Source organism: Puccinia triticina, chromosome 7A (genome assembly GCF_026914185.1).
Source record: "Puccinia triticina chromosome 7A, complete sequence".
Taxonomy (NCBI): domain Eukaryota; kingdom Fungi; phylum Basidiomycota; class Pucciniomycetes; order Pucciniales; family Pucciniaceae; genus Puccinia; species Puccinia triticina.
Window position 1 is genome coordinate 362,087 of NC_070564.1, and position 72,089 is coordinate 434,175.

General features: G+C 46.3%; 6 protein-coding genes across 6 annotated transcripts; 2 read left to right on the plus strand and 4 right to left on the minus strand.

Annotated features, from left to right (window-relative positions):
- Nucleotides 1–1,638: 1,638 nt before the first annotated feature.
- Nucleotides 1,639–1,980, minus strand: PtA15_7A44 (uncharacterized protein; the record flags this gene model as incomplete). Its single annotated transcript, XM_053171057.1, has 1 exon — nucleotides 1,639–1,980. One exon carries the CDS (start codon nucleotides 1,978–1,980, stop codon nucleotides 1,639–1,641), a length of 342 nt encoding a protein of 113 aa, XP_053021873.1.
- Nucleotides 1,981–17,909: 15,929 nt separating this feature from the next.
- PtA15_7A45 (uncharacterized protein) lies at nucleotides 17,910–20,113 on the minus strand (the record flags this gene model as incomplete). The annotated part of the gene is made up of 2 exons (XM_053171068.1): nucleotides 17,910–17,996; nucleotides 19,583–20,113. 2 exons carry the CDS (start codon nucleotides 20,111–20,113, stop codon nucleotides 17,910–17,912), a joined length of 618 nt encoding a protein of 205 aa, XP_053021874.1.
- Nucleotides 20,114–22,967: 2,854 nt separating this feature from the next.
- Nucleotides 22,968–23,177, minus strand: PtA15_7A46 (uncharacterized protein; the record flags this gene model as incomplete). Its single annotated transcript, XM_053171079.1, has 1 exon — nucleotides 22,968–23,177. The coding sequence occupies one exon, from the start codon at nucleotides 23,175–23,177 to the stop codon at nucleotides 22,968–22,970; it is 210 nt and encodes a 69-aa protein (XP_053021875.1).
- Nucleotides 23,178–27,404: 4,227 nt separating this feature from the next.
- Nucleotides 27,405–28,291, plus strand: PtA15_7A47 (uncharacterized protein; the record flags this gene model as incomplete). Its single annotated transcript, XM_053171090.1, has 2 exons — nucleotides 27,405–27,497; nucleotides 28,235–28,291. 2 exons carry the CDS (start codon nucleotides 27,405–27,407, stop codon nucleotides 28,289–28,291), a joined length of 150 nt encoding a protein of 49 aa, XP_053021876.1.
- A 7,279-nt stretch (nucleotides 28,292–35,570) lies between these two features.
- PtA15_7A48 (uncharacterized protein) lies at nucleotides 35,571–36,364 on the plus strand (the record flags this gene model as incomplete). Its single annotated transcript, XM_053171100.1, has 3 exons — nucleotides 35,571–35,723; nucleotides 35,804–35,983; nucleotides 36,095–36,364. 3 exons carry the CDS (start codon nucleotides 35,571–35,573, stop codon nucleotides 36,362–36,364), a joined length of 603 nt encoding a protein of 200 aa, XP_053021877.1.
- A 7,206-nt stretch (nucleotides 36,365–43,570) lies between these two features.
- Nucleotides 43,571–44,510, minus strand: PtA15_7A49 (uncharacterized protein; the record flags this gene model as incomplete). The annotated part of the gene is made up of 2 exons (XM_053171111.1): nucleotides 43,571–43,826; nucleotides 44,479–44,510. The coding sequence occupies 2 exons, from the start codon at nucleotides 44,508–44,510 to the stop codon at nucleotides 43,571–43,573; spliced, it is 288 nt and encodes a 95-aa protein (XP_053021878.1).
- Nucleotides 44,511–72,089: the final 27,579 nt, after the last annotated feature.

Consider the following 72,089-nt stretch of genomic DNA (forward strand, 5'->3'; position numbering starts at 1 on the left):
ATAACCGCTACCAATAAATTCTTGATAACAAAGTTTATCATCCATGACAGCAGCCATAGTATGGTAAAGAAAGGTAATCTCATCCTCAGCTGATGCTAGTCCGTTGGTGCGACAAAGATGGTTTTTAAGACTGAAAAACACATCTCAATTGGGTTAAGATCCGGCCAGTAGGAGGGAAGATATATCAATTTGACCCCTATAGGATTTGTGATTATTAGCTGTGATGTGCAAGGATCAAAGCAAGAAGAAATTGAGGTGTACCACGTTCATCACACAGTTGCTGTACATTGCCCCCATGATTTATTGGGCAGTTGTCAATAATTAATACCAAATTGCTGGCTGGGAAAGAGTTCATCCTAGGCAGCCAGGATAATCACAAACTTTTGGCAAAAACTCTCTGTTGCAGATCATCTGATGTACTCACAAGGGTGTGTTTCAGGAACAATTCAAAGTCAGGTCGTTTGAATCCTTTTTCTTTGATATCCGTCTATGAAAATTCCAGGAAGGATGGTGTATTGCTTGGCATTGGAATGGTTTGTAATTTGATTGCTCCTTTGTCCGTGGGGAGCCCAACCATGAGTGCGAACCAGGTTGCGTTTGTGAGAATTACAGCTCAGGGGAGCGGGGCCATTCTCATAAATTGAGAAAGTTGATGTGAACCAAACCAGCTGCGGAAAATGGTAAGCAAATGCAAACCAATTCCGCAGTCCAAATCAGAAGCCGCGGGAGTTGTGAAACTAAAATCATCTTTGGATTTTTACAGTTCTGACAAACGTGAGCAGTCAGCTTAGGCTTAAGGAAAATCCTGGCCCACAACCACTCATTGAGAGAATCTCAGTTAGTGCCAAGGGTAAGCGACTGTGGAGAACTCAATATAAGCTGAACAGATAGACACTAACGTGCTATTGCTTCTTTTAGACAGAACTGTCCAGAGCAATCAGACCAATCATCCCGATACCGCTCAAAGAGCAGGAGAAACTATTGGTAAGAGTATTGAGTCCTTAGTCAGGCAAAGAGGCAAAAGAAAGGCAGTGGCTGACGCAACGGTGTTCTATAAACAGACAACGTTGCATTGCTTCTCAGCCGTTTCGTTGAAGCCACGTGAGGAAACCCTCAGGTCAAAAGACCGCCTCAAGTAAGAAGACGCTACACCTTGAGAAAAGAGAAAAGAAAGGTCAAGAACTAATACCAAGATATTGTTTGTCTAGATAAGACCGAGTCAATCACTCAACTTGACATATCTCCCCATTTCCTATTCCTTTCTTCACATTCTCTTTTATCAGTAGAGAGCAGCCTAGTTCCTGCTCTTAGTTAATTCTTTCTTACTTCAAGATGTCTTTCATTTCTATTCATCAGTCATTTGTAGTTACTATAACAGAAAGTCTGATGAAGAAACAAATCTTAGTTCTTTGGAGTTTTTCAGCGTTGACAGATTTAAGATTCATCTGGTATTTTATGAAATAATGCTTGCTCAGATCTTGATCATGCGTATATCCATCAAAACGGAAGGGACTCACCGGCAAATACTAGGAAGTGTGCTGGCAACCCTCCTACTTGCGCTACATAATTAGACATCCGCAATTCCGAACAAATAGCATTCACCGAGTGATTGCGTTTGCGGCTGATTTGCATTTGACCTCAAAGAGTATTATCAATGGTTGAAATGCAGACAAGGATCTCGTGCTGCTCGTAAAGCCATTCTTGGAGCTCATCCAAATAAGCAGTTGGGTTTTGTTCAAGATACTCCCGGAGCTTGTCTTGAATATTGTCTGGGATTTTGAAGTTGGTTCCCCGTGGCTCGTACTCATCAGGATTGCGTACAACACAGCCCGTATTTTCAAATAGTTTGACCCATTGGTATATCAAACTGATTGAAAAATTGATATGAAGAATTCTCTTGATATCGTCAGTAGGCATATTCTCCTTCCAGAATTCCACGGCGAGTAATTTGGCATAGGGGCTGATGAATAGATGGGGCATGCTTTGCAAAAAATTGGAAAGGGCGGCATTGTGGAGTGGAAATCACACACTCTCACACTTCGATGATTGGGCATGACTGGCCCCTACTGGCCCCGTAGGGGCCTGTTAGGGTTGGTATGTTGGGGAAGTAAGGCTTCTGTTCTGATTGTCTAGCTAAATAGTAGATTGCTAAATGGGGAAAGTTAGATGCTCTCTCTTATGGTTTGGGAAGTGTGACATGTATGTACAATGTAGTGACATGCCTCTGGGATGCGCTACGGCAGGCAAGCACGGCTCATAACACTATCCTGCCCTTAACGCCCAAGCCCCTGGCTCTGTGTCCTCTCCCTGGGTGGCATTAAAAAACGCCGTAGGAAAAAAGCCTAACCCCTCACTTGAATCTCTTCCTCCTCCTATGCTGCGCTGCTGCATCCGGAAATGTTTTGTTGAACTCCGTGACTAATTGTTGGCAATTCTTGAGGTTTGGTTCCGGTTCCCACGAGTTTCCTTCTGGTCCGTATCCTTTTCACGCCACTAGGTATTCCTTCCTTCGCCGTCGTTTCCTGCAGTCTAGGATCTCCGCCACCTCCCACTCTTCCGCTCCTTTGACCATCACTGGTTGGGGTTCCTCCACAGCGCGTCCTTCAATCGTGTCCGGCGCGTGTTTTCAAAGAACTGAAACATGAAATGTGGGGTGGACTCCCCTCATTGAAAGAGGCCATGTCAGCTTATACACAAATGGAGATATTTGTTCTGATATAGGGAAGGGTCCCAGCCATCTATGGTATAGTTTGGGGCAGGGTCTGGTAGTGGATATGTGCTTGCTGTTCAGCCACACCGCATCCCCTACTTGCCATCTTGGAGTAGGCACCACCTTGCGGTCGAATTGACTTTTCATTGATGCATGTGCCGCTTCAAGGGTTGCTTTCAATTCATCATGTACCGTTGCTAACACTTGCAACCACTTTTCAACCAATGGTAGGCACTGTTCGGAAGACTGAGTCCCTCCGTATGTCAAATTAAACCCGTAGTTTGCCCAAAATGGCGACATCCCAATGGATACATGTTCCTGGTTGTTGTGTGAAAATTCCGCCACCGCTAGCAGTCCTTCCCAGTCGTCTTGATGGTATTCCATGAAATGCCGGAGATATCGTTTGATGGCTTTGTTACAATCTCTGACTGTCTGTCCATCTGCGGATGGTACGCGGTGGAAGGGCATAACCTAATGCCTAGTCTCTTGCTGAGCTCCTTTGTTGTTTGCAAAATGAAAACGCTCCCTCTATCAGACACAATCGTCTTAGGAGTTCTGTGAAGCTTCCACACTTGACGGAGTAACAGGTCGGCTAGTTCTTCAGCGGTCATGGACTTTTTACACGGTATAAAATGCGCCATTTACGTGAGTCAGTCTACTACAGTGAGGATACTATTGCTGTTGTTTGACTCCGGAAGATCCGTGATCATGTCATACAAGATGTCGGTCCACGGGCCCGCCGGTATTGGCAGGGGTTCTAACGTTCCAAAAGGATTTTGTGTTGACCCTTTAACGCGTTGGCAAGATCCGCAACCGTCAACATACCAATTCACAAACTTCTTTTGTCCCGGCCAGCTGAAGCATTGCTGCACCAGCGCTAGTGTCTTTGCGTGTTCTGGGTGGCCGGCTGGGCGACAATTGTGTTGGGTTCGGAGTATTGCTGCCTTAAGGGATTCATCCCCTGGGACTTCTATTCGCCCCTGGTTGTATAATACGCCGTCCTTATAGGAGTAGGTCTGTTGCCTGGTTGATGCATTCTAACACTCATTTATTAATTGTGTCAGCCTGGGGTCTGCAAGGGTAGCGGCGCGAATCAAACTTATCAAGTCTGTGTCTGTTGGGATGAGGTCCGCTTGGTCCTCTACCCCCTCGCCGTTGTGAGACTCCAAAAGCGGTTTGCACCTCTTATGGATTAATTTAGAGAAGTATGTGTGGGGAAACCCCTGCTTCTCTGAAAGACAAAGACTGACAACACCCCCAGCTAGGCTGGAAGCAAGAAGACAGTGGTCTAGTGTAGTTGAATACTTTTCTCACAAGTGGCTCACAATGGACTGTGTATTTCAAAATATAAAGCTAGTATTTTATTATGTGGCGTAGAGTGTGAGGGTGAAAATTTATTTGAATCTTATGGGGAGATCATGGAATGATCTCCTTGATTGGATGGGGGGAAAAGGAAGAGAGAGCCCCTCCTTATATAGGAAAATGTGAGGCATTTGTGCTGGTGGTCTATGTACATGAGGGGTTTTGGCTGGTGTGCCTTTACAAATGCTGTGAAAATACAGCTTTTACAGTGTGGCAGTGTATACATGAGCAAATTTAGCTGGTGATCTAGTTACAAGTGTGGCTTACACAGCCCTCTGGTTGCTATGGAGTCTTCTCAAGTGACCTGCACAGCTTTCTGTATTGCTGTGTAGTCTGCTTGAGTGACTTGCACAGCCCCATGGTTACTATTCTGCTTTATTAATGGGGCTTGTTTTTGCTAGGTTGCTGTAATAAGTGGCTTGTGGTTGCTACACAGCCACATTTGAGGCTGGCTGGTTGCTACATAGCCGCATATCTACACACATATATATGTAAAAGGGTAGTATTTAAGCTATATACATGCAGTTTTGTAGAACTGTGTATGTAAACTGAAGGGAGTGTGTGTATCAATAGATGGTGTAATTTAACACCACCTATGTAAACCAGAAATTTTTGAATTTTTCCATCCGGAACAAAAGTTTCTACCACAACGTCAGCCTGCTCTACTCCTAAGATGTCTACCTTGAACCAGTGGTCGGCGTCCTCCAGTTCCACAGATTTGTTGACAAAGAATTCATCAACTTCAGCAATGGCCGCAAAAGTTTTGGGGGTAATGTTAGAGGGTTTCAACAGCTGGCCAAACTTCAGCTTCTCCTCCTTCTTTGGCGCAAGGTCTGGGCGTCTGGATAGCGCGTCCGGTTTGGCCACCTGCCGGCCTGGCTGAAAAATGATTTCCAAATCAAAATTTCCCAGTGTTTCCGCCCATCTTGCCTGTCTTCTGGCGAGGCTTTTGCTGGTCATGAAGCTTTCTAAATTCCTATGGTTGGTATACACAATGTCCTTCAGTTGATTGGGGCTCCCCTCTAGGTAGTGGCGCCATTCCTTGGATGCCGCTACAATAGCAAGGAGTTCTTTGTCAAAATTTTTGTAGTTTTGTTCCGCTTGAATGAGGGATTGTGATAGGTACGCCACTGGATGTAACTCATTGTCCTTCGTGCACACTTGTGAGAGAACTGCGCCTAATGCAAAATCCGAGCAATCACACTCTAGTACACCCGGGGAGTCCTTCGACGAGGACATCTTGAGGAATCCTTGTGGATTCCCCGTAGTGCCCCTGCGCGAGGTTGGACCAGCGGCTGCTGGTCCACACGTTCACGTGCTCTCCACCAAGTGGATCACGGCCTCGTGATGATCATCCGAGGATACCAATTCTGCCCGCCGTGGAATCCACGTGGAGCGCGGTACCGAACTGGTGAAAAAAGGCCTGCACTCAAAAATGACAAGGACAGGAATTGAACAAGGGCTGAGTGCGAGAGCATACCCAGTGCCGGTGATAAACAGCTACACTATTCCAGATTGAGGGAAGCTCTCATTTTTAAACTATTGACCCACCCGAAAAGCCGTTTGCGAGTCGATTTTCCATCAAAGTTTTTTTTCAACTTTTTTTTTTCTTCCTTTCAATGACATATTTTCTCCAACTTTCAACACTTCAGGACCAGTCTGAGCTAGTCCTGGTTGGAAGTGAAAAAAAAAGCTGTGGTGGTGGAACCGACGTGAACGTGGTCTCCACATGTGTTACAGGAGTGTGCTTCGTGGAACCAATGGGGAAAAGTGACAAACCCGTTGGTTCCACAGGGAAAATGATGTTCTGTGGAACCGACGGGCTTACTGAGCACTTACCGAGCCGATCCTCGTCGGTTCCACAGATCAACAGCTCCTTGTCGGATCCACGAACCTGTTCGCGAGGAAGTACCCCCGGCGTGTAGGAACGGCCTGTACGGGTCTGCTATTTTCAGAATAGGCGCTGATGTGAATAAAGTCTTGAGGCTCTTGAACTCTTCATCACATCGTTTATCCCACACAAATCTGATTCCAGCTTTAGTGAGGTCATGTAGTGGCCTAGTTGTGCGCGAGAAATGGCTAATGAACCGCCTGTAGAAGTTAGCAAAACCAATGAATCATTGAAGTTCAGTCACATTGGTGGGTGCCGGCCAATCCAAGACCGCTTTAACTTTTGCCGGGTCCATCCGCACTCAGTTGCACGAGATTAGTAGGCCGAGGTACTTGACTTCAGCTCTGGAGAATTTGCACTTGTCTGGCTTAAGCCAAAGTTGATGCTTGCTTAGTATCTCAAGAACTTATTCAACTGCTTCTTCATGGTCCGTACCGCGCTGTGTATAGATCATAATATTGTTGAGATATGCCGCAGTATCCTTGCCAATCCTTCCTAATAATATTTCTTTAATGAAGAATTGAAAGAACCCGGGTGCTCCTGTTGGGCCAAAAGGCATAGTGAGTGGTGCGAACTGCCCCGCCCGGCATACAAATGCCAACTTCTCCTTGTCGCCCTCCGCCACCCTGAGGTTGCCGTATGCGTTGCGCAGGTCTAGCTTGGTAAATGTGTCTGCATCCAGCAGGCTGTCCACCAAATCCATTGTGAGCGGTAGTGGGTATTTGTTCTTTACCGTAACCGCATTCAATATTTGGTAGTCAAAACAAGGCTGCAAATTACCGTCCTTCTTCCCTGTAAACAGAACCGGGGCTGCCCACGGGGAGGTGGTCCTACGGATGGTCCCGACCTCTCGTCCTTCCCTGATCAATGTATCTAGAGCTTTTTTTTCCGCCGGGGTCAGTGGGATTATCCTGCTTGCGTGGGGAACTGCTCCGGGTATCAGATCAACTCGGAAATCATACTTGTGTTGGGGTGGGGGGCGTTGTGCTTTGGTTTTCTTGAACATTCCAAGGTGGCGGTGATACCGGCGTGGGACTGGCTCCTCGACTGACTTGGGAGGCACGTCTTGTTTTGCCTGCGCCGCTAGCTGAGCTGAGGTGCTCCAAGCAACTTTTGCCGCGTCTATGGTCGTTGGTTTATGAAATCCTACAGGGTGTGCCCGCTTGCCAGTTGTTCTTATGGACATTTGGTGAGTGGGAGAGGTGTTGGACTCACATTGCGGGGGTGTTACCGCACCTAATTTGCGCACCCCCTCATCATTTAACCTCACTGGCCTCCCTATAAATTTTAGTTGGCAGTGAAAACACCCCAGACACTGTTTTTTTGTTACCTGCAGTGCAAATTTGAAATTTTGGATGTCCTTTCCCTGCCCGCAAAAATTTAGGATGGATTTTGGGATTCATTTTTTTCATTTATTATCATTCACGTCACATGTCAGTCTATTGATTCTGATTATTCTTGGTTTTTTTGGAATAGTATTAAAGATTTTCCAAAATTGTCATTTAATGAAAAAATATTTTCAGCTAGTATGCACTTATTTTTTCCAAAAACATTACTTATATTCATTCTTTTGGAACCTTTCTGTCCATCCTCCCAATAAATCAGAACTCAACAGGCATGGTTTGTATGTTTTCTAGTCAAGAGAAATTTCATGAAAACTTTCTTCTGGGCACTGTACACATAACAACCCATCATTGCATATCTCATTCATCATACATAGACATTGATAGTGCTGAGTGCTCATCATTACTTAACTTCACCACTTCACTACATTTCATCATTGCTCATCTTCAGACCTGGTTAAATTATGCTCATCATGTGTTCCCCCTTTTTGTATTTCCTCACATATATACACCCCTCTAGATTTTGTATCCCCAAATGCATTTTCTATCCCATGCACCCTGTATGACCTTTTACCCCCACTATTAGATTCATCTTCATCAGTACATCTTTCACCACACCATTAGATAAAATTGTCATTAACCCATATTATACACTTTCATACATACCAGAAACATATCCCCCTGCATATACAGTCAAACCTGTCTAAGGGCATACCCTTTTAACAGCATAATCTGCCTAACAGCATGAAAAAAGACTTACCCAAATTCTTGATTGCCCAGAAAAATCACCATCTATAAGGGCATAACCTGCCTAAAGTCATACCAAAAGTCTTCTCCCAAAGGGTATGCCCTTAGACAGGTTTTACTGTATCATTCACATTTGCACGTCACATTTTCATCTTTTCACCACTACTCCTACTCTCCTCCTCATAACCTACAGGTACAAGTAGTCAGTCTAATATTATACTATGAAAGCCACACTTTTCTTCTTTTTCTTAGTGTTACACTCATCCCCAGAAGTATTAGTCAGGAAGGCAGCTCTCATATCAGCATCCTTGGGATAGCTTACATTAGTACTAGTGTAGTTATACATTTGCCTTCCCAGCTCTATTCTCCCATTTTAGTAGTTCCACAAAGCTATCATTTTTGTGATCCTTTTTCCACTCAAGCTTTTATGGACTGCCACATCACCACACTGCCTACAGTCTGACACCATAGGAGCTCCATAACACAAATTCCAGTGGGGGTAGCACCATTTTTCTTGTAGATTGACCATCTTACATCTTTTACCCAACCATTTTCCATTAATGTTCTTCTATGTGTAGTATTATTTCATCACAGGTACCTTTTTTTCCATGTGTATGGGTCAACAACATGGTGTTGATTGCTCTAATAACTTGGTCATTAAGTAGCACCACCTGTTAGTCAAGAATTCCACACTGCAGGCCTACTGTATCCAGACCAATCAAAATAATTGGCCATGGGACAGTAGGAGTGGTGCAAATATGTGAGGAAAAGTGTTAAAACAATTTGTGCCTGGCGGTTTGAAGGTTGACACAAGTGAACTATGGCCGCGTGAAGAGGCCAGACTTGAGTGTGTGGAATCCCGTCAGGCCTTTCAATTGGCCATGCTTGCGGTTATGGCAAACTTGGGGGCAAGAACCACTTAGGAGAGGTTCTTTCATGCGCCCATGAGGATGTACCTTTGTTTCTGTTTCCTTATTTTTGATTGCAAAGAAATTCTAGCAAGCTGGTCTCATTGGAGTCGCTGCAATTAACTTGCTTTACTATGATCACACCACCTTATTCTTCCGGCGTGATCACTCCACTTGCAGACTCGCGAGGTAAAAATGAGTCATTATTATCACCTGAGCTCTGATTCAAACCCGCGCTCCCAGGGGGAATTTTGTCCCATTGGGTCAGACTCAATGAATGATTAGGGTCAAGAAGTATCCCCGGCTGTCCCGGCGGCCATCAATTCCCTGACTCAAGGAAAAAAACCCGCAAGGTGTAGCTCATACAGGCTAAAACTGTATGACTGCACCCACATTTTGGCCGGGTTTCCAAAAAAGCCTTAAACCTCACTTGTCCAGCAGGTGGGCACTCCGCAACCAACAGTGGGTCAGCTACGCCACCATAGCTGTTAGCATAGCGTAGCGCAGCGCAAATGCGCTATTTTTTAGCGTAGTGTTAGCGCAATTGCGCGCATCTGCGCTGACGCTACGCGCACAGGGTGCAAAGCTATTTTAGCTTTTAGCATAGCGTTAGCGCAGATTCGCGCAATGGCGCTAACGCTTAGCACGCAGGGCGCAAAAGAGTGTTCGCTACGCTGCGCTACAGCGCTTTTCGAGGCAAAAAAGGCATTTTTTCCGCTAAAAGCGCCTTAGCGCAACGTAGCGCAGCGTAGCGGCTGTGGTGTAGCGCTAACGCTAAAAAAAAATTGGCGTGCTGTTAGCGCCGCGTAGCGGCGCTAAGGCTATTCAAAAAAATGCCAGCGCTTTTTGCCGCTACGCTAAACGTTAGGGCTAAAATAGCGTAGTTTAGAGTAGCGGCCCACTGTTGCCGCAACCACCCATCAGCAAATGACGAACACCACAAAGATGGACAACCCGGGACCCACCATGCAAAGCGTGAGCAGGGCCGATAGAACAGCCAATGACCCCACCCCGGGGGGGGGGGGGGGTCGGCTCGTGTAGATTGTGTGTGGTTGGGTGAAGTTGTGTGGTTGTGGTTATGGCCTAACTTAGCTAATTTATCTCCTTGGGGGAGCACAGTGACCTCCAAAGGAGGGACTTCCGTGCTAATTTGACTCCGTGGCCTGAGAGCATTTCATCTTTTGGTGGGCACCTTTTCATAATCAACCTCACACACTCGTCTCTGGATGTGTTTCCTTCTAGTTTTCATTTCTGGGACCACACAAGCAGTCGACATGTACCTACTTTTATTTTTCTCCATCCCATCAGCTGCCTTCACTATCCTGCTGTGTAAAAATTCTTATTTCCTCTTGAGCATGGCACTTGTATTCCAGGTGCTTCCACACATTAAAGCTGTATTCAATGCTGAAATATAATATGCTGTTTCAGTGACTGTGGCCCATGAGTACGTAAAACATGTTATGACTGATTTATTTTTTTAGAAAGAGGGTAAGATCAGGGCAGCAGTATTCCACAGGGTTGTGTATGAAGGTAAGATAGGCATGTTCCAAGGGTTCTAATGTTTTTTAAATCATTTGAACTGCTGTATTTCATGCGGAATCTTTTTTGCATGAGATGTGGCAACCAATACTGGATTTGGTGTTTGAGTCTCTTTGGAGGGATGAAAACAAAAAACGGCACGATTAACAAGAAATTGAAGGATTTCACAGGTTCAAGAAGGAGATGTAAGGATTCTCCTGGATAAGCCCCTCCTTTTGCTGGGAGGCTTGGTAGTCAGCGGATAAGAAATGGCGGCACTAGAGCAAATAAAAAAAAGGTCTGATTTTCCTGATGCTCTCAGGCAAGAGGGCCAACATAGTGGATAAGTCCCTCCTCCGCCTCCGGAGGGTCCCTGCGGGAAGACATCCCCCCTCCACATACAGAGGGACTTAGTTAAGTTTGAGTTGTGGCACTGGTTGGGCAGGGGGGGGGGGACAGGCGGTGTTGGCCAGGAATTTGGAATTCCTGCTGAGTGGCCCGCAGGTTTATAATTGTACATAATTATCCAGGCTTTTTTGAAAGATATTTGGGCCTGTAGTTGTCACAAAAACTTAAGAGATTTTGTTTTCAATCAAGTTTGGAATATATTACAATAAAACTTCAATATGTGTTTATAATTAGGCCCTTAGGCCTTGGTGTACAGGAATACTGGCCACCTGAACAGTTCTGCTCTACTGGGGCGCAATGAACGGTGAAACAGATACTATACAATACAGTATCTTCAGATACTTATGTATTGTATCTGTTGAAAAATACAAAATTGTAAATACAAATGTATTAGGGGGTTCACAATAGGATAAAAGTAAAATTTTAGAGTCAATTTTAAGGTCTTTATCAACAAATTTTTAAAAATCTGGCAAGGTGTACAGGACTGGGTATCCCCTGAGAATCAGAGAAACATCTTTATTTTTTAAAAGGTTGTTCATAAAGGTCTTAAAATTAGCTCTAAAGTTTTATTTTTATCCTATTGTGAACCCCCCTATTGTATCTGCCTGAAGATACAATACCATAGTATTGTGTCAATAAATTATTAAAACTTGATTTTCTTGTTTTTGGCCACTGTGGACTGTATACAGAAAAACTATCAAAAAACGTAAAAACAAAGTATCTTGTATTGGGCTGTATTTGCAACAAGATACCAAAGTTTGAATACATTTGTATAGTATTGGTATTTGAATACAATACAAATAAATAGTATTGGGTGCAAAACAGATACAAATACAGGCAGATACAGATACATGTATTGTATTTGTTTCACCGTTGGCGCAACCAGTTGGCATGGAAACCCTACCACAAACTGGTTGGCGGGCTTGCGCTGGACGGATGCCTATCTGTTGCCCTTGGCCTGGGTGAGGCAGATGTGTTTGTCTGGGTGTTGCACTACAGTGCGCAAAAGTAAAGCCAACACCGTGTGAGGTCTAGCTTAACCAAGCCTCTTGAACGGAGGGGCCAAGAGACCCTGCCTGATGGGCTCTACGTACACCCGGGGACTCCTTTGACAAGGATCCCAATAGTCCCTGCGCAAGGTCAGGCCAGCGGCTGTTGGTCCAGATGTTCACATGGGGAGGGGATGGAACAATGGGTGGTGGATACACACCAGGATCCCAATTTGGGCAGGCAGATGTGTACATAGTTGATTGAAAAGCACAGCACCATCAAGACTATATGGTACAGGAGCCTATATGGTGTATTGAGACCTGTAATCATGTGTATTAGCAAATCCCAGCAAAATTTGATTTCAAAAGTCCTTGTTGAGGTCCTTTGAGCTTGAAAAACCTTTTGAAAACCTGTATTTAACTATGATTGAGTTATAACTGAGCTTGAAAACAAGCGGTGTAAGACTCAAAAGTGGTAATGAAACCCTTTTGCTGAATGGTGAAGGGTATGATGGAGTTGCAAGCTCTGCCCTTCTGTTATCAGTCAACAAGACCCACCAAACTCAGCTTGGCAAGTTTTATTAAGTGATAGGTCTGGTCTGTTCCAGATGAAATCTGTTTGACCGGCAACGTGTAACTGTTTTAATTACTTTGTTATAAGGGTTGAATTGTTGTTAAAAGGGTTGATTTATTGTTATAAGGGTTTTAGGATTTGAGTGTGGATGAGTGTTGGGTGACTTGTGAGTTCTGGGTGAGGAACTGGGGAGCAGGCCACTGGGGGTGGAGAGAGCTCCTTTTATAGACAAAAGTGGAGCCCCAAAGGGGCTTGTGGGTTAGGGCTTCAGCTAACACCAGGGGGGAATGTGTGGCACTTTCTACAGAGTGCCATACTATGATTTCTTTCTGTAACTTTCCCAGAAGTCAACCGGTTGTGCATGCGTAAATCAAGCCTGACTAATGCTCATCTGCTGTTGAACTCCGGCTTATGTCTTCTCTAACCAATAAGTGAGCTACCGGAAAATTATGTGGCAAAGTTGATTTGAGTTGAACCATCACAAACCACTAGCAGATAGGAGGACAAGGGTAACAGGTTTTCAATCTACATCAACACGACGTACTGTTTGATTTGCTGCATCCATCTGGTTTTTTATGCCACCAATTGCTTGACGGGATCTCATGTCCACTAGACACAAGACATTACAGCACCCGCCCTCAACTTCATCATTTGTTGTGAAAGAACAACCATGTTATATGTGTCAGTCAGAGGGCAGCCAAGTGTTGTCCAATGTCATGATCATGAGATTCAAAGATGTAGTTTGAAGAGCAAGAGGCCCCCCTGGTGTTTTATGAGATCCAGGAAGATGTGGAAGTCAGGACAGAAGGACAACTGACCACAGATGATGCCGATGTGTACATTGCCGATGATCTGTGCATTTTGAGGCCTTCTGGAAATCAGAGTGGTGATCCAACCTACCAATGTCATGTCATTCAAATCATCATCCATTCCCAGTTATGTTGGTGGTGATGATCTCAAATGGGGAAATCGAGCAAACAGTTATCACAAGAAGAGAATTTGGGCCAACCATGCCCACACCATTTCCAGTGTGACTGACCGGTGATTTAATATTGGTGATAATTGATTGTGAATATTTGCTCAACATAAGTCAAGCAACCAACACACATGACCTGGGTAGATGAACATGCAGGCGACAGCTGGTAGTCATGCTTCGGGATCATCATATTCAAACTAAGTCTTCCCATTGACCTTCGTCAGAGCTCCAGGACGGTTTCCCACAGTTTGAAGATGTTCTCCAGCTGTCAATGCCCGTTTTTACTGTGTATGCAGGCACTTTGTGGACCAAAGGTGCAATTTAATTCCAGTGAACAGGTGTAGAACACATTTCCCTGTTCTGTGTTTGTTGCTTGATGGCAATATTGTGTCACAGGAAAACTCTGATCCAGGTAGACCATCACGGGGGGTGGGTAAATGATGCAAGGACCATGGGCCATAGGAAAGTTGGACATGGTGATTGATGCGGGAGAGGAGTTTTGTGATTGGTCATCTGCTGTTTGAATTTGGGTTGTGGTGAGGGTTCAGAGGCGCAGTGGGTAGATAGGGTTGTTGGTCGGGTGTGGTGGGCCAGCCCTCACTTTTGTAGGTGTGTCCTTGCCCCCATCTCATAAAGTTTTTACCCATTCTGATGAGGTGCCTGTTCCAGACACACTGGATTCCGGAAGATTTTGTGTCTTTCATACGAAATAGAAGCTTACAATTCACAACTCACAAGTGACTTTCTGAAGGATTGTCCCTGCGAGTTCCTGATCATAAATTGAATCACAATAGTCGTGCTTAAGTCTGGGGAGCCATCGCATAACCCATTGTAATACCAACTGCACTGCCCCTGGGTTGAGCATAAGGGGATGAGGTGCATCCTATGGAGGTAGATGTGGCATACTCCAGATTTACTGCACTATCCACTCCAGAGAAAAAGATCTTGATATCAGACAAAATGTGGAGTGGGAAAGAAAAGAGGGAAGTATATCTGAGGAGCAGACAACTAACTGCCGATGAATCCAAAGGTAGCGCGCCGGCAGCCAAATTATGTGATTATCTGAGACCAACAGAGAGCAAGCAGATGACAGTCTGGTGAGACCGACAACAATGGAAGATTCATTGGTGGGAGAGATTGAAGACAGATCTCCAAGAGAGAGAGAGTGGTTATGGAGCAAGTTGTAAGCAATGTGTCATGGCTCCCGGTCAACGGAACCAAGATGGTGTCTTGGAAGGCTTCAAGCAGCCAGGTGCGAGTAGGGTGGAATGCGACGGGAATCAGTGTGTGAAACCTTTGCTGAATCAGGCGTATTCCGTCGTTACACCTTCTCGGCACACGTTAGAGCAGGCGGGCTGGTGCGCGATTGTCAGAGTCGCCACCAGAACAATTTCTTTTGTGCAAAGACTGATGGCCTCACAGGGGCTGGATGTCATTGCAGGTGGCGGTTCTGGAACTCTACTGCTTGCTAATGTGACAAAGGAGGTATCCAAGACCAATTGGGTAAGAACCTTGCCGAAGTGGAGTAGACGGCCATGCCGCAGAAGCTTGCCGGAGAAGCTTGCACAAAGGTGGGATCGGGTTAGTGTTCATGACATATTTGGTAAAGCTGCGTGAGATGATGGATGATGGGGCTGGGGATATCAAACATCGGTGTGCTGTACCAATAAGTGGAGGACTTCCCGTGCGATCTGGGACTCTCGAGATGTCAATAGAGACCCGAAAAGTCTAGATTTTTGCAGGGAAATCTAGCTTTTTGGGGTCCAGATCACTTCTGGGAGACCCGCAGATTCCGACGGGAAGTCCTCCAGTGTTGGCGGACCATAGGAACAATTTTAATGGTTATGCCATGCAAGTCTTCACCCCTTCAAAGGGCTGTGGCCCAACGTTGTCAACCCTGGTGCTGTGTTTGTCCACCCTGACGTTCGCGCGAACGTCAGGGTGGACATCTGCGCAAGCCCATGCATGTGGCTGTCAACAGCACATTTTGGGCTATTGTGGGTGAAATTGGGAACACTCGGAGTCTCAGTCAGCAAACATATGCCAAACCTCACCCTGTCGGTTCGTCCAAATGGTATCAGCAGGCAAACAGGGGTGTTCCTTCAGACGGGCCCTTAGTTTCAGGCAGCCATTATACAGATGACATTACGCAGAAAGATGTTTGTATGTATGTAATGTGAAACAAAAACAATTCATGTGTTGTTCAGCTGATCTCACCCCGGACAGATTTGCCTGCATCCAGGGCTATCCAGGGTGATGTGATGTGCTGCTTGTGAGTGCGATGCACACATAGTCTGTATGCGTCCGACCTCAATCTGCACGCAGCAGTAGAGTCTTCGCCTCCTTATGTACAGTCAGCACGAGATGTCTCCCTGGACTCCGGAAAATGCATACGGGAGCTCCAACTCAAGGGGACCCTTGCGGAAGTCTCTTCTGCCCTGGGCTGATTGCATGTTCACGAGAGACATTGACATCAAGGAAATCATACATGTGCCAAGATGTTGAGCAAGCATACATGTACGCTACGAGGTACAGACGAGCACAGACGCGTTGACGCTGCCTGTACGTAAGAAGCACCGTTGGCTTTAGCATGAATATCCACTCTGATTCGCCTGTTGTGGAGCACATGCAGTGCGGCATAACTCGTCGCGCATGCTCCACTACTGGAACCAGGGGAGAAATGGTCCACTGGCCCATCTCCCGGCGGTCTTTTGCGGATTCTTGATCCAAGAAGGGCTTGGCATCCCGGGTGAATGTAAGATGTCGGTGCAAGAATGGCAACAAAACGACCACTATGACATGTGCGCACACGTCGAGGAATACATAACATAGGTTGATGATTGGCCTTGAGAGCAAGTCATAGGAGCGGGAAGAGGGTTATCTGCAATGTCCAATCTGCTTGAAAGGGAAAGTGGGTGGGGCGACTTTGTGCATGACCCAAAGAAAAATGCAATGACATCAATAATGTGGTAAGATCAGAGAATCATGAACTACCGTTGAAGTTGAGGCAAAGGGAAAGGACCAAATGTTTTTATGCGGAATATTGCGGATTTGTGGGGAGGAACAGGACAGGGCCACAAGGGGACCAAGTGGCCCTTTCCGTGTGTTTTTGTGACAAAGGGACAAATGGAGAGTTAAACGTGCAGTCCAACGGTACATGAATTCGCTCCAGTTGCGCCGCTTCTCACCATATGAAGTTCAACACATCATTGTGTCCTCGTCTGTCGTAGTTAGTGCACTCATCATGATAGAGGTTTGCGGAAACATTCATCTCGCCAACACCACCCCAGCCAATATATATGGTGGAGGTGATAACATCCATTTGAAGATCTGCCTCGCATCCTATCCGCTGCCCCCAGAGACCCCAGATTCAGCCTTCCAAAGATATCTAATCATCCTCAAGTCGACCTCGTCAGCGGTTCCAGCAATTCTTCATGACGCGTTCACCCAGGTCTTCTTCACAGGCCAGCTCGTAATTGACCCTAACGGACAGCCAATGATTTGCGTGGAGCGGGGCGACTGGCAAGTTCACCGTGGCCACTTTCCCCTTGCGCCCGAATTCGAGCATGCCCATGCTTTTGGAACTGGACATGTTGTGAAAGTCCACCGGAACATGGTTGGCTGCGTAGGCGATGTGGAATGTGTTGATCCAGGAATGAACATGGTGAGGATCTACCAGGACTCATATTTTTAGCAAACCCATAACCTGTCATCTTGAACTTTGAAATGGTGTCTCAGCTCATCTATATCTTCATTGCAGTCCAAGCGGCGCAGGATCAAGTTAACACCAACGCATGCGCAGGCGCACGAAACATTTCGAAGCGTGGCACGGGGAGATGTGATCAGGTTTGGTGGTGTTGCTGGGAGGGCATCAAATCCAAGGAGTGAAATGGTTGCGATAGGTGTAAGGAGGAACCCTCGGTAGAATGTCCAGTCCTGAGGCTGACTTAAGATGAATAACCTTCTTCGTAGGTCGAGCATTGTGTGAAACTATCCAGAGGCGCAAAAACGAAATACGGCTTGAGAAACAACCCAAAAGAGCGATTCAACCTCAAGGCAGCGGTTTCGAAACGATGAAGCAAGAGGAGAGGATTTTTGAGAAGGAGTCGGCTACAGAGCATTTGTATGCTGCACGTGTTGCATCTTCACCATCTCTTCCTGCACAAATATCCGACTCTTTTTGCCATGATGCCAATCAGACGATATGTCTTCTTCTCGGATTGCAAATGCAAATGTCTGTATATTTGTGAGATACATGTTTGGGTTTGGCGCCTCCGGAAATTTCCCCACTCTCAACTCTACACTTTTGAATGGGGGATATCTGCCTGAAGTATGTCATCGCCAGCGACATTGCTTAGGACTAATGGATGGGGACCCAGATAGCATGATCGGATGTGACTGGTTGCAAGCCTCATGAGTTCACAGGGTCAAAGACTGACATTTGAGCCGCGAGAGCCACATGGGAGGGTGGGATGAGACAATCTCACGTCATACGGGTCAGGTTGATAACCCTGACGGTCCAATCCACAATGCAGCCACCTGCGATTGTATCGGTTGGTTCTGAGGGCACCTGCAGCGCAATGTGTTATCGGACTCAGCAGGCAGGAATCAAGTCATGGGTATCACTATGAAACACACATTCAACTTCAATGGGGGTTGTGGGTTACAAGATTCCCGCTCTTCACAAACAATGACACATTTAGATACAGGGAAAGCTTAAGCCACATGACGGCAGACAGAAGATGAGAGAGTGGATGTGGAACAAATATGGCATGGCGCAAAACGGATGCATCCACTATGGAGCATCTCGGTTGGAGAGCGGGAGGAGGAAAGGCAGTGTCGGGTTTGAAGTCTGCCAGTGAAGGAGAAAATCATTGGTGATTGCCTCCGCAATTGCGTGACGACTGGGCAGGTGGATGTTTGGGGAGATCAAGTTGGTGGATTGAAATATCGGTCTCAGTAGCTGGACAAGCAGTGCGGATAGATTCTTCCAAATGCGCTCTCCCGGGATGCGTGCGGTGGTTGAACGTTGGGATATGATCGATATTGCCTGAATGAATGACATGCATTCGGTGATTCCGGCAACGCGGTAATTCCTTGATGCGATGAAGAGACCGCGAACTCCCCCAAGTACAAAATATACGAGCGGTTGGAAATTCTGCTTCTTCGAATACGAGCGGAGTTGGAGATGGACATCTGGAGCATCTTTGCTCACAGCTGAGGCGGCTTGCTGAGTTCGCAAGACTGTCTGAGTTTGACGAGCTGACTTTGTTTGATGTGCTCGCTGGTTGGACTTTTTCTGGGCTTGGGACAATGGCGGCTCGCTGATCGCATGGGTTTGGATGATAACGTAGGCCATTATGACATCAATAATCAGATCTCGAAATTCGGTGAGAACATCAAGAGAATGTGATCGGGGCAAGGGCTGATCGGCTGGGTTGTTGCAATTGGCATCATCTTGCGGCGTGGTGTCAAAGCTCGACGAGCAACCCTTCTGCTTTTCAAGATACTGAAGCACGTGCACGCCCTGCGTCAATCGATCATCGCCATCATCATAGGTCACTGGCGGGGGTTGAAACAAGTTTTCGGCCATGACGTCCACAGATGCCGCAACCAGCTTGGCCCATTCCGTGTGGACACTGGGCGGGGGGTGACTGAGCCGATGGAGGAAACGTACAAGGGTGGACTCCGGATGGGCTGTTTTGGTGACTGTAGGTATGAATGACTGCGGGGGAAGGGTATTGTCCAGGTTACGAAATTTTGAGAGAAGCGGAAAATCGATGATGTCGGGACAGTTCCACTGTTCATTGTTGGCCGGAGACAGAAACTGGGGTGCTGGATAGGCAGGGACGGATTGGTTAGTCACAAGTAGAGGGAGAGCAAACAAACTGTGCAACACCCACCAGCACCGCTTATAGATTTGATCCAATTGGTGTAGGTACAGGTTGTACGTTCAAATCGGAAAGGGATGTTGGCCGGAGGTAGTGCCTGCATCGAGCGAGCGCAAGTTTGAAGCAATGGAGTTAGGGATTTCCAAGTGGCATGGTATTTGTCCCAACTGGGTTTTGATCCATGAAGTTCCCGGTGAATCTTCACAACTTCGGTTCTGATGTCATCGGAAAGAATTATGGTGAGGGGGCTGTTGGTAATGCTGACGATCTGGGAGTTGCCGGGAGCCGCAAGTTCTTGCAAGTTGGAAGCTGGTTGAGCAGGGTGACTGGTGAGGTCTGTTTGAGCAGCGAGGGCCGCCTCTGAGTCCGAATGGCGGACAGGAACTGTTTCTGTTTGAGCGGGGCCCGTGGCGTCAGATGCAGCCGTGACTGATGTCGGAGCAGGGGAGAGGACTTCCGTGGTAGTATGTGGAGGTTGCTCGGTTGGGTCGGTGCCTGCAGAAGGCTCAGGGGACGGACGGGTCAATGTGATGCTTGGTATGCTATTACTCTCGCGGCCAGGAGAAGGTAGTGTGGGTTCGTGAGTGTCTGGGGTGTCGGAGTTGCTGGTGTTCCTACTGTGGTTCAGATCTGCGGTGCCAGTGATGTCGCTCTGGCCTCCCAGAGTGCTGCCTGAGGCCCCATTCGCGGTCTTGGCCAGCAGATCGACAGGCTTGATGGACCGGGCCTTTGGTGTACGTTTTTTGGGGGGTATGTTGCGGGAAACGGCGGGTGAGGTTGACATTGAGCTCGACATCGGCTTCGGAGGTGGGCGGATACGAATCGCCTCATCATCAGGCACAAGTCCTGTTTCCTCAAACGCTGCAAATGGCTATCAATTGGTGTAACCAATGAGCCCTTGGTGATGCTGGAATGCGCTTACCTCGCTTACTGCTGCGAATCGAAGTTGCTAGATCGGCAGCTAGGCGTTTGCAGCTCCGTGGGAGTTTGAGCTGAAGGAGGCTGGCAGCGGCATTCGTAGCGGTTGTGATGGAGCGCATAAACTCTTCCGGTGTGATTTCTTGGATCTCGCTATCAAGGATGGCGTCGGCGGGTTCAAGCGAGGCCGGTGGCCCGGCGTCTCTGGACCGGACAAGAAACTCCGCAAAACTTGGGGCGGGTCTGAACGGTGGTGGATTGTTTTGATCAAGGTCCTGTTGGGCTGTGGGCGTAATTGGTGAGAACTTCCGGCTGAAGTTTGTCGGGTGGATGATATCCAACTTACTAGGGGGTGGGGTGTTCCCCTCGGGATCATGACTGGAAGGATCAGGATCTTCGGGTGGACCTGAGACATTTGCGGGAATGGCTGGATCCATGACGAGGGTTCCTGGTTCCATGGGGGAGTCGCGGGTGGGAGAACGTGAAGAGGGAGATAGAAGGCGAGGACAAGAAGTGAAGGCTTACAAAATGGGGGCGAAATTGACTTGGGTGGGGAAACAACAAGACACGGCCTCTTTTGAATGCCTGGCCAGACGTGGAGGCCGTTGTTGGCTGGTGCCTTTGTGAGGAGCGCGATATCCTTTGAACCTGTGCTGACCTATCGCGGGGGATAGTACAGGTCATCACATGCAAGCTGATCGCGCGCTGACGCTGCGATTTTTGTGAATTTTGCGCGTCACAGACTGAGGGAGGTTTGCGGCTCAGGTGCACCCGCAGATGCTTTGCATGTACAGTGGGGTGAGATGCATGGAGCTTGTGACTCACGTCTGGCTGGGCCCAATGTCCAGCACGGGCGGGAGTGCAAGACCCGCTGGTGACCGCGCATCGGGGGTCTGTAGGGGGAAGTGTCCCCGAACCCCATTGTGCGGCTGTCTGATGTTTGTCCACCCTGACGTTCGCGCGAACGTCAGGGTGGACATCGCACAGCGTTGACCAACAACTCAACTGCCCTCTGATCCGGACCCCTTGAGACATATCCGGTGCAACACCACACACCTCTTCAAATATGGCAGCCAGTCTAGTCCTCGTCCACCATTAAATCACAGTTGGGACTAGGCGCGCACAAAAACCAAGTTTACCCACAACTGATGGCACCACGCATGCATTTGGCGTAGCATGGGGTCCTTCGGCCCAACACATTTGAGCTTCCATTGCTGCACGCAAGACAAGAGATCCTCATTCATCACAAGGGAGGGCCCGACCGCAGAAACAGATAAAAAGACTAGTCTACATTCATCGTCCCGCCAACACCCGCGCTAGGCCCGGCTGTCATACTGCTGCCTGTGAAAGGAGCCCCAGGGTGAGCCAACGCTGGATTCGCAGGTGGAGCATTCGGAGCTGAGTTAGCATTACGCTGGCAGAGCCTTTCGATGTCCTGAGCAATGAGTTCAAGCCCGCATGGTGGTGCCTTCGAAATCGTTTGCTGCTCGTATTGACTCAACAGTTTCCAATAAGCCGTGTTGTAGCAATCGAGCGGTAAGCCATGCGGCACAGCCGAGATGCCTTTCGTTCTGATGAAGTTGCGCTTTGATCGAGCATAGAGTCTGTCGTTCGTTGTAACAGTCTTGTGATGTCGCGCTTGGGCAATCACCATCTTGTCGAGGCTGTGGAGGACTGTGGTGAGGTGAGCGCTTCGCCAATCGGGGATCAACTTGATGGGTGCGTCACCCTCAGGCCCATCTTCGATGTCAGAGCCGCACTCCTTCTGTTCCACAACATGCGCCAATGTGATGTTGTGCTTGAACACTTTGTCGACCATCGCACATCGGTTCTCCCAGATCTTCCGAATCAGGCCGCAATGTCAACGAAATGACAACAACGGTCAGATCAGGGTGCTAACTCACTTTCTTTCGCCATCGTTGGTATTGCGCCTTGGTAGCCTTAGATGCTTTCTTCTTCTCAAATGCATCAGGGCCCATCCTGGTGAAATCCCGCATCTCCCGCGACTTTGTGTGGAGCCATCGTTTGATGATTGCCGGGGCTTGGCCGGCTTGCTCCTTGGATAATGGCATAGTGCGACGCAGCCAGTCAACGGACCTGTTCGCCAGTACCTCGACAATCGTGGAGTTCCACGCGGATTCGGGGCCCGCTTCCCATTCAAAAGTGGCTCTTGAAATGCCTGCCAATGCCAGAGCCCTTTCCACATCAGATTTTGTGTGCAAGGTGATAGGTTTAACGGCATTGGGGGTGTGGTCCTTTTGCGAAGCTGGTGTGAATACCGGCAAAACCACATTCTTGCGAATCTCCTTTTCGGCAACGGAAACACAGTAATCTTGCTCGGCGACAGTTTTGTCGGACAGGGCTTCCCGAATTCGCTCGAGTTGTGTTAAGATTGTGCGAGTCCTCTTTTCAACCCAATAGAGGTCTTCGAGTTCTTTTGGTGTTGGAGCAGGGGGATAATCTTGAAGCTTCTCCGGACCTCCAAGAAAGAAATTCACAAACCCTTGGATGCCCCGAGAGTACTTATCGCAATGTTCCGCAAGGGCCCCTTTCTGTGCGATCCTGGTCGCGCGCTGGCGAACTCGACGCTGGTTTGCAGCCTCTTGCACCGAATTCCTTTCCTTCCTCGCCTCTTCCACAACGAATTTAGGATCCAACGTCACTTCATCGGGCGCCTCTCCGGGTCCATTGTTGGTCGGTTCCTGCCCCTCCTCTGCGTTGGCCCTCACAAGTCAGAAGACTACCCGTATGGGAATAGTTGGAGTATGAATCAACTTGCCGCCAACATCAGTCTGCATTGCCGAATCGCCACCCGCGGTTTGGAATCGAGGAACCAAAACATCCACCAGGCGCGTGATCCATGATTCGTCCTTGTTGGCGTTGGAGGCACCGCCGTTGGGCGCTCCCTCACCGGGAGGGTTGGCAGTAGAATTCTCAGACATTGTAGACGTTTCAGAAGTGGATTGATGGCAAGGTTTCAATAGTCGAACTTGATCAGGCAGGAGGAGAGCTCAGAGCAACAACAAGATGAATAACAGCGGACTTGATGAAATGTTCCAGAAATGATCCCCACTCTGCCTGAGGCTAAAGCACGGAGGTACAGAGAGAGAGGACCTCGCATCATTTGCCGCTCACTTCATCCCCCTTCTGTCTGTCCCAAATGCACCCAAGCAACCATCCCCTTTGACAATGCCGCCAATGCACTCATTCATGCATTGTCCACAAGGCTTTCCCATCCCTAAATCAAGATCAACCAAACAAGGTCCAACAGACTGCTCAGCATTCCAACCAAACACGGCTTTGCCCCTTCGAATCGAAATTTACTTACTGCAGACCCTAGTCCCACCGCACTGATTGTTTCATTCGTTAATCCAAACGTTCCCGCAGGGTTCTTCATACATGCCACATGACCTATGATCTCTTCACTCGCAATCACAGCCAATGCCTCGTAATTAGCCTGAACCAGCCGACAGTTGAGGTCTGGATAATTTCTGTACGGATCTTCGTCCCGGGGTACTTCTCGAAACGGCTTGACCACCACCCAAGTTCTTCCGGGTGTGTTGTCTGAAAGGAAAATCCGCTCTATCTCCCCAAATCGCTGACAATTACCAAGGTGGAACTCAACCAAAGAATTCCCATGGTGATTCTCCCTCGACGTGAACGTCTTCCGGTTGATACACATACTGGGTACTACATTGACCAGAGAAGTGAGCCGATGGTTTTCAGGAACAACACGCGACTGCCCTTGGGACCGCTCTTGTCGAGACACCGCACGCTTCCACTTCAAAAACACAGGCTCATCCAAGCTTGTGTTCATTGGTATCCTGTCAGAGCCATCTTCCGTCGAATGGTGTTCATTGGCTGCGCCATTAAGAAGGCCTTTGAATGTCGAGTGCATATGCCATTTGTGCGTCAAAGTCTTTGGTAGCTCATCTGTCGTATGGGGTGGAACAGAGAGTCAATTCACATCACTGAACGGCAGCACAAGGTGCAAAGCTCGATCTCACCTGGATGATGATTTGTAGGCAACTTTTGTAACATCCCATTCACCCGCTCTTGGGCCCATGCAGCTGTTGAGCGTGGTGGACCAAACCTCCTAATGACATCCGGGTAATGCTGGGTGAGATGTAAGTTGGGCTTACTCACTTCTGCAGGCCAACCTTGCTGAAGACATTTCCGGTAGCGGATTATCATATCATCAAGTTCTCCCAGGTCGTTCAGTTTGATCTTGGGTAGTGTAAGGAAGTGGGTGATGTGACTCAATGTGGTAGTTGACTCTAACAGCTTGGAAATTCGATGTTTGCTTTCCGCTGTGCCTGCGTTCTCAGAAGCTTTGACCCACAACGGAATTAGAGCGATTGTGTAGTAAACCTTGTACAAAATCAGCCATTCTGCTCCCTTCAGGGAACCATGGCTGGCCGAGCCCAAGTTGCGTGGCACCCTATCAATCCACGCGGGCACCACCGTATGAAGAATGGTGCGGCGGATAACATCGAGTTCCTCAGGCAAGATCCGGGGTTGATCCTTGTCCTGCAGTTGGGAAAGTAGTTCCGTTGTCCGGCGTTGACCGGTGATTGTACAGTCACTCTCCCGATCCTCTTGCGACTCAGCATATGACTCATCCTCGCTTTCACTGTAAAGCGCTCGCTTGCGCCGCCGTAGGTCGTAGGAGTGCGTGGATGATGGTTGCGATTTCTCTCCGGAGCCTGCTTGTGAGTGAGAGCTTGACCTCGATGGATCTTGATCGGCCGTGGTGATGGGGGGATTCACATTGCCTCGTCTTCGTTTGACCCGAGTCTCAGGGGCCACAGTCTCTTGAAGGTCTTCAAGTTTTCGTTTCCCTTTGCGCCTTGCCGTTGGTCGGGATACTTCATTGAAAGGAGGCTCTTTGTAGGACGCATCGTTCTGCCACTGTTCATCTATTTCTTGCATGGACTTGAGTTGCGCGCCAGCCAAAGGCAAGGACATGAATCTGACGCTATGATCCTTGAGATCCCCAAGGACTAGCGCGTGCATCAACTCGATTGAGCAGTGATCGATTGGTCGCCAGTAGGGTAATTCGTTAAGCACACTCCACCTTGCTCCGTGTGTCTTGGTGAACTTCTTTCGTTCAGTTGCGTTCTGAAGAGTCAGCCATGCGGAGGCATGGCGTAGGTGTTCCTCGTTGGTCCGTCTCGGAAACTTAGATGGATCCGTCTCCTCCAAGTTTGTTTTAGGTAAAAGACAATAAGAACAGAAAAGGTTCGCCGCATGACTACCAAATCCAGCAGTTTTCCGCAGGGCTGGAAGGTCTGCAATCAATGGGAAGATCGCGACTCGGATGGTTCTCCCAGTGGGATGCAGACTTGTTGCTTCATAGGTAACTCCTCTCCAAAACTCATTCAGCTCATCAACCAAAGGCTGCAAGACATGGTTCAGCTGTTCGAGTTTGGGCTCTGTTGGCCCGGGAATAACACCGAAAAGAAAGATGTTTTCCACTTTGTAACAAGACGTTGCAGGTAGATTCAAGCAAACCATAGTAATTGCTCCCACAGAGTTGTGCTTGCCCAGATTCGAGCTACCTTCGGCATTGAACCAGTCCAGATAGAGACTGAAGACGAGGTTTCCCGAAGCCTGTGTGTAGATCCCGGTACCATCATCGGCATTTGGGAATTCTCGCCAGACAGAGCCATGCCACACATCTTCCATTGGCTGGTCGTCGGTCCAAGTGGTAGATACCAGACTCGATTCTAGAAGGGTTTCAAAGGGGGGTTGGAGAAGGCGCCCCTGCAACCACGACTTCAAAGAGACATACGTGAACGTGCGAACAGGGATCAGCTGGTTTTTTGCGACCACCTGGAAGAGGTCTTCGTCACATTTTGGGTCAATCTCCTGCGCTTTAGCCCACTTGCAATATCCTTGCCTTTTGGAGAGAAACGGCTGGGTGCATTTTTGCGGCTTGTTTGGGCGCCCTGATTCGATCACGTAGAGGGCAAAACACTTTCTGCAACAGATCCGGGTTGTTGAGTCGGGATTTAGGCCGAGACGATGAAAAACGGCCTCCTGGGTCTTCGGAATTTGCTGAATGATGGGGGTTGGGTCAATAGCAGTCTGGTTATTGTTGTTCCAAATGCTGCCGAGAAGTAACACATTCGATCGTGCGGCTTTCAAGAAATCTACTGCTCCAGCTTTACTAAGCTTATGGGTAAATATGGCGCTTGCGAGTTGGAGCATGACTTGCCGGCAGTAATCTTCTTCAAGGAGACCGGGCCTTGATTTGGTGTTAACCTCCGCAACGGCTGTGGAGCTACTGGCCACATTCTACCAATGCTTATCAGTGCCCTCAGCCAGTTGTTTGATGAAATAGTGAACAGGGGGACAAGATCACCTACATGCAACGTCGAGGCAAGCAATCCTGCTGCTGGTGCGCCAGCGTGCTGTGCATTATTGGGTAATTTCTTCTGATGTTGTTCGAACACACGCTTGGACAAAACCCTGCCACAAACAATCCCTTCACCTTCTTGCTCGTGTTGTGTCTTGTTACAGCCGAAGTGCTCACAGCGGCAAATGTACTTCGGTCGTTGGGACATGGTCGAGGCTTTGAGAACGTGAGAAAGTTGCCACTGGAAGCTGGTAAATGTTTTCAATGAATTAGGTCAAGTCTATGTTGTGTCTGCTGCCCCGTCTCCTCCGTGGCAGAGTCATAGTCTGGAAGACAGGAGAAACATGAGCCTAGTTAACGCCCTCCTAAGGTGAACGTGTTTCGACGAAGGCGTGACCTTGGAATGTTCTCTTGGAACCGGTGATGCCACACAAAACACACTAGGAACATGTGATTCCAGTAGCACTCAAACAATACCATAGGCGATGGCTGCATATATCTATTCTGGCGGAGACCGCCTCATGTCTTCATGAGTCATCTTCCGGCACGGCAGAATCTGCAGTACGCAAATTCTAAAATGACGTGTCCGTTCTAAATGCCCCAGTTCTTTGCGCAGATACTGATGGTCTTCATGACCGAAGCGGGGCCTGCATGACTGAAATAACTGGCGACGGAAGACCGAAGCGCACATATATCACTGGGATCCCCCTCTGCCTGAAATTCCGCAGGTCAACATTCCGCCAACTTGCAGTTGTCTTATTCACAACGACACCAACACATCCTCAGCTCCATAGTTACTAGTCCTACAATGCCACCCACTCGAGTCCAACTCACTCATGCGCAATTGCAATGGCTACAAGAGATGCAGCAGCTGATTGATCAAGAGATGACCGACCGGGAGGTGGATCCAACAACATCACAGCCCAAGGAAGATTCTGAACCTCAACTTTGGGTCAACTGGAATCTTGCGTACCGGTTCCAGGGGCAGCTCATATGCGAGGCGGCTAACAGGAAGATCCCAGAAAAGGCTACTCCCAATGTCTACGCTAGTTGGAATGTCATCAGGAATCGTCTTGGAAAAGGTAAGTATGCCTCACTCCAGACGCTGTTGGGCTGGAGGTCTGATAGATAGACAAACCCTCCTTGTGCATTGGCAGGTCCGATCCTGTATGACGAGGCTCAAGAACGCAGCCCTGACACTGCACGGGACGAGCAAGGATCTTCGTCCAGTGGACCTGGGGCCATGAGTTTCTGATCCTCTGTGTACGTGTACTCTGAACCCAATTCCTTCATCCTAGCCACTGATGCTGACATGTGATATTTGAGAATTAGTGAAAAGAAGATTGTGCCGCATTCCCCAGGGTGCCGTGCCCTCCGGCAGTGACAAGGCCCTTCTCTAGTAGTGCGACAGTCTGCTTAAATGCCCGGCCTTCCTTTCACATTGGATCTCTTTGTATCTTCTCATGGTTCCAGTTGCTGCCATGCAGTTATAGGGATATCAGGGAGCGGAAATTCAGATCGGCACAAGGTTCCAAACTGGAAACTTGCCCGAAATGTTAGTAGGGCTTGAATTGTTTGCAATGGAACCTCAAGATACCTCCGCGGCTACTTGAAGGTTTCATCCTGCTGTGGCAACAGGAGCTCGGTGGAATACCGGCTTATCGCAAGGACAATCCGTACCAGCATTTCACTTGAGCTCTACCATGAGTTAGGGCTTTCGGTGGCCGCACTCTTGGGATGACAGTGCAAGTTTCATGTCTTCGCAGGACGGGGTGGAGGTTGCCATTAGACTGTCCTGTGGGAGGTCAGGAGCGGTCGTTCAACAGCGTAGCAACCGAGCAATGCCCGCATTGCTCCGAGACTCCAGCTTCAAACGCCCCTGCTTGCGCCACTGTGGGTGGACATCATGCCCCAAGCTACAACCACAAATAGAGCGCCTCTCATACTCCGTTGAGCTCTGTTTTGGCCAAGGAGCTCCCTTTGTTCGCCCCCGGGGCTGCCTGTCCCTCCCCTTGTCGTTGTTTGTCAATGAGAACCCTTTGTCTCAGCTACAACAAGTTTGATCCTGGAATACATATAGCTCCATCCATCGAATGGCCCAGCTTATCATTCCCCCCTCCTGCGTGTGCCTGCTTGTGGCGGCTTCCCGCAATGTCATCCCCTACAATCCTATTTGCGTCTGGCAAACCACCATCGACGGCCGCCGGGAAAAATAAGATATACTCAACCCTCCTCCCAGACTCCAATTCATCCTGCGCTCGCAGCATATCCGCCTTCATCAGAACCTTACTCAACTTGGTCAGCACACCCAAGAAAGCCGCTCCTGATGACTGGAGGATAGCTCCAGCCGCGGACAACTTTCACGTTGGTTCAAATCTACCCGACTCGATCCTTCTGCATCCGATAGACGCCATTCCAGCCGAAGCCCTTCAGCTCAAGTCGGAGAATGTCCCCCCTGTCTACCGAGCTCTTTTTCTGCAGGACCTCGCCACCTCAAACTTCCCCGGTAACACCTTTGCCTGGGATCATTCCTGGGATTCTCACTGGAACCAGCTCTTCGCAAAGTTTGTATTGAAACATTGGAAGCATGCCTATGAGATAGGTGCTTTCAAAGTCTTTTTCATCGATCCTGCCGAGGCGAGCGACAACTCCATTCCGCGTGGCCTCCTCCATCGATGGTTTCTTGGTCGGCAAGATGGGCTTCGATTAGGTCGTTTTTCCAAGGACAAGGTTGTGAAGAAAAAGGAATCGCAAAGAAGAACAAAATTCCGCAGGCAGGTATGCACTTATTCACTACCTGTGCTCCCTCTGAACCGCCATTGTATTCATGCACTTCAACTGCATTACAGGTTCAGGCTCATCGTCAAGAAACACTCTCCAAACTCAATCTGCCACCTCGACTGGCTACACTCTTTGACAGTATCAAAGCCACCTCTGACACCGAGAAGATTCCTCCTAGAACTCTGCTCAAGTTGCCCCTGTCGTGGAGGTCTGCTGAATTTGCACAATTCGCCCAGAAGTTGGATCACATTTACACACGTAAGAAGACAATTACCAAAGGTCGGCGATTTGTAGACCAATACAATCTGGAATCTCGAAGAACGGATCCCGCCTCTCCTCCTGTGGTTCCAATCAACGATGTCCCACGGAGCCTCCCAGTCAACTGCTATGCACAATCTTACATGCTCACCCTGTCGGTTTCAGAAATCCAACTGCTCAACCCCCAGGCTTCTGTAGATTTTGATAGCGCACTCGGCTGAAAGGTGAATTCTCATTGCTCCGTGGTTGACTTGTTTGTACATCAACCTGACAGGTTGCCCATAAGTAACTGAGCACACTCATATGTCTCGTTTCCTACAGATGGCACACTCAGCCTACACTCGCATCAAGGCCAACCACTCGTCAGGATCCTCTTCAGACAGCATGATTGCAGGAGTTTCACTCACATAGCCAATTCCGCCTTCCTCCTCTGTACTTGATATATGTTTACCTCCAAAGTCCCTTGTACATAGTATCGGTACACATGGACAGGATGGACTTGTCCTAATCTGTAGAGTCGGTCAATGGCTTGCATCTCACTCGCAGGATTCCAGCTGGGTTCCTGCGGAGTCAAGCAGTTGTAAGTGTCGGCTCTTTCCCTTGATAACAAAAATGAAGATTGCTTGGTACCATCATGTAAACATTTTGTGCACACCGTAAATCTATACCTACCCCTGCGGCCTGCAATGACGCCAGAAGAACGTTGCACTGGTTGTTGTTTCGAAATTGGTGAAGTTGCTCGTCACGCTTCTGCAGGGTGAATCCACCAGTTAGCCGAGCACAGGCAATGTCGTTTTCTGTGAGAGCTCGGTTGATGCTGGAAAATTGCATCAGCATGAGAAAGAAAAGGTTGAATGTTGTGAAATCTACACACATTTCTAGAAATTCAACAAAACTTGAGAATATGACGGCCTTGGTCCGCGGAATACCTTCGACTCCGCTTAGAAACTGGGACAGGTTGTTGACCAGATGTACAATCTTGCCTGAATCTTGCCATCGCCAGATTGGTTCAGTGAGTATCTGTGATCGAGCAAAGATTGGATGGTTGCAGGACTGACGAAGCCGAGTTAGCTGTCGGAAAAACTCGGCCGGATCCCAATGCGCTCCTGACAACCGCAGCCTGCCAAAATCATTTATAAACCGTTGATGCAACTCTCGAGAAACTTCCTCCCACTGCGACACCTGCTGTACCATGATGCCCTTCTCAACCTTAGGTGGAAGATTCAACACTACATCTTTGGTCCTCCTCAGGCAGATGGCTTCCATTAGTTTAGTGAGTGTTCTTATCGCGTTTGGTTCCCCGACACTCAAATGTGGAACTAGATGTTGCCTCCACAGCTCGTTTTCACTCCATGGAGGGATGTTGAACAACGTGATCAAGCTTTGGAGGTCGGTGAGTCGGTTTTGCACTGGTGTTCCGGTTAAACATAGGAAGAACTTAGAACGCAGCTCGCGAATGTACTGGTGCCGTTTTGCATTGGGGTTCCTGATCAGGCTGCAATCATTGGAGCAACAATTAGGTAAGATGAAGGTGACATTACGGTCAGCGTATCTGACTCACTGTGCTTCGTCCAAAACAATGCGGAACCAACAGAGGTCCAGAGATTCAACTGTTGGCTGGTTTGAATGTAACCGATTCCTACTATCGCCGATCATTTCGTAGGTCGTCAACACCACCCTAGTCGACTGCAAGTCTTGTCTGCTTATTTGTGCTCGGTCCCGGCCGTGGAATACTAGGTAGGGTATTGCGTCATTTTTGAAGTGGATCTTGATTTCAGTCTCCCAATTCGAAAGTGTTGCAAGGGGGCAAATCACCAGGGTTGCCGCCGATCGGTCCGTCCATTCCGACCACAGAAATTCTACTGCTGAATCACCAGTAGCCGCGATATAGGCTAGTGTTGTCAAGGTTTTGCCTAAACCCATGTCATCAGCGAGTATTGATCCTTGCGCCTTGCTCGAGTCTTCTTTCTTGTCCTCGGCAGACCTGTTGAAAGCTGTGCGAAGCCAAGCATTGACAGGATGATCCCACAGGGAGGTCAGGTTGTTTCCAGAGTCTTCGTTCTTCCGGAGGAATCTGAGTGCAGTTAGCTGATGTGGTTTCAACACAGTTGTACATAGCCTCCGCGATGTCGAAAGCCAATGGTCCTCAGAGATGTTCTCTTCAGCACTTTCAGGCACATAGTGGGGTATATCAAAGAATAGACTAGGATTGTAGTTCCATATAGGTGTGAGCTCGACCCCGGCACCCTCAAACGCCAATCGGACTTGCGGGACATGCTCAGATCGACTGAAGACACATCCCCGTAGCTCGGGTTGGATTCGATGTTTGGTCACTACAAAGGCACGCAACTTGATGATGCTGAAATCGGGAGGCTGGATTTCTCCGGCAACTGGAGTCGAACAGGAGCCAATTGGCCCTAACAACGGGCCGAGGTGTTCACTTGCCATTCGGTCCAGATCACTGATTCTCCGCTCGGGGGGGCAATAGACATGGATTCGCTGGCGGCCTCGTTGAAGAAAGGCAACCTGTGCGTCTTCACTGATCCAAGTCCGATCTGAGATAGCAATTGGGATGATAAATAGACCAAGACAATATGTGCTAGCCATGCTGGAAGGGGGAACGACGTGTCAGCAGTGTTCATCCTCTCATTGAGCGGAGGCACGTACATGGGTTGTTGGTTTCTGTCCCTGCGAAATTTCGAGACACAGCCTTAAAACAACCCACAAGGCTGTGGTCTTCGTTACATATGGGAGTGACTCTTTCGCCTTTGTGTTGTTTGGGTGATATGGTACCAAACAAGCCGGACATCCCCAGCATGTAGAATCTACATGGTAGCTCGCCAATCATCCAGTTGCGGTATGCCCTCAGGACGCAACACGTCATGTTGCATTGATCCTGCCATCAAGGCCAGTTGCTTGTTTCTCATCACAAAACAGCTTGTTCGTGGCCATTCCCCCTGGACGGATGGTGCGGAGTCCAGCAATCGCATGATATGCCCCGCAACAAGTCTCAAGACTTGGGAGCATAATTTTCCATTTAAGCTTGTCGTCTCCCATGAATACATCTCTCCACAACATAGTCGCAGCCTACTACAGATGAGCACGCCGGCACGGTATTTTGAAGCTCATATCGGGCAGGAATGGCTGCCTACATGTTGAGACTTTCAAGCAAAACTTTTCAAGCTCCCAACTTAAGGTGATCTTAAGCGTCTTCCCTCCAACAGGCAGGGATGATTTGGACCCACCAACATAAGAGCCCGTGCACAAATACAAGATTGGTTCATCAACCAATATGTGCTATTCTCTCTGCTGTATCTTTGTGCGAGATTCGGTGACACCTGAGTGGTTTAGTCACCCTACAAGACAAATCATACCTGCTTCCCAAGTTGGTACCAAAGTTCTTACATCATTGTGCAGAAAGACCCATTTCCATGGCTTGTGAACAAACAACCCTGGCACCTGATCACCCATTCATGAACAGATCAACAAAGGAGTTGATTATAGTTTACGCAATAGTTATCTTCCCGTTGCTGCGAAAGTTACAGATCATTTGACTTCAACATCAACATCACTTCAGTACCTGGGTCTGATGGAATTACAGTATGGCACTCTGTAGAGAGTGCCACACATTCCCCCCTGGTGTAATCTAGACAACAGGGTGAGGGATTTTAGCTGGTGGAAGTAGATACAAATGATGTCATAACCCCTCAGGGGTGTATGAATGGTGTCAGAATATACCACATAACATTCTAAATATGCCAGGGGTTCATACATGATGTCAGAATATACAACAGAACATTCTAACGCATGCATAAGGTGACAGTAGACTGCATGAGCTGTCATACAGGGGGAATTAGTGTATACACAAAGTCTGAGGCTGCAGAAACAGTGTAAATGATGTCATACTATGTATATAAACAAGTGTATTTAGCTAATATGTAATGAGTGTACCCTGACAGGGAGATGTATGTTTGTATCCTGTGATATGTATAAGTGTAGTACTGTGAAACTTGGGTTGAAGCAGGTGACAGCTGGGCTACTGGGGCTGGCCGTGTGATAGGTGTCCATGAGGTGTAACTTCCACACTAGAGGGGGTCCAGGGGTGCTTCCAGTGGTGACTAGGGGTGAAATTGGTTGTAGAATCCATTCTGCACAAGATTTTTTTTACATAACAGCATAAGCTGCAATTTTGGCTGGGATATGTCACTTTAAGTTTTATGTATGCTGACGTCTCCCAGCCAAAATCACATGTTATGCTGTTATGTAAACACATCTTATGCAATTTTGAACACCATAAGTAAATCTCACTCCCTACACAGCCACTTTTCCTCTGTGATTGGAAAGTTCAATCAGGAGGATGAGGCCTTATATCAGCAGCTACAAGGCCCAAATTTCTTAAGTCCCAAGGGGCAACTTCAACAGACTAACAGTTAATTTTCAAAAAATGAAAATGTGAGAAAAAGCCTGATACAGGCGGATATTCCTGGGGCTCTCAGGCCAGGTACAGGTTTTTGCATGTGCCTCTCTGTGAGACAGCACTGGAGGACTTCCCTTTGATTTACACGGCCGTGTAAAGTCAGATCTGGCACTTGTAAAGCCAGATCTGACTCACCTTGTAATTTTTAGCTTTAGAAGCTGTTCCGCAGGCTTGAGATGCCAGAATACCTGCCAGATTTACAACCCCAGGATTCCAGCAACTCGGCATTGTTCACCCGGTCATCGAGAGTACACAACCCTCTCGATGCCCGGTCTGTACCGAGAGGACACATCCTCCTCGATGGCCGGTATACACCGGCCAACGAGAGGGAGGGCACCACCCTCTCGATGGCAGATCTGTGCCGGTCATCGAGAGGACACAACCCTCTCGATGGCCGGTACAGACTGGTCATCGAGAGGACACAACCCTCTCGATGGCCGGTACTGACCGGTCATCGAGAGGACACAACCTCTTGATGGCGGGTACAGGCCGGTCATCGAGAGTACGATGGCCAGTCGATGGCCGGTACGGACCGGTCATCGAGTGTCCTCTTGATGCCCGGTACAGATGTGTCCTCTGTACCAGCCATCGAGAGGACTCAACCCTCTCGATGGCCGGTACAGATGTACCCTCTCAATGACCGGTCCGTACCGGCCATCGAGAGGGGTTTGTACTCTCGATGACCGGTCTGTACTGGCCATCGAGAGGTTTGTGTCCTCTCAATGACCGGCACAGATCTGCCATCGAGAGGATGGTGCCCTCTCTCTCGATGGCCGGTCTGTACCGGCCATCAAGAGGGATGTGTCCTCTCGAGGTACAGGCTGGTCATCGAGAGGGTTGAATCCTCTCGATGACCGGTACAGACCGCCATCGAGAGGGTTGCGTACTCTTGATGGCCAGTCTGTACCGGGCATCGAGAGGGTTGAATCCTCTCAATGATCGGTCTGTACCGGTCATCAAGAGGATTCAACCCTCTCGATGCCCGGTACAGACCCAGCTATCGAGAGGGTTGTGTACTCTCGATGACCAGTCTGTACCGGCCATCGAGAGGGATGTTCTAGTTTGATCTAGCCGCTGAAAAGTGTGTGTAAAACCAGTGTGTAAAAATCTGGCTTTACAAGTGCCAGATCTGACTTTACACGGCCTTGTATGTAAATCGAAGGGAAGTCCTCCACAGTGTGGAGGACTTCCCTTCGATTTGCATGAGGTTTGCTCGCTCCGAAGCGAGGGCCGACTTGTGATAAGTCAGCCCGCAGCAGCGAGGGCCTTGGGTCAAGTTCGTATGCTCCCCCGAGAAGGGACTTGTGAGTTCGAGTATACGTACATATTTAACATACATGGTCCCCACAGGTCCTTTGTGACCATTAGGAGGTCCTTCCTGGTCTTTCCCATCACTTCCATCTGCAGACGGCCCTACCCAATCCTAACAGTCACACTCGAACCTCAGTTTTGCCAATCATGGACAGCTTCACGAATGGCTCGAAGAGTCCTCTTCAGAACGACAATCGACGTTTCCCTCACGCAAACCACCGACAGAAAAATCTCGAACCACTTGATAGGCCCGCAAAGCGACGGAGAAGTGTCAGTCCGTTGAGCGATAAATTATCACGGGTCAGTCGATGTACATTGTCTTCCGCATGAAGTCACATTGGCTTGTCACTTACGTTTGTCATTTGCTCTATCTGATCAAGTGCAAGAGGACAACCCTTATTCAACATCATCTCCAGACGACGTTAACGAAAGCGAGAAAAGATGAAAACCTATTGAACCAATTCTCAAAATCTGCACCTGTGATGAATGCTGCCGTAGACAGCATGAACGAGCGAACTACTCGGTTGGGGTTAGAGAATGCATATCCCGAAGACGTAGAGGTTTGGAGTAGGATTACTAAAGATAGCATCATAAGAAGAAGGCGAGCAGCGTATCAAGAGGGGGATCCGCTGACCATTAATTTGGTTGCTTTCTACTTATGTTCGATTCAGATGGATTTTCGTCCCCATTCCGACGGAGAAGAAGCCGAAGATAAAGAGACAAGCTACGAACGAGTACCCATGCATCAGTCGACCCACACTCTCACATCGTCATTATTGCCGTTACATAAACCTCATCCAATTGCTTACCAACAACATTTAGCACTGATTTCATCCAGCCGATCCAAAAAGCTCTCGAACTCCAACCGACATCTCAACTCCCAGAAAAAATCTGTTGATAATGAAGATGAGCCTCAAAGGATCAAAGAGAACAACTTCTGACGTATCTTTCAAAGCAGGTTGGATTCACACACATATTTGACTCTTTATTCCTTCACAAGTTAAGCCTCTCGCGACATCTTTCCTTTTGTAATTGTCAAAAACTCATCCATTATTTATTTATTTTTTCATCCTAGTTATCAATTGTTTCCATGCTACATTTTATTGTTATGTTGATACTCTGCTTTATAGAACAAAAACATCAAAACAAAATTGGCCTTCAGACTCAGTACTTCAACACATTGTTCATCTGTATTATTCCTTTCTTCTTGGGCTCTTGTCATTTGATTGATTTTGTTTGTTTGTCCCATCAAACCAAAACACACACATTTTTATTCGCCATTGTTTTTACCTTGTATCACATGAGTCCCATCTAAATCTTTAAATCTGCAAAAGAAATCACATTAGGTATGCAATGGATGGACCATGTAGCCAGAACTCACACATTGTTTGTTAAAGTTTGGATCCATTTTTTGGCCAAAAACTCAATACTCAAGATGGTGTCTTGGGAGTTACAAGAAAATAAAACAATTTTGTGAATTGGGAATGAGGACGTTGGTGAATTCACTATGGAGTTTACAGGATTTAACACATACTTGTATGTGTTTATGAGAAGGAAAATGAAACCATTGGTGGGTTAATCATTTGTGGAAGAGGTCCACAACACAATATCAACCGCTTAACTTGAAGGAAGCAAACAATAAGTCAGAACAGCACTTTGTATCAACATTTGATTGATAAGTACTGTAAGCATGTTCCCAGCCCATAATTGGTAGAGCCATTTTCCCATGAAGGTATCATTCATATCTAGGCCCATAAAGTAAAAAGGTTTGGAAATTCATTGTTTCAAATGTGGCTCATGAGTGTCTGTGAAAAATACCATTCAATGAATTGAGTTTATCATGAGAGCATCTGCTTTTGGGATTGAATTTGATTTGGATCCCTGCAGTATTTAAACTTTAAACTAATTGGAATTGAAACTGGATAACAATAGCCAATTAGTTTATGAATATCTCAAGGTACAAATTACAACTTTAGGTTTTGTGCACCAGTCAATGAATCTATGGGTTTGGGTGAGGAAGTGATTTGACCATATAATAAGTATGGGCTCAGGTCAAAATCCTGTTAATTAATGGGTGACCATGAAGCACCTGCTTGATTACCCAGGTTTGGAGAAGAGACTGTAGGAAGTCAATCTTTGCCCATTTCAAAACAGGTAAAAGGTGATTTGAAAATATTCACAAGAATAAAAGTTCATTTTTTTTTTCAACTGAAACCAGCAAGCACCCCATTTTCAATTGCTTCAAAATTATTACCAGGGTATTTCTCTTTCTATTTGGTATACTTGTTATTCTTAAAATACTGGGTGATAAAACAGATTGGTTCAATTTCAGTGAGAAATAAGAAAAACCAAATCTTAGGCCCCGTTTGGAGCCGATATAATCCAGGCAATATATGAGGTTTTTTGCGTGACATCCTATGTGACATCTGATCAGGTCAGCCAAAACTTGATCAGATTTCACAAAATTCCAGATTATATCGTGCATTATGTCGGCTCCAAACGGGGCCTTAGTGACATTTTGACTTTAAGTTTCAGGTTATTTTCAGAATTCAAATTTCAAAACTAATTGCCAAGTGATTATTGCAACTGATTATTGCTTGTAAAATTTCATTGAATGATACTTGTTATTCTGATCAATAGAATTTTGGGTGAATAAATAGATTCTTTGAACTTCAGCAGGAAATAATAAAAAAGGAACCTTAAATTTCTTTCAGTTTTTGACTCAAATTCAATCCAACTCCTTATCAATATTAATACCTTGTTTTCTTGGCCTGTCTCCCCATCAATGCCATCAATTAAAACCAATTACAAAATGATAGAACAAACCTATTTCATTTTGAGCTGTTTTATGTTTGATTTCTCACTATGATGAACAGGGTTTTTGATGAGCCACAGTCAATTCCCTGCTAATGAATTAACCCATAGTCCCTTATAGCCCATATGAGACTCAGTCCACCAATTTTGTGGGCAGTGAAAAATGAGCATAACCCATAAGTCCCTCTATCCCCTTGACCCATAAATCTTTTTCCCCAAAAAAAATATTTTTATGGGTCAATAGGGATTGAAGACGGTGGAAACATGGCAAGGGTGAGTGTAGATGAGTGTGGAAGGATTAGTACTCCCTTGTCAACCCACAACAGCCTCCTTCAGCTCACCACTGTCCTCTGGTGTTTCTCAATAACTTTTTTCTACACCTGCAATGCACAAATTTTTCATGCACTGTGCAGTGCGCAAAGATTTTTCCATAGTTTTTGAATTAATTACATAAAGAAAAAGATAAGAGATCAAACTGTCAAATTTCTATACTTATTGATTAAATTGATCTCAGGAACGGCAAGATTGATTATTCAATGAATAATTATCTCTTTTAATGATGTCTTGAGACACTAGTTACTTACTTGGATTTGGGTAAATAATCCCTGCCTCCAGCTGATTTTTTGATAGAAAAACTATGAAGTAATGTGGAGATGTCTGTGTTCCACAACATTTATGTAATCAACTACATCCCTATTTTTTTGATAGGCTTGGAACAAGAACACCTACCTCTCTTTTTTACTATCTAAATCTTGAGGATGAGCTTGGTTTGTTCTGTGTTGAAGCTATGGCCGTAGGTCGAAGAGATGAGAGATGACCCAAAGGAAAAACAACCTCGAGGATGCTCAGAGGACAACAACAAAGGGGGCCAAGGAAGCCCTCAAGGAGGGCTAGAAGCTGCTAGCTTGCGTGGCGGAAAAGCGCACACGCTACAAGAGGTTGTATGCCGTAGAGACCTCAGGGAAATGCGCGCAGAAAGCAGATGAGTTTATTTCTGTCTAAGCCAGGGATATATAAGCTATTACAAGTGGAGGGGCCAGAATGTGGGACAGAAGGTGAACTATGCATATGCAATCTGGAGGGAGTGAGGGAGTGACAGGGAGAGGAGAAGTGTGACAGGGAAGGGAAAGAGGAAGAGGGAGAGACCGGTAGCACTGGAATTTCAACATTCTGTCTTCTCCTGTTTGACTTTGTCTATAAGGGAGCAGATGTAGCATTTGCCTTAATATCCCATCTAAAAATTTAATACTCAAGCACTCACCTTTGGTTTTTGCCACGATCATTTCTATAAGCAACAGGGGAATCATGTTCATGTTATTGCTACTTGTGGTTGCACCTGCATTCATCAAAATCAATGCACTCAGTTTTTCAGGCCTGCATGGCGCAATATTTTGGCCTGTAGATGTGTTTAAGCTTTGCTTACTGCATGCCACAGCTTTTTGAGCTTGCGGTACCTTTCTTGATTTCTGAGATTGGTAATGTTTGACTTGGCTGGTATCCTCACACATTTCAGGATGAAAAAGCCAAAAATCTAGAGGGGAAATGTAAGGCTAAATTTAAGGGCCAGGCTAAATGATCTTTTACTATATGTACTCCAAAAAATTGGAGTGAACATGGGTCTACTCCAAAATTATTGGAGTAGACCCATGTTCACTCCAATAATTTTGGAGTAGAATAATGTCTACTCCAAAAACAGGGTGTTTTTTGGAGTAGACCACCTGTGCACTCCAGAAATGTGGAGTGCATAAAGTGTGCACTCCAAAGTTATTGGAGTGCACAATTCATGCAATCCAAAGTTGATTATGTGCACTCCAAGTGTGGAGTACACAGCTGTGCACTCCATAATATTTGGAGTACACAAATGTGCACTCCAAAACATTTGGAGTGCACCACTTTGCACATCAAGAATTTGGAGTTCATCAAATAAGAGCCAGAAATCATGTAAATAAATTTCAGGGCTGAAAAAAACAAGAAATAAACCAATAAAATAAGCAGAAAACTAAAAGGATAAGCAAACCAAGTAGTCAAACAAGAAAAAAAACACGTAATCAAGAGATTTGAGACTCTAAATTGTCATAGAGAGCCCGCCCCTTTTCAAGCAGGTTTAACCAACCCTTGAGGGTTGTGGACTTGGTTTTTGAACCCATCATGGGTGGGATCTGTGTGAGAATGAAAGCTGGCTAGTCAGTGGAAATGTCCGCTGACTGCCTCCTTCAAGAATATTAGTGTCCGGGCTGTGTGATTGTTGGTAAATCGGCTCCGCACCGCTACTTTCCGCTAGCCTTCAGCGCTCCTCTACTGAGCCTGATCTATAGCGTAATAATCCGCAAGTGAATAAAGCTCCGCACTTTGTAAGCACAAAGTCCACAAGTAACTCTCAAAGTAAAGATAAGATCCCCGATAATCTCCTAATAACTCTAGTACATCCGTGGTTGTAAGTACAATGATGAGTAATTCCGTTGATGATAGGATAAATTCCATCCCCTCCTTCTCTCCGCGCACATCGCCTTTTCACCCAATCCCGCACGTCTGACACTTTCCCGCACTAGTCCTCCAGCTCCGCTTGCTATACCGCTTGTCACTTTCCCAGACTCCACTCCTGTCTGACGCTTGACCTCCCACCGTCCTCTGTCTAGCCCCCGTCAGTTGGTCTCTTGCCACCGCCTCCACCCCGGTTCCACCCGCTTTGGCTGTTGTGGCTCACCCGCTGACGCGCTGCTACCAGTCCACGTGTGTAGCCCCGGCGCAGTCCAGCCCTGTCTTTTCTGCCCCAGTACAAATACCCAATCCGAAATCCGTGATCCACAATCCGCAATCCGCAATCCGTGCATTCCAGTCCGCATGTGACTTTCCGTAAGCTTTCTTAGCGTGCTTTCCTGACCTCATCCTCAGTGCTTATGTCACCGGAATGCACTCGGCCTGAGCGGCTTTGTGCATTCCCGCCCGCGCTATCCCCGCGTGGACATTCTACCGCGCTCGCCTATATAAATCACCACATCGGCCCCAGTTTTGAAGTCCTGCCCCCAGGATCTTCCCACACCTTCACCCGCTCCCACACTTGACACATATCCCATACCCATCACTCCTCCTTTCCCACACCTCCCGTTCAATATGGTAGCTTGCAATTGCTGGACTCGACTCGGACTCCCCTGCGTCTACTCCCGCGCTGGTCGCGCTTGTAACAACTGTCAAGATTTGAAACGCCGCTGCTCCGCCTTCACCCCTAAATCCGACAGCTCCTGCAGACACCGCAAATCACAAAACCGTCCGCCGCGGTCTGGTTCGCGAAGCTCTCGCACAGAACGTTCCCTGTCTGTTATCTCGGTCAGTTCCCGCACCAAGTCGCCCTCCGCACACAGTGAAGACCTTATGACGCCTCCTTTGAATTGTGCCGACTGCTCAAGCGCCAAGGACTACATCCGACAAGCCCAGGCGTGGGCCCGTAAACACGGCGTCAACAAGCGCCTCAAACGTCCTCAAGAACCCGCATCAACCTCTGCCGCTGGACCATTGTCGGCTGCCAGGCCTTCTCCCACTACTGGTTCAAAACGCCCCTCAGCGGATTCCTTGGATTGATCCCCAAAGCATCCATGTCCCGCCGGTTTGCAGACTCTTGGCCTCGCAGCTTGCTTTTCCGCTTGTCCGCGTGAACCGACACCAATCGTTCTTTCTCCAGAGCCCACATTTCCCCAGGCTCCCAGTAGGTAACTCTCTGCTTCTACTTGTCGTGTCACCGCTAACCATTGAACACTTTTTTTTTCCGCTCCAGCCACCCCAGCAAAGGACTCCGAGATGGCACCAAACAACCTGTCCCATACCCCTTCTGGTTCACCGCCCAGTTCTCCAACGATGGGCAGTTACGGTAACGTAGCGGTACCATAACAATTTTCTGGCCGTTATCGGTACCGATAACCGTAACGCATGCGCGGTACGGTACTGTTTTTTAACGCGGGGGTAATTTTTGATTCCGTTACGGTACTGCGTACATCTGGAATTACAATGTTACGCTACTGGGAACTAGGTTCTTTTTGCGTTACTAGTAACGAAAAACAAGGAGGTATATAGTTATTGTATGTCAATTTTTGCCAGGTAGGAATGTACCTAAGCATTCACCAGCTTCGGCAAAAGTCCCAGTCAGAGGGACCTCCTCCCGAAGCCACATGAGGCTACTGACACAGTGCGACATTGTAGAAGGAAGTAAGCGGCCGCGGTTACTGCTGCATACATCTGCTGCGGCGGAGAAGATTCTCTCCACTGAACAGGAGGAGCCTACTGCTCCTAAATATGATTGCGCCATGACGGCCAAAGTCGGATAAGCCTGTTGATTGAACTATAGGAACACATGATTTCAGCCAAGGTCATCAAAGACAAAAGAAGGCATGAAGAGGGCCAAAAATGTATTTATTACCTTCCACCATTCTAAGGGAGTTTCATGGCGTGCTATGGCTCCATCCTTGAATGTAAAGTTGGCCTTCAAATAAGTGTTGATTTCGTTCTCTTGAGGTGTTTGATGGGACATGCGCGAGGCCAGACGGGCCATGATCGATTGCGGCGGAGCGTCAATTGGTTTTTCAATGGCCATTACCTCGGAATCAGACACAGTCTGCGCTGCTGGCCGGTTAAGCTTGATTCTCTCCTTGGTGTTTCCAAATTCTTCGTTCAGTAACTGCTTTGCTCCGACCACTTCAGAACTATCCGATCCAAAACCAAGCTCAAACAGGTGCATCCTGTAGCACGGGTGTAAGATTGTAGCCAGGATAAGGGTGTGACATCACATTGCTTCATTTAGATACTTGTTGACTTGTTTTAACATAGCGTCATACATCGGGTATAGCGAATCAGTCTTGAGGGAGCTACCAAGCTTCTCAGTTAGGCTTTCTTTGAGCTCCAGGTATTTTGGAATTACATGGGCTCTGGTGGGCTGATTGCCTTCCATGTAGGAGGTCATGTCGAGGAATACCTGTTGAAAAATTGAGGAAATCAAAATATAATCAGTCAAGCTGTGTTTGAATGGCCATTGGTACTACTAGGATGATGGCCACACTCACCTCTAGCTCGCAGTTGAGATTGTCTATCTCTTTCCACTCGCGCGGCAAGAAAAAGGCATCCTCAAATACCCCAGGCGCATTTGGTTCTTGATCTTCCTTCAATATCCGGTCGATGACGTCTCAAGCATCAACAGCTTTGCGGTAGCTTTGACATTTTATGTTCCAGCGGATTCCGTAGCCCGCAATCAAGGGGGCGACCTTGATTTTCATTTCCCGTGCGGTTTTATCGAAATAAGCGCGCTGAGCCGCTGATCGTGTGATTTTCTTTATGACGGTGTCAAGCTATCAGGTGATTGAGTAAGTTCGCGAAATCCATGACGTGACGGTGTGGACAGAAAGTGAACATACCCTTTTACATAGTTCCTGAAGCTTCAAGCTCTTCTGGTGTTTACTCGGATGCGGACGTGTGCTAGCCGCTGTATCTTGGGTTATCTCGTTGTCTGAATTCGCATCAGACTCAGTCTCAAGTGCACGTGGTTCATCATCCTCATCATCTGCATTCCCACATTTGCTATCTAAATCAAAGTCTTGATCCGCATCGCTAGCATCGAGATTTCCGACGTCATGTTCAGACGGATTGATTAGCGTTGACTCGTCTGGCTCCGGTGCTTCAGCTAGCCGACCCAGGACGGGGAAAAAGCCGAGGATGGACTCCTTTGCTTTACCGGGAGGGAGGGTCTTGAGTGACAACGCTGCCAAGCCTGCATTGACGATCAACGCAAGCTTATGGCAAAAACAGCGGATGTGACTGTTTGCTGGGTCCCACAAATCCGCACGAGCATTTCCATCGGGGCTGTCATTAACAAGCTTGTGCATATGACTGGCCATTGTGTTGTTGTTCGACCCCAAATCCGTGGTCTGCGCAAGCATGTAGATAAAGTAATAGGTGATGTCAATCTATGTTTCATTGACCGCATTCCAAAACCAGGCATAACAAGAAGTGGAGGGAGCTTATCTTGTGATGCAAATCCTTCTTCTTGAGGATACTTGCAATTGGGCGAGCCAAGAGATGTCCGTGATGTTTTCACGGTATCATTTTCAAAGCCAAATGGCGAACGCAATATTGCCAGTTGGTATTGACATAAGAAACTGCGGCCCCAATGAAAGCGAAGCGGTTACCCTTTGTGGTCCATACATCATGGACCAGGGTAAACTTGGTATTCATATTCTGTTTTTTTATTTGTTTTGAAAACGGCATTAGTAATTGTTGGTTCTCCGGTGGCATGAATAAGAAGCAACTCACATGTAACTCATCAAAGACAGAGGTCTTGAGCAGAGAATATAACTTTTTAGATTCATCAGCGGCCCATTGGTGGCCATATAAATGAGCTTTCCGATTACAGTATTTGATGGCGGCCCAAAGATACCGGTCTTCTATGCAAGACCACGGCAAGGCTTGGCGAATTAGCCAAAGCATGATCAGCTGATTGAGAACTCTAACGTCAAAAGCAGGCCCAATGTTCATAAAAGCCGCAATACCCGGCTGTTTGACATTGCTGGAGCTGACTGCAGCGGCCCGGACCTCCGCAACCAAAGGAGGCAATTTTGCTCCTGCCAGAATGGCTTTTTGGCGATTGGGACAGCCTTTAGCATTTTTCCCTTTCTGGGAGAATCCATCTCAATGAGCTTTTAGATTTCCTTGTGAAGATCCATGTCCCCGACAGATCGCAGGACACCACTTGCAGGAGAAGCTCAAGGGGTTCTCCGGGTTGTCAGTCTTGTTGCACACCGGCTCTTTGAAGTAATGCGTAATATCGTCATACATTGATTTTTTTTCCTCTTTTGTTTTTCTAGCAACAATCTTGATAGAGCCTTAATCGGTGTCTTGGTCGTAGTCATAGCCCGTGTCTTCTGTAATCGCCTAGAGAAGAAAATATAAGTAAAAAATAAACAAATTCATCAGTGTAAACATCAGGTGTTCTTTTCAAGAAAGGAAGACAGTACAAAGGTGAGACCTCTTTTGAGGTGTTTCCTGATTTCTTGGTCTTCCCCGGTGTGGAACTTCTACGCAAGGCGTGATCTGAGCTTGGAAGGGAATATAGCAAAAACTAGGTAAGTTTAGGCTAAAGGTTCTTGAAGGGCTGCCTTCCTATAATAAACTCTGGGAGAAATTTACACTAAGAATTTTAGTGTGGCTAAATCAGAAGAAATATTCTTAAGTATTTCTACTACAGACCCTAAGAACCAGGACTCTATGCGTGGGATGAGAGGTGTTATAGTTTGACGTAAGTGACTTTTTAGAAGGGTCAATTTATATTTGTTATGTTATCAAGTTCTCAATTTATGATTTCAATTTATATTATAATTATTACTATTATGATCTTACTATTTAGATGGGTGATGGAAGCAGAAGTAATTTCTTAATATTACTATTTATGCTGGCATGGGGAAGAGAGGGAACAAGAAGGGGCAGAAGAGGCCTCCTTATATAGTAAATAATATAGTCTGAGAGTGGATTTTACAAGTGTGAAATAGAATACTACTTTGGGATGCTGTACAGTTGTAGTGTGAAATAATAACCTATATTGGGATGCTGTACATGATATTTGTGAAATAGTATACTACTTTGGATTATGATCACTTGGCTTGTTCCTCTTTGGGGTGAAAACATTGTCTAAGAGTAGATTTTCTAACATGTGATAATGGAATCTTTCAGGAGTGTCCCCTTCAGTCCTAGAGTAGATTTGTACTATGTAATGTATGTGATTTGTATGTGAAACTAGGATTCTACTATGTATTTGATTATGTAATTAAATAGACTAGTACTGGTTTTCTGGGTGATAATATAATTGAGAAATATGTGTAAGATGTTGGTTGTAGTATGTTTTGTACTATAATGGTTTTGTTTGTACTTTATAATATATTATTATCTTAATTCTTCCCTATTTTTGATGTGTTTGTAAGTGGATTAGTCTTACCACACCAGCTGAATTGGTTTTGCAGTTGTCCCACTTGGATTAGAATCCAAAGCGGACGAGTTTTCCTTTGCACCCGATTTTTGTGTGCATTGCTTTTTGCGATTTTTTTTTCTTTCCTTGGACAGAAACCAAATGCCCCAAACTTGACAGAGAGGATTCTACAACCCTTTTTGAAGCCGCTGGCCGGGTTATTTTGACACGGGAGTCAGTTGGAGCAGGCACCATGCCTGGTGGAATTAGTATTGAGGCAGATTGTCTCGACCGGCGGCGTTGGGTCTGTGATTGGTCCGTAATGTTGCCGGCATGGGAGTCGCTCTCTTTGTTGAGGTTGGAACTTTGTACTTGGGTGACCATTGTAGGATGACAAGGTAATAAGCGCTAAGCAGGCGATGAAGCTGGAAAATTTAAGAAACAAGAGAGGGCCCGGCGACTCGTGCCTTGGTCCACGGGCAACCAATATGGGACAGGTGGTGGCGTTTTCTGCCTCACCCCTGTGTATACAGGGGTAAAACACGTCGCTTGGCGGGTTTCACCCCTGTTTAGTGTGCGTAACTTGCACGTAACGCATTGGTAACGCGCTAGCGGTTATTGTAAATTGTGCGTTACTAGTTATCGCGGTTAACGTGTTAACACAGACCAAGAAGTATACAATACGGATGATTTTTTTGGGGGGGGGGCAATCCGGACTAGGTACAATAACCTCTCTGGGGAAATTGCGCCGTTACTAAAACCGCTAACTTCTCTGGATAGTAACGGCGGGCGGTACGCTTCGCAGATAACGCTGGTTATCGTAGCGTATCGTAACTACCCATCTTTGGTTCTCCCCAGTCCATTCCGCACACCAAAATCCCGCAAGCCGGAGCCTCCCGCGCCTCCTCAATCCATAAGTTGGAGTCCACGAATTCGCCTTCTCCGCTGGCTGATACCACTCCAAAAGCGCCTCAACTCCTTGCCCCGCCAACCGCTGCTGCCCGAGCCGCGTCCCCTGACTCTCCGACTCCGCGCCCTCAAGCCTCGTCAGTACCTATCCATCTTCCGCCGCCTGCCGAGACAGCTGCAGACAACAAAGCTGGGCTGCTAAATCGTCAAATCGCGGAGATTTCCCGCAACCTATGCGACACCTTCCCCAAAAATCCCCTCTTGGAGGAAGCCGTGCTCCCCGTTGCCGCCGTACTCAAATATGTAGGCGCCTTCCGCAAAATGTACCGCGCTTTACTTCACATCTCCGCGGTAAAACCCGCACAACGCTGCCGTAGGTACGCAACCTTCCTCGTCAAACACCTTGAGCTAGCCGTTATCGTTCCCACCGACAAACGTACTCTCCGAGCTCGACAAAACTTAGAGGAAGTGCTACGCAACGAGCCGCACCCCGGAGAGCAACACCACTATCCCTGCGGAGCGTACCCGCCGCTCCTCTGATTCCAAACTTCCCTAGCTTCCCTTTTTCTGCTTTCTCTTCTCCTCATTTTGTCATCTCCCCTCCTTGTATATAGTCCTATCCTGCGGAAACAATGCTTGTAATACACGCACATTCTGAGCTCCGCACCCGGATATTTTCCACCTAGAGAGAGAGAACTGAGAATCCAAAGCAAAGTGAGCAAAAAGGTCCGCCATCCCGGAAAAAATATTTTTATAAGTGCCTGGACCGTCCCAGAAAGAGAACCACTTTAGTCCCCGCACTTCCTTTTTCCATTTTATCCTTCTTCTTTTTTTTTTTTTACCTTAACATAATCCAAAAGGAAACCGCAATCCATGAGAGAGAAAACCAGAGAAGCCGCAATCCACGAGAGAAAAACCAGAGAAGCCGCAATCCACAAGAGAAAAAACAGAGAAGCCGCAATCCACAAGAGAAAATTCCGCAAGGTACCTGGTCTGCCCCAGAAGGATTTTCCGCACAAAAATCCCCGTACCCCGCACCTAGAAATACAGATAGACAACAAGCCAGTGAAACGTATAACAAAACTGAAACAAAACTCTATAGGATAACAAACATTCTGGGGTGGCTATGTAACCTGGCTGTAGACCAGATAGCGCACCCCCTCACCAATAATCACTTGTGGCTTTTGCCTGCCACGGCTTTCCCCGCCCCAGCCTTTTTACCGCTGTCCCCAGCGGTCCGCAAACGCCGACTCCGTCGCAACGGCGGAGGTGCCTGATCCGCACCGTCCCCCTCCAACACCGCTTCCAAGCCAGAATCTTCATTGCCAGACGCCGCACCTGTGTCTTCCGCACCATCTGAGCTTGCCAAAGACAAGGTGTCCCCTGGAACCTGAGCCTCCTCCTCAGAGTCATCCGATTCCGCAGTCTGATCAAAATCCGTAGAACCCTGCGCATAAAACCGCTTGACATGCGTCGCCGCCGCCTACGCTTCAAAAGTGTCCCATCCAGCTCTTCCAACTCGTAACTTCCACCAGGAAATTGCGACACAATGCGATAAGGGCCATTCCACCGGTTAGCAAACAGCTTGCCCCACTGAGACTCAAGGCTACGATTGTAAAGAAGAACCAATTCCCCCTTGCGGAGAGAATCCCGCAAGCGATGAGAGCAGCGGCGGTCCCAATACCGGACCGCCTTAGCACGACTCTCCTTGAGGCGCGCCGCCGCCTTTGCAATAACTGTATCCCGCCGCAACAGCTGCTCCGCTTGCGCCAAAATCAAGTCGTCCGCCGATTTAACTTTCCACCAGTCTACCGCCAGATACGTGAACATCTATATATCTACCGGCAAGACCGGCTGGCACCCAAACAGCTTCTTGTACGGCAAATACCCCGTTGTCCTCTTAGTGGAAATCTGATCTGCAAACAAAACGGTGGGCAAATACTGCTGCCACTTCTTACCGTCTTCGCCACACAGCTTCACCAGAGCGCTCTTGATTGGCTGATGGCCGCGCTCAATCATTCCCGCACCCTCTGGATAGTACTCCGTCACTTTGCCGAACTTAGCGCCACACGACTCCACCAATTTCCACAAGCCGCCACAAAATTCCGCACCACTGTCCACAGTGATAAGTCGCACACTTCCAAACCGCGCACACCAGTCTTCTTCCAAGAACTGCTTTCCTTTTGCCGCCGTAAGATTTGCCAGCGGCCGCGCCTCCACCCAACCGGAAAGGTCATCCCGTGCCACAATTAGGTACTTGAATTTCCCTGCTTTGATGTGCACCACGTCCATAGATATCCTACTGAATAGCGTGGCTGTTTCCGTAGGTTTCCCAATCTCTTTAGGCAGACACTGACTACGCCTCTGAAATTGCTCGCAACTCCGCACCCATTGCTGCACGATTCTCGTAATACCCGGTCACCAAAACCGCGACTGGACGCACCGCTTGGTCTCCGCTTCGCCTCAATGACCTAACTCCTCGTGTAAGCTCCGCAGGACAGCTTCCTGATCAATGCGCCGCGTCACCACCACCATGTGTACCGGCGCACTCTGACGCCTTAGCTGGCCCTTGTGCATGAAAAAATTCGCTGCTTTATGCTTGATCCAGCGCTGAACTGTCTGCCCAATTCCCGCAGGGTAGCGAAGAGTAGTCAGGAACGCCACCAAGTACTCGTACCTTGTCGTCTGCTTCACTGGCAAGCCTCTGCCCTCCTTCACGACCGTGTCCTTTGCCATTCGCACATTGAGAATCTGCCACTCCACATCCAGCTGTTCCCCCAGCGCAAATCGATCCTCATTGTCACCCAGCGGAATGCGGGAAAGCGCGTCCGGTAACGTGAACGCCTTGCCCGGCACGTGAACCACTTCAAAAGAAAACAACTGCAAGAATGCCACCCACTGCTTCATAGGGGAATTAGGCAACAACGGACAGTTGATCATCCGCACCAACGCCTCCGCATCAACCAGTAATTGAAAATAGACGCCCCACAGTATATGTTGCAACCTCCGCACAATTTTTGCCACTCCGCACAGTTCCAGCTTTGGCTGAGAATACCGCGATTCCATGTCTGTAAACGTCACCGGCTCATACAGCACGGGACGATCCTTCCCGTCCTCTTCCTGGGTGAGTACTCCGCCCGCACCAAACTCACTTGAGTCCACTGCCAAACGGATTCCTCCACTATCGTAGTCGAGTTCCTTTAACGAGATGTTTCTGCCTACTATGTCCTTCAGCATTGCAAACACCTCTTCACATTCTTGGGTCCAGTTCCATTCCGCATTCTTGCGTGTCAATTTTGGCATAGGACTTGCAATTTCCACAAACCTCTCAATGAACATGCGCACAAAACTACATAACCCAAGGAACTGCAGGATATGAGACGCCGTTCGTGGTGTCGGCCAATCCAGTATCTTATTCCGCTTAGGTTCCGCGACCCGCCGTCCGTCTCTAGACACGTTGTGCCCCAGGACCTCCAGCGCTGGTACACAAACCGCAAACTTCTTCCCTGAAACCGTAAGACCCTCTTCCTCGATCCGGAACAGAACCTGCTCCAGAGCCACCGCGTACTCCCAAATAAACCAACGTATATTAGGGTTTTCCGCCAACGCCGCTGTGGTGTGCCAAATCTGTTTCAAGTATCAAATTACATAAAGTGATGGTTGAATACATGAGAAGGAGATATATTTATAGATTTATTATTGCATAATTAGATTCTGAAGGTCATTTAACCCCTAGTCACTCACTTGAACCACTAGGATAGCTCCACTCAGTCAAAAGTTATTTTGGTTAAATAGTTTGTGACAGAACATAATCAAATACTATAGAATTATATTTGGTAGTACATAGTATAGAATCAGGTACAAGTACATAGTTAGGGTGTAGTTTCTACAGGTGCACACATGTACCCCTTTATGGTTGCATGACATCATCAGTCACATGTTGGATCACACGTTTATCAGAAGGCTCACTAGCTAAAGTCCCTCAACGGAAGCTTCCATGCAGCAAAAATCCCTCACAGGAGAAGTCACACCAGCATCAATCCCTCAACTGACTTCTCCACCAGCAAAAATCCCTCACATTTTACTATATAAGGAGCCCTTCCTCCCCCCTCATTTGAATTCAGCATGTGAATAGCAGCCACCAACCAACCAGTCACTCATTTATTTAACAGTGTGATCTCAAACATCCACTCACCCAACACCTGTGATCATAATCAGGTTCTTAAATAGCTTGTGTCATTGCACATCATCTGCATTGTTTGATCTAAGTCTGATAGAGACTACTACACATAGTGATCTCTATCAAGGTTTTGCCACAACAATAAATAAATTTTGTTGTCAGAATCCTTGTGTAGTACAATAGAGGGGCAGGTCCTTCAAACCACCTGTAACATAAATATTGCTTAACTGCAAATATCATATTTGTTATCTCCCCCTCACAGAACTGCCACCCGTCCCAAAGGAGTTCTCACACCGCTCCGCCGTAGTCACTCCTCGGTCCCTTCACGGCCGCATTTTCAATAAAATATCTGCGCCGCATGGGGTAACTCATCCTGAAGGATCCAGGACATCTGTGCCTGATGCACCGCCACTGAGTTAGTAGCCCCCTGCGGAAGCCGGGTAAGCTGCAAACGACCCAGTTGCTTTCGAACGCCATCAGCGGCCTCGACTCCGTATGCAATTCCCGCTGGTCGTATCCGCCCATAACGTCCATCAGACCATAGCAAACCCGCCCCGCCATAGTGTCAATGAACTCCTCTATGTGTGGCGGCAATCCAGCGTCCCGTATAGTGACCAAATTAAGCCGTTGCAAGTCGTGCACAATCTGCAGACTCTTCTTATCCTGCTTAATTACCGCAAAGATTGGACTAGAATAGCTGGAGCATGATTGCCCATACAACCCCTGTCAGCGGTGGGTTACTCGGGGGAAGATGGGAATCCGCTCGATTGAAGTTTACTGGAATAATCCGGTGGCTCCGAGTCGTAGATGGGGTTGAATCTGATCCAAAGAGTTTACGCCCAGCCAATGATAAGTTTTGAGACAGTCAGGCTTGAGTTTCCAGACAGTTATTTGTTGATATGAGGGGATCTGGCTATCTGAAGCAGTGATATATTGATGTATCTTCAAATAAAGAGGAATGAGTGAATAAAATGATGTTGTTATTTTCGTCTCTTCTGAAAGTCTGAGGAACCATAGAATCCAGTGAGTACAACTTATAAGCTCTATCATACAAGTGTCACTAGATAGAAGCATAAAGCACATGTTAATAACAAGGGAAATGAAAGTGAAACATATGTGAAACTTGGTATGAGTGCAGATGGTGTAGTAAAAAATGATACAACTATCTAAGGGGTAGAGAGGTTTTACTTACCATCTGACAACCCCATCCGCAACCGTTCCCGCACCAGTTCCGTCATCTCTCCACAAATCGCCGCCGGTATAGGGATGGGCTGTATCTGCCATGGCTCATGCGGAACCGTGGGTATTTGATAAGGATCCCCAATACTCTGCTTGAGCAAACCCTGATCTTCTGTTCCGAATGACAACGCTCTCTCCCGCAACGCAATGGCTTCTGCCAGCAAGTGGAACTCCTCCTTGTGGAGCCATTCTGGTGGCCCAAAGTTGAGACTGGCCATCCTTTCCGCCGTAATCCGCTTTGTTGGCTCAAACCTTGGCGGAACCCAATGTAGAGGTTTCTTGAACGGATCCCGGCTCCACTTGATCTCCCTCAAGGGTGGGTTGAGCTCCTGCGGCATTGCCACATTCCGCGGCCGCACCTTTTTCGCCACCGGTTTTTACCTCCCACCGTTGACTTGCCCCATTCTTGCTTCTCCGTTGTCGCCGATTGTCCTAGCCACAATCAAACCCCTGCGCGGAAGTCTCATTTTGCTCACGACCGTGGCACAATGGTAGGGTTTTGTAGACAACCAACTCGGAAGTGCATACTTGGGAGGACTTACTTATACACCGCTCGCCTCCGCCACACAGTTCCCGATTTCCGCACCAACTTTCCCGCTATCGTCCATTCCCGCTTCCCACTTGTCATTCGTCCCTGTCGCAGAGTCACGGCTCACCACAGTGGCGCTGTGGTAGTGCTTTGATCCTTCCACACTCAGAGATGCACACAATGGAAAGCTCACTTTGGTATTGACTCGCCTCTCCGTCCTTTCGCCAATACCCTCCCGCTTCTTAAATGTCGACCGTCCAGGTTGAGTCAAAGCTTCCTCCGCCTGGATAGCTTGGCCAAAAACTAAAAATCCTCCATGGGAGGCTCTGCACAGTGATGTGGTGCCTCGTCACCCAGTCTCCGCTTTGAGGCTGGCAGATGATTTTCTCGTACTGCTTCCCATGAGTCCCTTCCACCCGCATCACTTCCTTTTGCCTTGCAGGGCAGAAGCTCAATTGCGCTCAAAAATCAAAGAGAGCCGGTTGACCAAGAATGATTTCATGAGACCTAGTCACCAAGAACAATAACTTCTTGACCACTTTTGCCACCTCCACGGCCTCTGCTTCTGCTATCCCGTCCACTTCACAAGTAAACCCGCCCATTGTGCGGACTTTTATGTGAGTTTTCCGCAGCACCAACTTGGCCTCCGTTGCCAGGTCCGCTGGAAGAATATTGATCATGGACCCCGTGTCAATCATGGCCCATTTTGTGACGTTTCCTACCCTCATACTCACGTATCCCAGTGGGCAGGACACGGCCGTAGACGGCAGGATGGGAAGTGAATCCAGCGAGTGTCCAAACTCCGCACACTTAACCTCCGCCGTTTCCGCGTTAGTGGTAAAAGCCAACGCTGCGAGCTTCCTTTCCCCTGACACCTCTTTCAGCACGCTAATCATCTTGTCCGCCATCACCGGGGGAATTGCCGCCAGCTCCCTCAAGGTAAGGGCTACTGTGGTTTCCGCGCCCATTGCTCGTCGTGCAACCTCTGCTGCCTTTTTCTTGTTGCCCCCCGCCATCAGAGCTACCGGAAGCTGCTTGACCGGCTCCGGTCTGGCTTTAGGCGCAGGAGCGGGATCCAAATCCATCTTTTCCAAGCGCTCCCCTAAGAAGACTTCCCCCGTCTGCACACACTTCACACTTCTGGCCACTGCCAGCAGCTTCCACACCATGCCCTTGACCATTCCAATATTCACTTTTCCCTCCACCTCTTTTCCTTTTGCCAAAGGTTGTCCGGCCGGCACCACATCCCTTGGAATCGGTCCATCCACTGGTGTACAATCCGGCAAAAAGAAAGCACGCCCCCACAAGGAAACCTTTCCTCACTACAAAGATGGATGAATTTGCGATGTCGTGTATTGATCAATATAGCGTATATTGATCAATTTATATTGATCATTTTTTTTTTTATTATTCTTCTTGATACCTTTGTCTGTTTTCCATGTCTCCTTAATACCATTCTATGATCTCTCTCCTTCCCCTTGTGTTAGCTTCAAGCCACAGGAATCTTTTTTTTTGCCTGATAACATTCATAAATTTCTACATACACCATTCAATTCTTCCTGAAAAAAAGACATTGCAAGTTTTAGGATTAATCCAGGGTGGCTGAGGGGTCTCAATTTTTGTTTTATTTTTTTTTTACTTCAACAATTGATCTGTTGTCAGAAGTCTGCAAATTGACTTTTTTTTCAAAAAAGGAAAAGCATTGACCCCTGACCTCTCTCATGATACCATCCTGCACACATTTTTAATTTGGTTGGTTGAACTTTCTCAAGATATTGCATATCATACTTGAAGTGCTACATGCATAGGAGGCCTTTTTGAAATTAGTTTACCATGGGTTAGCATATTTTTGTCAGGTTCTTTTTTTTATCTACTTTTGTTATCAACCACAGATCAATGAGGAATATTTCCACATAAAATTTTGTTGGACAATTTTTCTGAATATAAAACCCAGAAATAATTTTTTTGGGGTCACATCCATTATGCAGCAGCTGCAATCTGATCAGTTGCCAAATATCACTAATTTGGTAGTTTCTTGGTGTTTCTGCCACTATATCTCAACACAACCTGGGAGTTCTTCCATGATATTGGTTTCAAAATGATCAATAGTCCCCAAGGATTCATTGTGTACCTTAAATTACCATGAAACTCCCTAATGTAGCCCTACGACCTGATCAGTTGCCAAATATCACTAATTTGGTAGTTTCTTGGTGTTTCTGCCACTATATCTCAAAGCAACCTGGGAGTTCTTCCATGATATTGGTACCAAAATAATCACATGCCCTCAAACATTCATTGAGTACCTTTGATGACCACAAAACCCCCAAATGTAGCAGCCACAATGTGATCAGTTACCAAATATCACTAATTTGGTAGTTTCTTGGTGTTTCTGCCACTATATCTCAGCCCAGCGTGGGAGTTCTTCCATGATATTGGTACCAAAATGATCACATGCCCCTGAAGATTCATTGTGTACCTTGAATGAACACAAAACCCCCAAATGTAGCAGCCACAATGTGATCAGTTGCCCAATATCACTAATTTGGTAGTTTCTTGGTGTTTCTGCCACTATATCTCAAAGCAGCCTGGGAGTTCTTCCATGATATTGGTACCAAAATAATCACATGCCCTCAAAAATTCATTGAATACCTTTGATGACCATAAAACCCCCAAATGTAGCAGCCACAATGTGATCAGTTACCAAATATCACTAATTTGGTAGTTTCTTGGTGTTTCTGCCACTTTATCTCAGCACAGCGTGGGAGTCCTTCCAGGATATTGGTACCAACATGATCACATGCCCCTGAAGATTCATTGTGTACCTTGAATGAACACAAAACCTGTAAGGGTTTCACCAAGGCTCCACCCTTACATAAGCTGTGTTGTAATAGAAGCATTATTATCCATGCTTATACATAGTATTCCCGCTTTATATAGTTTTGATCCCATCTCTTCTCTTCTCCCCCAAGCTGGTCTTCCCCTTCTTCCTTCTTTCATCGGCCGATCTCAGAAATTCACATTCTTTTTATAGACTTCAGGCCTTTGGCCCTCTGTCCCTCCGTTCCTTCCAGTGAGGGTTCACAGAACCCTTACAAAACCCCCAAATGTAGCAGCCACAATGTGATCAGTTGCCAAATATCACTAATTTGGTAGTTTCTTGGTGTTTCTGCCACTATATCTCAGCACAGCGTGGGAGTTCTTCCATGATATTGGTACCAAAATGATCAAATTTCCCTGAAGATTAATTGTGTACCTTGGATGACCACAATACCCCCAAATGTAGCAGCTAGGATGTGATCAGTTGCAAAATATCACTAATTTGGCAGTTTCTCGTGTTTCTGCCACTATATCTCAGCGCAGCGTGGGATTTCTTCCATAATATTGGTATCAAAATGATCAAATTCCCTCAAAGAATCATTGAGTACCTGGAATGACCACAAAACCCCCATATGGAGCAGCCACAACGTGATCAGTTGCCAAATATCACCAATTTGGTAGTTTCTTGGTGTTTGTGCCACTATATCTCAGCGCAGCGTGGGAATTCTTCAATAATATTGGTACCAAAATGATTAAATGCCCTCAAAGATGAATTGTGTACCTTGAATGACCACAAAACACCCAAATGTAGCAGCTACAATGTGAATGGTTGCCAAATATGACTAATTTGGCAACTGATCACAGTGTGGCTGCTACATTTGGGGGTATTGTGGTCATTCAAGGTACACAATGATTTTTCAGGGGAATTTGATCATTTTGGTACCAACATCATGGAAGAACTCCCATGCTGAGCTGAGATATAGTGGCAGAAACACCAAGAAACTACCAAATTAGTGAAATTTGGCAACTGATCACATTGTGGCTGCTACATCTGGGGGTTTTGTGGTCATCCAAGGTACCTAATGAATATTTGAGGGCATGTGATCATTTTGGTACCAATATCATGGAAGAACTCCCATGCTGCGCTGAGATATAGTGGCAGAAACACCAAGAAACTACCAAATTAGAACATTTGCCAACTGATCACATTGTGGCTGCTACATTTGGGGGTTTTGTGGTCATCCAAGGTACACAATAAATCTTCAGGGCCATTTGATCATTTTGGTACCAATATCATGGAAGAACTCCCATGCTGGCCTGAGATATAGTGGCAGAAACACCAAGAAACTACCAAATTAGTAATATTTGGCAACTGATCACATTGTGGCTGCTACATTTGGGGGTTTTGTGGTCATCCAAGGTACCCAATGAATGCTTGAGGGCATGTGATCATTTTGGTACAAATATCATGGAAGAACTCCCACCCTGTGCTGAGATATAGTGGCAGAAACATCAAGAAACTACCAAATTAGTGATATCTGTCAACTGATCACATTGTGGCTGCTACATTTGGGGGTTTTGTGGTCATCCAAGGTACTCAATGAATGTTTGAGGGCATGTGATCATTTTGGTACCAATATCATGGAAGAACTCCTATGCTGCGCTGAGATATAGTGGCAGAAACACCAAGAAACTACCAAATTAGTGATATTTTGCAACTGATCACTTGTGGCTGCTACATTTGGGGGTTTTGTGGTCATCCAAGGTACTCAATGAATGTTTGAGGGCATTTGATCATCTTGGTACCAATATCATGGAAGAACTCCTATGCCGCGCTGAGATATAGTGGCAGAAACACCAAGAAACTACCAAATTAGAACATTTGCCAACTGATCACATTGTGGCTGCTACATTTGGGGGTTTTGTGGTCATCCAAGTTACACAATGGATCTTCAGGGCCATTTGATCATTTTGGTACCAATATGATGGAAGAACTCCCATGCTGGCCTGAGATATAGTGGCAGAAACACCAAGAAACTACCAAATTGGTGATATTTGGCAACTGATCACATTGTGGCTGCTAAATTTGGGGGTTTTGTGGTCATCCAAGGTACCAAATGAATGCTTGAGGGCATGTGATCATCTAGGTATGAATATCATGGAAGAACTCCCACGCTGTGCTGAGATATAGTGGCAGAAACATCAAGAAACTACCAAATTAGTGATATCTGTCAACTGATCACATTGTGGCTGCTACATTTGGGGGTTTTGTGGTCATCCAAGGTACTCAATGAATGTTTGAGGGCATGTGATCATTTTGGTACCAATATCAGGGAAGAACTCCCATGCTGCGCTGAGATATAGTGGCAGGAACACCAAGAAACTACCAAATTAGAACATTTGCCAACTGATCACATTGTGGCTGCTACATTTGGGGGTTTTGTGGTCATCCAAGGTATAAAATGAATCTTCAGGGCCATTTGATCATTTTGGTACCACTATCATGGAAGAACTCCCATGCTGGCCTGAGATATAGTGGCAGAAACACCAAGAAACTACCAAATTGGTGATATTTGGCAACTGATCACATTGTGGCTGCTAAATTTGGGGGTTTTGTGGTCATCCAAGGTACCAAATGAATGCTTGAGGGCATGTGATCATCTAGGTATGAATATCATGGAAGAACTCCCACGCTGTGCTGAGATATAGTGGCAGAAACATCAAGAAACTACCAAATTAGTGATATCTGTCAACTGATCACATTGTGGCTGCTACATTTGGGGGTTTTGTGGTCATCCAAGGTACTCAATGAATGTTTGAGGGCATGTGATCATTTTGGTACCAATATCAGGGAAGAACTCCCATGCTGCGCTGAGATATAGTGGCAGAAACATCAAGAAACTACCAAATTAGTGATATCTGTCAACTGATCACATTGTGGCTGCTACATTTGGGGGTTTTGTGGTCATCCAAGGTACTCAATGAATGTTTGAGGGCATGTGATCATTTTGGTACCAATATCAGGGAAGAACTCCCATGCTGCGCTGAGATATAGTGGCAGGAACACCAAGAAACTACCAAATTAGAACATTTGCCAACTGATCACATTGTGGCTGCTACATTTGGGGGTTTTGTGGTCATCCAAGGTATAAAATGAATCTTCAGGGCCATTTGATCATTTTGGTACCACTATCATGGAAGAACTCCCATGCTGGCCTATCACATTGTGGCTGCTACATTTGGGGGTTTTGTGGTCATCCAAGGTATAAAATGAATCTTCAGGGCCATTTGATCATTTTGGTACCACTATCATGGAAGAACTCCCATGCTGGCCTGAGATATAGTGGCAGAAACACCAAGAAACTACCAAATTAGTAATATTTGGCAACTGATCACATTGTGGCTGCTACATTTGGGGGTTTTGTGATCATCCAAGGTACCCAATGAATGCTTGAGGGCATGTGATCATTTTGGTACAAATATCATGGAAGAACTCCCACCCTGTGCTGAGATATAGTGGCAGAAACATCAAGAAACTACCAAATTAGTGATATCTGTCAACTGATCACATTGTGGCTGCTACATTTGGGGGTTTTGTGGTCATCCAAGGTACTCAATGAATGTTTGAGGGCATGTGATCATTTTGGTACCAATATCAGGGAAGAACTCCCATGCTGCGCTGAGATATAGTGGCAGAAACATCAAGAAACTACCAAATTAGTGATATCTGTCAACTGATCACATTGTGGCTGCTACATTTGGGGGTTTTGTGGTCATCCAAGGTACTCAATGAATGTTTGAGGGCATGTGATCATTTTGGTACCAATATCAGGGAAGAACTCCCATGCTGCGCTGAGATATAGTGGCAGGAACACCAAGAAACTACCAAATTAGAACATTTGCCAACTGATCACATTGTGGCTGCTACATTTGGGGGTTTTGTGGTCATCCAAGGTATAAAATGAATCTTCAGGGCCATTTGATCATTTTGGTACCACTATCATGGAAGAACTCCCATGCTGGCCTATCACATTGTGGCTGCTACATTTGGGGGTTTTGTGGTCATCCAAGGTATAAAATGAATCTTCAGGGCCATTTGATCATTTTGGTACCACTATCATGGAAGAACTCCCATGCTGGCCTGAGATATAGTGGCAGAAACACCAAGAAACTACCAAATTAGTAATATTTGGCAACTGATCACATTGTGGCTGCTACATTTGGGGGTTTTGTGATCATCCAAGGTACCCAATGAATGCTTGAGGGCATGTGATCATTTTGGTACAAATATCATGGAGGAACTCCCACCCTGTGCTGAGATATAGTGGCAGAAACATCAAGAAACTACCAAATTAGTGATATCTGTCAACTGATCACATTGTGGCTGCTACATTTGGGGGTTTTGTGGTCATCCAAGGTACTCAATGAATGTTTGAGGGCATGTGATTAATTTGGTACCAATATCATGGAAGAACTCCTATGCTGCGCTGAGATAAAGTGGCAGAAACACCAAGAAACTACCAAATTAGTGATATTTTGCAACTGATCACATTGTGGCTGCTACGTTTAGGGGTTTTTTGGTCATCCAAGGTACTCAATGAATGTTTGAGGGCATTTGATCATCTTGGTACCAATATCATGGAAGAACTGCTATGCGGTGCTGAGATATAGTGGCAGAAACACCAAGAAACTACCAAATTAGAACATTTGCCAACTGATCACATTGTGGCTGCTACATTTGGGGGTTTTGTGGTCATCCAAGGTCCACAATGGATCTTCAGGGCCATTTGATCATTTTGGTACTAATATGATGGAAGAACTCCCATGCTGGCCTGAGATATAGTGGCAGAAACACCAAGAAACTACCAAATTGGTGATATTTGGCAACTGATCACATTGTGGCTGCTAAATTTGGGGGTTTTGTGGTCATCCAAGGTACCAAATGAATGCTTGAGGGCATGTGATCATCTAGGTATGAATATCATGGAAGAACTCCCACGCTGTGCTGAGATATAGTGGCAGAAACATCAAGAAACTACCAAATTAGTGATATCTGTCAACTGATCACATTGTGGCTGCTACATTTGGGGGTTTTGTGGTCATCCAAGGTACTCAATGAATGTTTGAGGGCATGTGATCATTTTGGTACCAATATCAGGGAAGAACTCCCATGCTGCGCTGAGATATAGTGGCAGGAACACCAAGAAACTACCAAATTAGAACATTTGCCAACTGATCACATTGTGGCTGCTACATTTGGGGGTTTTGTGGTCATCCAAGGTATAAAATGAATCTTCAGGGCCATTTGATCATTTTGGTACCACTATCATGGAAGAACTCCCATGCTGGCCTGAGATATAGTGGCAGAAACACCAAGAAACTACCAAATTAGTAATATTTGGCAACTGATCACGTTGTGGCTGCTACATTTGGGGGTTTTGTGGTCATCCAAGGTACCCAATAAATGCTTGAGGGAATGTGATCATTTTGGTACATATATCATAGAAGAACTCCCACACTGTGCTGAGATATAGTGGCAGAAACATCAAGAAACTACCAAATTAGTGATATTTGTCAACTGATCACATTGTGGCTGCTACATTTGGGAGTTTTGTGGTCATCCAAGGTACTCAATGAATGTTTGAGGGCATGTGATCATTTTGGTACCAATATCATGGAAGAACACCTATGCTGCGCTGAGATATAGTGGCAGAAACACCAAGAAACTACCAAATGAGTTATATTTGGCAACTGATCACATTGTGGCTGCTACATTTGAGAGTTTTGTGGTCATCCAGGGTACTCAATGAATCTTTGAAGGCATTGGATCATTTTGGTACCAGTATCATGGAAGAACTCCCACGCTGTGCTGAGATATAGTGGCAGAAACATCAAGGAACTACCAAATTAGTGATATTTGGCAACTGATCACATTGTGGCTGCTACATTTGGGGGTTTTGTGGTCATCCAAGGTACTCAATGAATGTTTGAGGGCATTTGATCATTTGTGGACCAATGTCATGGAAGAACTCCCACGCTGGGCTGAGATATAGTGGCAGAACCACCAAGGAACTACCAAATTAATGATATTTGGCAACTGATCACAGTATGGCTGCTACATTTGGGGGTTTTGTGGTCATCCAAGGTACTCAATGAATCTTTGAGGGCTTTAGATCATTTAGGTACCAATATAATGGAAGAAATACCACGCTGCGCTGAGATATAGTGGCAGAACCACCCAGAAACTACCAAATTAGTGATATTTGGCAACTGATCACATTATGGCTGCTAAATTTGGTGTTTTGTGGTCATTCAAGGTACACAATGAATCTTCAGCGGTGATTAATCATTTTGGTACCAATATCATGGAATAAATTCCACGCTGTGCTGAGATATAGTGGCGGAAACACCAAGAAACTACCAAATTAGTTATATTTGGCAACTGATCACATTGTGGCTGCTACATTTGGGGGTTTTGTGGTCATTCAAGGTACTCAATGATTCTTTGAGGGCATGTGATCATTTTGGTACCAATATCATGGAAGAACTCCCATGTTGCACTGAGATATAGTGGCCAAATCACCAAGAAACTACCAAATTAGTGATATTTGGCAACTGGTCACATTATGGCTGCTACATTTGGTGTTTTGTGGTCATTCAGGGTACAAAATGAATCTTCAGCGGTGATTAATCATTTTGGTACCAATAACATGGAAGAACTCCCACGCGGGGCTGAGATATACTGGCAGAAACACCAAGAAACTACCAAATTAGTGATATTTGGCAACTGATCACATGGTGGCTGCTACATTTGGGGGTTTTGTGGTCATCCAAGATAATCAATGAATGTTTGAGGGCATGTGATCATTTTGGTACCAATATCATGGAAGAACTCCCATGCTGCGCTGAGATATAGTGGCAGAAACACCAAGAAACTACCAAATTAGTGATATTTGGCAAATGATCACAGTGTGGCTGCTACATTTGGGGGTTTTGTGGTCATCCAAGATAATCAATGAATGTTTGAGGGCATGCGATCATTTGGGTACCAATATCGTGGAACAACTCCCATGCTGCACTGAGATATAGTGGCCAAAACACCAAGAAACTACCAAATTAGGGATATTTGGCAACTGATCACAGTGTTGCTGCTACATTTGGGGGTTTTGTGGTCATCCAAGGTACCCAATGGATGCTTGAGGGCATGTGATCATTTTGGTACAAATATCATGGAAGAACTCCCACCCTGTGCTGAGATATAGTGGCAGAAACATCAAGAAACTACCAGATTAGTGATATCTGTCAACTGATCACATTGTGGCTGCTACATTTGGGGGTTTTGTGGTCATCCAAGGTACTCAATGAATGTTTGAGGGCATGTGATTAATTTGGTACCAATATCATGGAAGAACTCCTATGCTGCGCTGAGATAAAGTGGCAGAAACACCAAGAAACTACCAAATTAGTGATATTTTGCAACTGATCACATTGTGGCTGCTACGTTTGGGGGTTTTGTGGTCATCCAAGGTACTCAATGAATGTTTGAGGGCATTTGATCATCTTGGTACCAATATCATGGAAGAACTGCTATGCGGTGCTGAGATATAGTGGCAGAAACACCAAGAAACTACCAAATTAGAACATTTGCCAACTGATCACATTGTGGCTGCTACATTTGGGGGTTTTGTGGTCATCCAAGGTCCACAATGGATCTTCAGGGCCATTTGATCATTTTGGTACCAATATGATGGAAGAACTCCCATGCTGGCCTGAGATATAGTGGCCAAAACACCAAGAAACTACCAAATTAGTGATATTTGGCAACTGATCACAGTGTTGCTGCTACATTTGGGGGTTTTGTGGTCATTCAAGGTACACAATGAATCTTCAGAGGTGATTCATCATTTTGGTACCAATATCATGGAATAACTGCCAAGCTGTGCTGAGATATAGTGGTGGAAACACCAAGAAACTACCAAATTAGTGATATTTGGCAACTGATCACATTGTGGCTGCTACATTTGGGGGTTTTGTGGTCATCCAAGGTACTCAATGAATCTTTGAAGGCATTGGATCATTTTGGTACCAGTATCATGGAAGAACTCCCACGCTGTGCTGAGATATAGTGGCAGAAACATCAAGAAACTACCAAATTAGTGATATTTGGCAACTGATCACATTGTGGCTGCTACATTTGGGGGATTTGTGGTCATTCAAGGTACAAAATGAATCTTCAGGGGCATCTGATAAGTTTGGTACCAATATCATGGAAGAACTCCCATGCTGCGCTGAGATATAGTGGCAGAAACACCAAGAAACTACCAAATTAGTGATATTTGGCAACTGATCACATTGTGGCTGCTACATTTGGGGGTTTTGTGGTCATCCAAGGTACTCAATGAATCTTTGAGGCCATTTGATCATTTTGGTACCAGTATCATGGAAGAACTCCCATGCTGCACTGAGATATAGTGGCCACACCAAGAAACTACCAAATTAGTGATATTTGGCAACTGATCACAGTGTCGCTGCTACATTTAGGGGTTTTGTGGTCATTCAAGGTAAACAATGAATCTTCAGCGGTAATTAATCATTTTGGTTCCAATATCATGGAATAACTCCCACGCTGTGCTGAGATATAGTGGTGGGAACACCAAGAAACTACCAAATTAGTGATATTTGTCAACTGATCACATTGTGGCTGCTACATTTGGGGGTTTTGTGGTCATTCAAGGTACACTATGAATCTTCAGGGGCATGTGATAATTTTGGTACCAATATCATGGAAAAACTCCCACGCGGGGCTGAGATATACTGGCGGAAACACCAAGAAACTACCAAATTAGTGATATTTGGCAACTGATCACATGGTGGCTGCTACATTTGGGGGTTTTGTGGTCATTCAAGGTACAAAATGAATCTTCAGGGGCATCTGATAAGTTTGGTACCAATATCATGGAAGAACTCCCATGCTGCGCTGAGATATAGTGGCAGAAACACCAAGAAACTACCAAATTAGTGATATTTGGCAACTGATCACATTGTGGCTGCTACATTTGGGGGTTTTGTGGTCATCCAAGGTACTCAATGAATCTTTGAAGGCATTGGATCATTTTGGTACCAGTATCATGGAAGAACTCCCACGCTGTGCTGAGATATAGTGGCAGAAACATCAAGAAACTACCAAATTAGTGATATTTGGCAACTGATCACATTGTGGCTGCTACATTTGGGGGTTTTGTGGTCATTCAAGGTACACAATGAATCTTCAGGGGTATGTGATAATTTTGGTACCAATATCATGAAAGAACTCCCACAGAGGGCTGAGATATACTGGCAGAAACACCAAGAAACTACCAAATTAGTGATATTTGGCAACTGATCACATGGTGGTTGCTACATTTGGGGGTTTTGTGGTCATCCAAGATACTCAATGAATGTTTGAGGGCATGTGATCATTTTGGTACCAATATCATGGAAGAACTCCCATGCTGCACTGAGATATAGTGGCCACACCAAGAAACTACCAAATTAGTGATATTTGGCAATTGATCACAGTGTCGCTGCTACATTTGGGGGTTTTGTGGTCATTCAAGGTACACGGTGAATCTTCAGCGGTGATCAATCATTTTGCTTCCAATATCGTGGAATAACTCCCACGCTGTGCCGAGATATAGTGGCGGAAACACCAAGAAACTACCAAATTAGTGATATTTGTCAACTGATCACAGTGTTGCTGCTACATTTGGGGGTTTTGTGGTCATTCAAGGTACACAATGAATCTTCATCGGTGATTAATCATTTTGATACCAATATCATGGAAGAACTCCTACGCTGTGCTGAGATTTAGTGGCGGAAACACCAAGAAACTACCAAATTAGTGATATTTGGCAACTGATCACATGGTGGCTGCTACATTTGGGGGTTTTGTGGTCATCCAAGATACTCACTGAATGTTTGAGGACATGTGATCATTTTGGTACCAATATCATGGAAGAACTCCCATGCTGCACTGAGATATAGTGGCCGAAGCACCAAGAAACTACCAAATTAGTGATATTTGGCAACTGATCACATTGTGGCTGCTACATTTGGGGGTTTTGTCGTCATCCAAGGTACTCAATGAATTTTTGAGGGCATGTGATCATTTTGGTACAAATATCATGGAAGAACTCCCACACTGTGCTGAGATATAGTGGCAGAAACATCAAGAAACTACCAAATTAGTGATATTTGGCAACTGATCACATTGTGGCTGCTACATTTGTGGGTTTTGTGGTCATCCAAGGTACTCAATGAATATTTGAGGGCAGGCGATCATTTTGATATACCTATATCATGGAAGAACTCCCACACTGTGCTGAGATATAGTGGCAGAAACATCAAGAAACTACCAAATTAGTGATATTTGGCAACTGATCACATTGTGGCTGCTACATTTGGGTGTTTTGTGGTCATTCAAGGTAGACAAAGAATTTTCAGGGGCATGTGATAATTTTGGTACCAATATCATGGAAGAACTCCCATGCAGGGCTGAGATATACTGGCAGAAACACCAAGAAACTACCAAATTAGTGATATTTGTCAACTGATCACATTGTGGCTACTACATTTGGGGGTTTTGTGGTCATTCAAGGTACACAATGAATCTTCAGGGGCATTTGATCATTTTGGTACCAATATCATGGAAGAAATCCCATACTGCACTGAGATATAGTGGCCACACCAAGAAACTACCAAATTAGTGATATTTGGCAACTGATCACAGTGTCGCTGCTACATTTGGGGGTTTTGTGGTCATTCAAGGTACACAATGAATCTTCAGGGGCATTTGATAATTTTGGTACCAATATCATGGAAGAACTCCCACGCTGTGCTGAGATATAGTGGCGGAAACATCAAGAAACTTCCAAATTAGTGATATTTGTCAACTGATCACGTTGTGGCTGCTACATTTGAGGGTTTTGTGGTCATCCAAGGTACTCAATGAATCTTTGAGGGCATGTGATCATTTTGGTCCAAATATCATGGAATAACTCCCACACTGTGCTGAGATATAGTGGCAGAAACATCAAGAAACTACCAAATTAGTGATATTTGGCAACTGATCACATTGTGGCTGCTACATTTGTGGGTTTTGTGGTCATCCAAGGTACTCAATGAATATTTGAGGGCAGGTGATTATTTTGATATACCTATATCATGGAAGAACTCCCATGCTGGGCGGAGATATAGTGGCAGAAACACCAAGAAATTACCAAATTAGTGATATTTGTCAACTGATCACATTGTGGCTGCTACATTTGGGGGTTTTGTGGTCATTCAATGTACACAATGAATCTTTGAGGGCATTTGATCATCTTGGTACCAATATCATGGAAGAACTCCCACGCTGCGCTGAGATATAGTGGCAGAAACACCAAGAAACTACCAAATTAGTGATATTTGGCAAATGATCACATTGTGGCTGCTACATTTGGGGGTTTTGTGGTCATCCAAGGTACTCAATGAATTTTTGAGGGTGTTTGATCATTTTGGTACCAATATAATGGAATAACTCCCATGCTGCGCTGAGATATAGTGCCAGAAACACCGAGAAACTACCAAATTAGTGATATTTGGCAACTGATCACATTGTGCCTGCTACAATTGGGGGTTTTGTGCTCATTGGAGGTACTCAATCAATCTTTGAGGGCATTTGATCATCTTGGTACCAATATCATGGAAGAACTCCCATGCTGCGCTGAGATATAGTGGCAGAAACACCAAGGAACTACCAAATTAGTGAGATTTGGCAACTGGTCAGACTATAGCTGCTACATTTGGAGGTTTTGTGGTCATTTAAGGTACACAATGAATCCTTGGTGGCTATTGATCATTATGATACCAATATCATGGAAGAACTCCCAGGCTGTGTTGAGATATAGTGGCAGCAACACCAAGAAACTACCAAATTAGTGACATTTGGCAACTGATCAGATTGTAGCTGCTACATTTGGGTTATGTGGTAATTTAAGGTACCAAATGAATCCTTGGGGGCTATTGATCATTTTCATACCAATATCATGGAAGAACTCCCACGCTGTGTTGAGATGTCGTGGCAGAAAGGGCCAGAAACTACCAAATTAGTGATATTTGGGAACTGATCACATTGTTGCTGCTGCATAATGGATGCGACCCCAAATAAATTATATCTCAAAATATTTCTGGGTTTTATATGCAGAAAAATCGTCGGATGAAATTTTATGTGGAAATATTCCTCATTAATCTGTGGTTGATAACAAAAGTAGATAAAAAAAAGAACCTGACAAAAATATGCTAAACCATGGTAAACTAATTTCAAAAAGGCCTTCTATGCATGTAGCACTTCAAGTATGATATGCAATATCTTGAGCAAGTTTTACCAGCCAAATTAAAAATGTGTGCAGCATGGTATCATGAGAGAGGTCAGGGGTCAATGTTTTTCCTCTTTTGAAAAAAAGTCAATTTGGAGACTTCTGATAACATCAATTGTTGAAGTGAAAAAAAAAGAAAAAAAAAATGAGACCCCTCAGCTACCCTGGATTAATCCTAAAACTTGCAACGTCTTTTTTTCTCAGGTAGAATTGAGTGGTGTATGTAGAAATTTATGAATGTTATCAGGCAAAAGAAAAAAAAAAAATCCTGTGGCTTGAAGCTAACACAGGCAGAAGGAGAGAGATTATAGAATAGTATCAAGGAGACATGAAAAACAGACAAAGGTATCAAGAGGAATAATAATAAAAAAAAAATTGATCAATATACGCTATATTGATCAATATACGACATCGCAAATTCATCCATCTTGGTAGTGCCTGCAGCCCGATCTGTTTTGAAGTACTCGCACTGATTCTGCATATGGCCGGTTTCCTTGCAGTAGTCGCACACCGGAGGTCCTTGCCTCCACGGCGGTATTCCGCCAGCCTGCGGAGCACTGTCCGCCTGAGAAGCCGCGGAAGCGGCTGCTGGTGCCATGGCCACCTGTTGCTCCTTTGGTTGCTTGTGCGCCGCTTTCTGCATAAACAGTTTTAGCTCCTTCAGCGTATCCGCCAAGTCACTCACGTCTTTGACCGTCACCGGCGCCTGCGGAGCCGGTTCCGCCCTCACAACCGCATCTCCTTGGCTGTCATTCATGAGCTCCAACACTTCGAGTTCCGACTTGACAGCGGACCGCAACTCCTTCATGCTGGGCAACAGTTTTGGCCCTCCAAGTCGTGGTTTGACCATCAGCCCCCGCTCGTTGAGTCCCCAAAGCACCTTCTCCGTGAAGGTTCAATCGAATCCCTTCAATAAAATCCACTTTGTTGTGCCCATATTGGCCGTCACAATCTTGTTCTGCTCCAAATACCGCAGAACCTGATTGAAACTGGTAATGTAGGACACGTACTCCGCTCTTGTCCAAACACCACCTTTTTCCGCACGCTCCAAAGCCACCTTCTCCAAGTCACTCTCCCAATACCTAGGTCCGCGGTCTTCCCACCTCTCAAGTATCTCCTCCTTGAGCTTGGTCCAATCCTTATTCTCGAACCCCTTCATGTCCTCCACTTCCCGCAAGTCCTCGCCCTCCGGAAAGAAGTTGACCACCTGGTACGCTTTATCTGCATCCGTCAGACCTTCCTGGAGAGCTGCTCTTTTGAACCGGTCGATAAAGCGCTCCACCTCCGCCTCTGAAAACTTAAGGCGCGGATAATCCCTGGGCCATATCTTTGCTCCACTCGGCGCAGGAGCAGCAGGTCGTGGTCCACCTAGTGCTTCTTCCATGGTCTTGTCTTCAGTCTCCTCTGGTCAAACTCCGTAAGTTCCGCTCGTTGTTCCTCCAGTTGACACCGCTGGTCGGTTGTTCAGAGTGCTCCGCTGGTACAGCTGTTGCCTTCTCGCCGCGAGTGACTGATTAGGTGAAAACTGACTCCGCACTGACGAAAAATATGATTGTCCTAGTCTCAGTCCTCCCGCTAATCCCAACCACAATTGTGTTTCGGCTGGTCTCAAAGAAGAACCTTCTCCGTTTTCCGCAATTACTGTGTCTCCGCTGTCCGAACCGCCTGATCCGATCTGAGCTTCTTCGCCGCCTGGAGTAAAGAATTTGTCTTCCAAAGGGTTCATTCAACGTTTCCGCACAAGTCTAGTTCCCAAGTATCCAATAACGACACAAAGTTGGGTTCCTGGCCAGACCCCCACTTGTGAGAATGAAAGCTGGTTAGTTGGTGGAAATGTCCGCTGACCGGCTCCTTCAAGAATATTAGTGTCTGGGCTCTGTGATTGTCGGTAACTCGGCTCCGCACCGCTACTTTCTGCTAGCCTTCAGCACTCCTCTACTGAGCCTGATCTATAGTGTAATAATCCGCAAGTGAATAAAGCTCCGCACTTTGGAAGCACAAAGTCTGCAAGTAACTCTCAAAGTAAAGATAAGATCCCCGATAATCTCCTAATAACTCTAGTACGTCTGTGGTTGTAAGTACAATGATGAGTAATTCCGTTGATGATAAGATAATAGGATTAATTCCATCCCCTCCTTCTCTCCGCGCACATCGCCGTTCCCACCCGATCCCGCACATCTGACACTTTCCCGCACTAGTCCTCCAGCTCCGCCTGCTATACCGCTCGTCACTTTCCCAGACTCCGCTCCTCTCCAACGCTTGACCTCCCACCGTCCTCTGTCTAGCCCCCGTCAGTTGGTCTCTCACCACTGCCTCCACCCCGGTTCCACCCGCTTTGGCTGTCGTGGCTCACCCGCTGACGCGCCGCTGCTACCAGTCCACGTGTGTAGCCCCACCGCAGTCCAGCCCTGTCTTTTCCACTCCGGTCCAAATACCTGATCCAAAATCCGCAATCCACAATCCGCAATCCGTGCATTCCAGTCCGCGCGTGACTTTCCGTAAGCTTTCTTAGTGTGCTTTCCTGACCTCATCCTCAGTGCTTATGTCACCGGAATGCACTCGGCCTGAGCGGCTTTGTGCATTCCCGCCCGCGCTATCCCCGCGTGGACATTCTACCGCGCTCGCCTATATAAATCACCACACCGGCATGACCCCATCCATCCCCCCCACCTTTTCTAGGGATTGTTGATCTAGACCCTGGTACCAACCGGTACCTGGGTACCCCCTTGTTCTTTGGCCCAAATTTGGTACCTAGTACCGCACCCGGCACCGCCTGGAGGGTACCAGGGGTACCACAGGTACCCCCAGCACTATTTTTTTGTCTTCATGGCCATAAACAGCCCTCAGATACTAATTGAAAGGAATATGTATGCATGAAAGGGGAATGTGAGAAGGTGTATTGACAAATAAAATGGATATGTATACATGATGAAAGGGGATGTATGCATGAAATGGGTATGTATGCCAGAAAGGGGTATGTCATGTGCAGTAAGGGATATTTGCACGTGACAGGGATATGCAAACATCAAATGGGTATGTACCCTGAATGATGAAAGGGGTATTGAAAGGGATGTAAAATACTCAAAGGGGAAATGTAAACATGAAAGTTTCATGAACACATGATGAAAGGGGTATATTGTACACATTTTGAAAGGGATACATGCACATGAAAGGGATACACACACAAGAAAGGGTTATGTACACATTATGAAAGGGGTGAATGCCTACAAAAGGGAGATGTGCACATGAAAGGGTTATGTGCACATGAAAGGGGAATTTTCACATGAAAGGGGAATTTGCACAGGTATCAACTCTGTATTTTGGATCCTGTACTCAGTTTTTTGTACCTTAGAATCACTCTTGCATAAATTATACAATGTGCATGGAATCAACCAGTGCTTGATTCTTGCATGAATCACAGCTTGCTTTGAGCTCTTGCATCTCAACTGCAAGCAGTTTCTAGAGTTTTTCTTGCAGTGTGATAAGCTACTTTCTCAGGATCATGATTATATAATGATACCAAGATCAAAGCAGAAGCACTACAACTCAAACAATACCATTTTTATATCCATGAGTCACTGCCTGTTTATTGAGAGCAGAATAATAAATTTCCTGTTGAAGCTACAACTTGAAGAGGAAAAGTCCGATGTCAGAAAAATGAAATGACTGTTTTGATGACAGTGAGAAAAATAGCAGAGTGGGAGTCTCACCAAATGCGACTTGGAGGATGGAGTGGATACAATTGAGAAGACAAATGATGACTTTTGCATGGCTAAGCTGTGATATAAATCAACTAGTACATACAATAAAGATTTGGTTTGAGAAAAATTGAATAAAAAATAACAAT